Below are 72089 nucleotides of genomic sequence, written 5' to 3' on the forward strand. Positions count from 1 at the left end.
GGAATAGAGGATTAGATTCCATTAGAGGTGGGTCATAGAGGATCTTGCTTTGATTTATGTCATCAAGTGTTCTGCCTATGTTTTCCTCTAAGAGTTTTATAGTTTCTGGTCCTACATTTAGGTCTTTAATCCATTTTGAGTCTATCTTTATGTATTTATCTTTGTGTATGGTGTTAGGAAGCATCCTAATTTCATTCTTTTACATGTAGCTGTCCAGTTTCCCAGCCGCATTTATTGAAGAGGCTGTCTTTGCCCCCTTGTATATTCTTGTTTCTTTTGTCAAAAATAAGGTACCTATAGGTGCATGAGTTTATTTCTGGGCTATCTATCTTGTTCCATTGGTCTATATTTCTGTTTTTGTGCCAGTACCGTATAGTCTTGATGATTGTAGCTTTGTAGTATCATCTGAAGTCAGGAAGGTTGATTCCTCCAGCTCCATTCTTCTTTCTCAAGACTGCTTTGGCTATTCGAGGTCTTTTGTGTTTCCATATGAATTGTGAAATTTTTTGTTCTAGTTCTGTGAAAAATGTCATTGGTAATTTGATAGGGATTGCATTGAATCTGTAGATTGTGTTTGGTAGTATAGTCATTTTCACAATATTGATTTTTCCTACCCAGGAACATGGACTATTTCTCCTGTTTATGTCATCTTTGATTTCTTTCATTAGTGTCTCCTTAGGAAAGTTTATTCCTAGATATTTAATACTTTTAATACTTAGTTGCAATGGTGAATGGGATTGATTCCTTAATTTCTCTTTCTGATTTTTCATTGTTAGTATATAGAAATGCAACTGATTTCTGTGTGTCGATTTTGTATCCTGCAACTTTGTTAAATTCCCTGATTAGCCTAGTAATTTTCTGATACTATCTTTAGGGTTTTCTATGTATGGTATTTTGTCATCTGCAAACAACAAGAGCTTTACTTTTGCTTTTCTTATCTGGATTCCTTTTATTTCTTTCTCTTCTCTTATTGCTGTAGCTAGGACTTCCAAAACTATGTTGAATAACAGTGGTGAAAGTGAACACCCTTGTCTTGTTCCTGATCTTAGGGGGAATGCTTTCTGTTTTTCACCATTGAGAATAATGTTTGCTGTAGGCTTATCATATATGGCCTTTACTATGTTGAGGTAGGTTCCTTCTATGTCCATTTTTTGAATAGTTTTAATCATAAATGGGTGCTGAATTTTGTCAAAGGCCTTTTCTGCATCTATTGAGACTATCATACAATTTTTATCTTTCAATGTGTTAATATGGTGCATCACATTGATTGATTTGCATATATTGAAGAGTCCTTGCATTCCTGGAATAAACCCAACTTGATCATGGTGTGTGAGCTTTTTGATGTGTTGATGAATTCTGTTTGCTAAAATTGTGTTGAGGATTTTTGCATCTATGTTCATCAGTGATATTGGCCTGTAGTTTTCTTTTTGTGTGTTGTCTTTGTCTGGTTTTGGTGTTAGGGTGATGGTGGCCTCGTAGAATGAGTTTAGAAGTGTTCCTTCCTCTGCAATTTTTTGAAAGAGTTTAGAAGGATAGGCATTAGCTCTTCTCTAAATGTTTGACAGATTTTTCCTGTGAAACCATCTGGTCCTGGGCTTTTGTTTTTAGGGAGATTTTTGATCACAGATTCAATTTCAGTGTTTGTAATTGGGTTGTTCATAATTTCTATTTCTTCCTGGTTCAGTCTTGGAAGATTGAACTTTTCTAAGAATCTGTCCATTTCTTCCAGGTTATCCATTTTATTGCCATATAGTTGTTTATAATAGTCTCATAATCCTTTGCATTTCTGCATTGTCTGTTGTAACCTCTCCTTTTTCATTTCTAATTTTGTTAATTTGAGTCTTCTCTCTTTTTTTTTTTTTTTTTCCCTTGATAAGTCTGGCTAAAGGTTTGTCAATTTTGTTTATCTTCTCAAAGAACCAGCTTTTAATTTTATTAATCTTTACTTTTTTTTCCTTTCATTTCTTTTTCATTTATTTCTGCTCAGATTTTTATAATTTCTTTCCTTCTACTAATTTGTGATTTTTTTGTTCTTCTTTTTCCAATTGTTTTAGGTGTCAATTAGGTTGTCTATTTGAAGTTTTTCTGATTCTTGAGGTAGAATTGTATTGCTATAAACCTCCCTCTTAGAACCAGTTTTGCTACATCCCATAGGTTTTGAGTTGTTGTGTTTTCTAGAAATTGTCATTTGTTTCTAGAAATTTTTTTGATTTCCCTTTTGATTTCTTCAATAACCTGTTTGTTATTTAGAAACATGTTGTTCAATCTCCATGCATTTTTGTTTCTTACAGTTTTTTTCTTTTAATTGATAGAAAAAAAAAAAGTGAAGTCGCTCAGCCGTGTCCGACTCTTTGCCACCCATTGGACTGTAGCCTATCAGGCTCCTCCGTACATGAGATTTTCCAGGCAAGAGTGCTGGAGTGGATTGCCATTCCTTCTCCAGGGGATCTTCCTGACCCAGGAATCAAACCCAGGTCTCCAGCATTGCAGGCAGATGCTTTACCATCTGAGCCACTTTTAATTGATATCTAGTCTCATAGCATTGTGGTTGGAGAAGATGCTTGATATGATTTCAATTTTCTTAAATTTACTGAGGTTTGATTTATGACCTAAAATATGGTCTATCCTGGAGAATGTTCCATGTGCACTTGAGAAGAAGGTGTATTCTTCTGCATTTAGGTGGAATGTCCTGAAGATATCAATGAGCTCCATCTCCTCTAATGTATCATTTAAGATATGTCTCCTTTTTAATTTCCTGTTTTGATGATCTGTTCATTGGTGGAGTGGAGTGTTAAAGTCTCCTACTATTATCGTGTTACTATCAATTTCTCCTTTTATGTGTGTTAGTGTTTATTTTATGTATTGAGGTGCTCCTATGTTGGGTGCATAGATATTTACAATTGTTATGTCTTTCTCTTGGATTGATCCCTTGATCATTGTGTGGTGTCCTTCCTTATCACCTGTAATCTTTATTTTAAGGTCTATTTTGTCTAATATGAGGATTACTACTCCAGCTTTTTTTTCCTTCCCATTTGCATGGAATATATATTTTCATCCTCTTACTTTCAGTCTATCTGCGTCTTTAGGTCTGAAGTGGGTTTCTTGTAGACAGCATATATATGGATCTTGTTTTTGTATCCATTCAGCCAGTCTGTGTCTTTTGGTTGGAGCATTTAATCCATTTACATTTAAAGTAATATTGATATATATGTTACTATTGCCATTTTCTTAATTGTTTGGGGTTGATTTTGTAGATCTTTTTCTTCTCTTGTATTTGTTGACTATATAAGCCCCTTTAACATTTGTTGCAAAGCTGGTTTGGTGGTACTGTATTCTCTTAACTTTTGCTTGTCTGAAAAGCTTTTTACTTTTCTATCAATTTTGAATGAGATCCTTGCTGGTACAGTAATCTTGGTTGTTGTTTTTTCCCTTTCAGTACTTTAAATATATCCTGCCATTCATTTCTGGCTTACAGAGTTTCTGCTGAAAGATCAACTGATGAGAGTATGGAGTTTCCCTTGTATGTTACTTGTTGCTTCTCCCTTGCTGCTTTTCATATTCTCTTCGTGTTTAGTCTTTGTTAGTTTGATTAGTATGTGTCTTTGCATGTTTCTCCTTGGGTTTATCCTGTATGGGATTCTTGTGCCTCTTGGACTTGATTGACTATTTCCTTTTCCATGTCGAGGAAATTTTCAACTATAATCTCTTCAAAATTTTTCTCATACCCTTTTTTTTCTCTTCTTCTTCTGGGACCCTTATAAATTGAATGTTGGTGTGTTTGATATTGTTCCAGAGGTCTCTGAGACTATCCTCAGTTCTTTTCATTCTTTTTACCTTATTTTGCTCTTTAGAAGTTATTTCCACCATTTTAACTTCCAACTCACTGATTTGTTCTTCTGCTTCAGATATTCTACTATTGATTCCTTCTAGAGTATTTTTAATTTCAGTAATTGTGTTGTTTGCCTCTGTATATTTAATTCTTCTAGGTCCTTGTTAATTGATTCTAGCATTTTTTCCATTTTGCTTTCAAGGTTTTTGATCATTTTACTATCATTATTATGAATTCTTTTTCAGGTAGTTCATCTATTTCCTCTTCGTTTATTTGGACTTTTGTTTTTCTAGTTTTTTCCTTCATTTGTGTAGTATTTCTCTGCCTTTTCATTATTTTTTATCTAACTTACTGTGTTTGAGGTCTCCTTTTCCAAGGTTTCAAGGTTGAATTCTTTCTTCCTTTTGGTTTCTTCCTTCCTGAGTTTGGTCCAATGGCTTGTGTAAGCTTGGTAGACGATGAGATTTGTGCTGAGTTTTTGTTTGTTTGTTTTTCCTCTAATGGGCAAGGCTGAGTGAAGTGGTAATCTGTCTGCTGATGATTGGGTTTGTATTTTTGTTTTGTCTGTTGTTTAGATGAGGCATCCTGCACAGGGTGCTACTGGTGGTTGGGTGATGCCGGGTCTTGTATTCAAGTGGTTTCCTTTGTGTGAGTTCTCACTATTTGATATTCCCTAGGGTTAGTTCTCTGGCAGTCTAGGGTCCTGGAATCAGTGCTCCCAACTCCAAAGGCTCAGGGCTTGATCTCTGGTCAGGAATGAACATTCCACAGGTGGTTTGTTATGGCAGTAAGTGAGATTAAAATAAATATCCAAAAATGAGAAACCAAAGATGAACCCCAGATATATGGAGTTGCAAAATCAGGAAAATAATAATTAAAATAATGGAATATATACATATACATATACACCCATGAGCAAAGTGAAAACCATCCAAAAGAAAGAGTACAGTAGATTGACCCAGCAAACAAAGGAAATCAAAACTCATATTTATCATTTAAGAACAAAACTAACTAAAGCACAAACTGGAAAACAAAACTAAAGCAAGGTGCCAATTGGGGAATAAAGCAATGAAAATAAAACCAATATATATGTTAAGAGGAAAGAAAAGAAAGAATAAATATGCAAAGTTAAATAGAGGTAGTTAAATCTTCTTTATAAATAAAGAAGATTTATATACATTAAAAATTAACTGCAAGGGGAAAAGAACAGTAGGAAAAGCAAACAAAAGAATAAATGTAGAAAAAAATAAAAATAGATTTAAAAATTAAAATTAAAAAGAGGGAAAAAAAAAGAAAACTCCACAGAACTGCAAAAGCCCAATGTAGAGGTAGAGACTTATAACAACAATAAAAAACATGACTGAGGAGAAAAAAAAGCTCAAAAGCTTAATTAGATTTCATAGTGCCAATAAAATCAACAACTACAATCGAGTGGAAATAAAAGAAAAGAAAAAGAAAAAATATCCAAAAGAATCTACAGAACAAGTCAAAACATAAGAATAATGAATGTTTTTCTTGAGTTTCTGCTGTCAGAGTCCTTTCCTGTGTTGGGAGTCACAGTTCACCTCACCTCCCCAGGATGCTCTCCAACACTGTGCTGATCTCTGGGCCTGCTGTTGGGGCAGCTCAGATTCTAATCTGGTCCTACTCCTGTGTGTTCTTGCCTCCAATGTCCACAGCTACCAGAACTAGAGCATTTGTGTGTGTGTGTGTGTGTGAGGGAGCTCTCAATGACCTTTTATATATTCCATAGACAGAGAGTCTTCCTAGTTGATCGTATGGATTTAATCTGCAGCTTGTACATCTGGTGGGAAGGTTTTGGGTCTTCTTCCTTAGCCACACTGCTCCTGGATTCAACTGTGGTTTTATTTCCACCTCTCCATGTGGGTCATCCACAGGGATTTGCTCCTGGGGCTTCCCTGGAGGACTTGGGTTTGCTCCCGTGAGGGCCAGGTGTGGAGGTGATGCAGCTGCTTGAGTCGCAGGCGTTCTGGCAGCAGCAGGTATTCAGGGGAGTTGGCAGCTAGGGCAGCAGGAAATACAGTTCTCTAGAAGGGTATGGCTACAAGTATTGGCCAATATGCTCCAGTCTTCTTGCCTGGAAAACTCCCCTTCCTGTCAGAGAAGCCTGGCAGGCTACAGTCCACAGGGTCACAAAGAGTCGGACTCTATGGAAGTGACCCTGCATGCACAGATGCAAGACTTTTTGGCCTGTGGCAGCTCTGCCCCAGTGAGAGTTGAGCATGAAGGTGGTGCAGCTGCTTGGCTTGCAGGGAGCCTGGCAGCGCCAAGTGTGCAGGGACACAGACTGCCCCCACTGCAGGAGTTCTGGCCCTATCAGAGTCTTTTCTCAAGCCTCTTGTAGGTGGCAATCAGAAAACCTCTTTGACCAGTCTTTCTCCATAGCTCCGCCTGTTCTGGCACTTAGAGGGCTCCCTTGCCTGGGGTCCTTCTCTGTTGTGTCCTACAGCAGGCACTTAGAGGGGCCCCCCCTGTCTGGGGTCCTACTCTGTAGATTGGCACATCAGGCACCTAAAGGGGTACCATGGGTGGAGTCCTGCTCTGTAGTTCAGCACATCAGTCACTTAAAAGAGCACCCTGGGTGGGGTCCTGCTCTGTAGTGCAGTGCATCAGGCGTTTGATGGTGCAGCCTTTCTATTGTCCAGCTGCCAATGCTGGCATGTGGGGAGAGAGAGGTTATGGTGATGTCTCCACCCCCTATACATAACTCAGCAGTATCACCTTGCTTACAAGGTTGCCCAGCTTTCCTCCACTGGCATTTCCCACCACAGTCTCCTCCCTCATATCCCCTCAATTCCTCTCTCCACAGTCAACAGCAGCCTTCACCCTGGGATTGTTCCACAATCCCTAAACTCCAGCTCCCAGCTGCTGCACCTTCCAGGGGACATGTGTCCCTGTCCAGGGTAAATATGGCTGCAGCAAGGACTGTCTGATTCTCATTCCATTTAGGCTGCCACAGACCAGCTGTTTCACTCTCAGCCTTCGGTGTTTCTCCTCTGACTCAGACAATTGCCCTGACGTGGAGGTCAGACCTCTGCTTCAACTCCCCTACTGGCCAAGTGCAGGTCCAGTCCTACTAACACTCCTTTTTCTCCCCAGTTCCTTCGTCCTATCAAGTTTCGCGTGGTTCTATATATTCTTTTCCACCAGTCAGGTACTCCTGTCTGCTCTCAGTTGGTGTTCTGCATGCACTTCTGTGTCTGAAGGTGTTTTCCTGATGCATCCATGGAGATAGATGTACTCCACAGCCACCTACTCCTCCACCATCTTGTTCTCACAAGGTTTTGTCTGTTTGTTTGTTTTAACCTTTTTTGAGTCATCTTTGTGTATTAGGTTGTGTGTATATGTATAGTTAAATAGGCAAATAGCTAATCTTCAGTAGTTATGAACTCTTGAAGGATAAATGCCATGACTCTTTTCTCCCATTTATTTATTCAATCATTAAATAAGTAGTTTTGAGTGTTCATATTCACTATGTTAAGCATTATGGAGATACTGAGATAAATCAGACCATATTTTATTCTCTAAGAATTTACAGTGTAGGAAATAAAAGAGCAGCAGAAAATAAATATGATACAAGATTAACATAAGTGATGTAAAAGAGGTAAAGATGAAGATTACTTCAATAGTGAGAGAGGGAGTGGGCAGAGAGGAAGAAGAGAAAACCAGAGAAGACTTCATGGAAAAAGACAGGTTTTGAAATCACCCACTGAAGATGGGTAGGATTTGGTTGTAGAATGGGTAGGTACATTCCCCCAAGTAAAGAAAACAGCCCAAGTAAAGAAAATAGCCCAAGTAAAGGCATTAACAGGAGGAGCAGAAAGGTAGGTATAAGGGAATCATGTAATGCATAAAGAGAAAAAGTAAAAGCCCATTGGTGTGGTAGCTTGGAAACCAATGCTATTCTGAGGAATTTGAACATTATCTTATTGTTAATCTACACCCAAAGCTGAGGTAGACAAAACAGGTGGGGCTCGTGTGTGTTGGGGGTGTTCATCAGGCTACATCAAGAGTTTAAGCCAAGGAAAATGAGGACCAAGACTGAGAGAGTGGCAGTGGGCAGAGGCCCTATGCAGAAACTTGACAAGGCTTAGCTGTTGGCTGCATGTGGAGGGCAGAAAGGAGGAAGGTCAAAGTTTTGAAGAACCAGGGACATGGTGGTACATTAACTAAAGTAAGGAGCATATAAGTGTTAAATATTGGATAGGAGCAAAATATGAATCCCAGTAGGGATGTTAAATAAATGTTTTTCTCCTTTTATCTGCCTCCTAATTCAGTACCTGAGAGAGTAATACACAAAATAAGTTAATAAAGGTTTATTACATTGATATGAATCTATAGTAAACATTAAAAGTATATGGTAACAGTGGTGGAAAGAGAATGTCCTAGAGCCAACACTAAAATTTGAAGTTGCTTTCAGTGAAGACAACTGTGTCATTTTATAGACTATCTCCTGGAGTCAAGTTCAGCTATCATCACAGAAAATTCTCATCAGTTGGAAATCAACTATCATTCTCTGGATGGCTACTTGAAGCAAAACATTTAGGCATTTTATAAACTACATCTCATGACATCATTTCAATTCTGTTTCACTGAAGAGGTAATGGGTTTGGTTATCTAAGAGCTTTCAAATAGCAGGTTAACAGCAAATCCCGCCCTGGGCAATGTTTCAAGCCCTTTACAAATATTAAACCTTTTACTTCTCATAACTGCAGTGGCAGGTATTATTATCATCTTCATTTGAGGAATGAGGAAACCCTAGCATAGAAAGTTAAGTCATTGGAGTAAGGTCATACAGCAAACAAGAGTCAGGACCGGGACTTGAACCCAATCAGGCTGGTTCTGGAGTCTGCAAGCTTAACTGTGATCTTATGTGGTCTTTGCAGACTTCAGGGGCATACTGTGGTTGAAATACAAATCCACCTGCTGCCAGAGCTCATGTTTTCCTCCCACTTTTGCCCAGAAGAAACTTCGCTGGAGCTTCCTTCTGAGAAGTAAAGAAAAATGATTATCAAATGATTGGCCCAGGATTGAAGGGAAATTAACCACAATGAGTATAATACAAGATTGCTAACACCTAATATAGGCTTGTATTTGCCCTTCTACTGAAGGGTTAACACTGAACAGACTATAATAGCTAGGTAGTCTTTATTTTTAAAGGGTCTTTCAAAAATTGTATGCATTTGAGTTATTTATTTTTTAAAAAGGAAAACATTACACTTAAAAATCTCTGGAATGGAGGTGACTACATCATAAACATAGTCATTTTCTATGACTTTTCTAAATCAAAATTTTATGATAAATTTCTGAAAAACGATAATGTTACTTAACCACATTCAGATTTCTAGGTACAGTATATCATCAAGAATCCCCAATCATCCTTTAGAAACACTACAATATAGGGTTTTATTGTAGCTGTCTTTTAAGGTTGCAAATTGTTAACATCTGTCTCTTAGCATTTTTTTTTACAATACTCTAAATACTCTAATCTCTGGTTATCCTGCTAATAACTGTAATTTTCTAGTCAGCTGCTATCTCTCAAGGTAGTTTAAAGGTCATTTTTTGCAATACATAAAGAAGCTTGTGAAGAAAGTGGACGTGATTTATTTTTTAGCAAGTTGAACTCATGTTTGGATTTGGTTTTATATCCAAGAAGAAAGAGTCTCTGCCTAGCTCTTTTGCTTCAGTCTTCTATTTGGTCCCAGCATGATTAATTTAATTCTCTTTCATTAGGTTTTACTTCTGTTACCTGATGTTATTCCTAATAGACAGGGAACACAGACATTATTTTCAGAAGCATAATTAAAGGATACGTTTATATTGTACTTTTTATACTCAAAGTATTGGTTAATCCGTATGTTATTCCTACAAGATAAAAGCATACTGCACTTTGCCCCAGAGAGATGTGTTCTTGAAAACTCTCTTAATCAAGATATGGAGATTTGCATCTACTTGATTATCTACAGCACTGCAGAAATTATGAAACTCAGATACATTTGTGTAAATGCATACATATTCATTTATTAAAAGTGCCAATCAAAATATGAGAAGCAAAAACATAAGCTATAGTGAACATATGGTGAGTTATTTGGTTTTTGTTTGTTTGTTTTGTATCATCAGCATTCATTAATTTCTTGTGAAGAAAAAAAAAATCCTGGATTTCCTTTGAATAAGATGGGCTTCCCTTGTGACTGAGCTGGTAAAGAATCCTTCTGCAGTGCAGGAGACCTGGGTTTGATTCCTGGGTTGGGTAGATCCCCTGGAGGAGAAAAAGGCTACCCACTCCAGTAATCTGGCAAGGAAAACTCCATGAACCATATTGTCCATGGAATCGTAAAGAATCAGACATGACAGCAACTTTCACTTCACTTCACTTCACTCCTCAATCCAAGCTTTGCTTGCAGCTCCAGAGCATCACCAATTACACGGCTGCAGTTATCAATTCCAGAGATTAAATTGCCAACATCTGCTGGATCATCGAAAAAGCAAGAGAGTTCCAGAAAAACATCTATTTCTGCTTTATTGACCATGCCAAAGCCTTTGACTGTGTGGATCACAATAAACTGGAAAATTCTGAAAGAGATGGGAATACCAGACCCCCTGACCTGCCTCCTGAGAAATCTGCATGCAGGTCAAGAAGCAACAGTTAGAACTGGACATGGAACAACAGACTGGTTCCAAATAGGAAAAGGAGTATGTCAAGGCTGTATATTGTCACCCTGCTTATTTAACTTATATGCAGAGTACATCATGAGAAATGCTGGGCTGGAAGAAGCACAAGCTGGAAACAAGATTGACAGGAGAAATATCAATAACCTCAGATATGCAGATGACACCACCCTTACAGCAGAAAGTAAAGAAAACTAAAGAGACTCTTGATGAAAGTGTAGAGTGAAAAAGCTGGCTTAAAACTCAGCATTCAGAAAACTAAGATCATGGCATCTGGTCCCATCACTTCATGGCAAATAGGTGGGGAAAAAATGGAAATAGTGACAGACTTTATTTTTTTGGACTCCAAAATCACTGAAGATAGTGACTGCAGCCATGAAATTAAGAGACACTTGCTCCTTGGAAAAAAAGTTGTGACCAACCTAGACAGAATATTAAAAAGCAGAGACATTACTTTGCCAACAAAGGTCCATTTAGTCAAAGCTTTGGTTTTACCAGTAGTCATGTATGGATGTGGGAGCTGGACTATAAAGAAAGCTGAGCACTGAAGAACTGATGCTTTTGAACTGTGGTGCTGGAGAAGACTCTTGAGAGTCCCTTGCACTGCAAGGAGATCCAACCAGTCCACCCTAAAGGAAATCAGTCCTGAATATTCATTGGAAGGACTGATGCTGAAGCTGAAACTCCAATACTTTGGCCACCTGACGTGAAGAATGGACTCATTGGAAAAGACCCTGATGTTGGGAAAGATTGAAGGCAGGAGGAAAAGGGGACTCAGAGGATGAGATGGTTGGATGGCATCACCAACTCGACTGGCATGAGTTTGAGTATGCTCCAGGAGTTGGTGATGGACAGGGAAGCCTGGCATGCTGCAGTTCATGGGGTTGCAAAGAATCGGACACAACTGAGTGACTGAACTAAACTGAACTGAGTTATCAGTTCAGGGACAAATATATGACCCAGCCTTGGTCAATGAGATGCATAATCAGTAGTCTGCAAGAGATCTTTTGGAAAAGAATATGCATTTTATTTCCATTTGGGTTGCTCAGTCGATAGAGTATCAATGTGAACCTGGCAATGTCAAAATGGTTACCAAGGGGAAAATTTTAGTCTGAAAATGTAGTCAAAGCAGGAAGAAGTTAAATGCAAGAAACCCAGACAATATCCTCACGCTATCTTTTGTGGCCCTAGATTCAGCCCCAACACTGATTATATGAAATGGGTTCCTTTCACTTGATGACAAATGGTACCCAATTAGTACATAAACACAATCAGTGTTTGTAGACATTAGTACAGATCTGATTTTACCATAGCAGATGGTAAGTGTAAAGGAAATTTTAATGGAATATTCTACAAGAAAATAACTGGATTAGAATTAAGTAAGAAAGGCTTCAGGCAAGACATTATAAATGATGCTTTCACTAGATCAAATATTTATAAAGCAATAGTTCATATCCTGGCATATAGGAGTGTATATAAAGATTTGTTTTGAACTAACTTGTGTCCCAACAGAGTTCGTATGTTGACATCTTAACCCTCAATACCTCAGAATGTGACCTTGCATGGAAGTAGGGCTGTTGCAGATTTAATCACTTTTAAGATGTGGTCATAGTGAAATATGATAGGATCCTAAACCAATATGACTAGTTTCCTTATAAAAAGAGGGAAAATTTGGAGGCAGACACACGCAGGAAGAATGCCATATGAAGATGAAGGCAGAGATGGGGCAATGCTTCCAGAAACCAAGAATACAAGGATTGCCAGCAAGGCATCAAAGCTAGGGGAGAGACATGAAACAGGTTCAATCATACTGACACTTTGACCTTAGACTTCTAGCCTCCAAGCTCTGAGACAATAAGTTTCTGTTATTTAAGTCCCCAGTGTATAGTTACAGAGGCCCCAATAAACTAATACAGGATCCAAAGATAATTAACAAATAAATTTTAAAAAACCCCATGAATATAAAAAAATAGTGAAATATTAATAGGAAAACCTTGCTCAAAATCTAAATAACACAGAAGAGATTTGTCTTTTGGATCAACAGTTAAAATTTTAGTTGGAGGTAGTCAGTGAAATTGATGACTACCATTAAATCTCATAATTAAAATTTTAGTTTTATTTGAAAACTAACTTTCATATCAACTCAAGAGAAAACAATGACAAATCCATTTCTTATAACTACTATATTAACAGTTAAAATACTTTTTAAAAAGTCAACTTTATTATCGAATAGGTCCAGAATGGAAATAGAAAAATCTGACTATAATACAAAAGAGCTGACTATACCATCTGTTCCAAGAGACCACGGGACAAAATTTTAAGGACTAAATTAGGTTGCATATTGGAGATAAGGGAATATATCTGAGAAACAGCATAAAGGAAGAAACTTGAAAATTGGCAAGAGAACAGATCATCAATATGTAGATTTATATGAACACAGTTTTGTTTCTGTTTGCTGATTTCAAAACTATATGGCTAGAGAATTAGAAATTGATAAAGACATTGTCAGTGAGAGCTTGGGAAGAACTGTAGTATAGAACAAGACAGTTATAAGACAGCTTAAGTCATATGATACTTTCAGGGTATCATAATCTGGTGAACATCTCAACCAAGTGATAAGACAATACCACCAATAGTGGGATGGCAGACCTCATATATCTCCTGATAAGATACTCCGAGAAAACAAAATATCACCTATTTGTATTTTCCATAGTTATTCAACCTGCATCAGATTGTAAGGAAACAGTCAGACAAATAGAAACTGTGGGATCTTTTATAAAATCTAGACTTCAAAAGTATTAATTTCATAAAAGTCAAAAAGTTGGTGGAACTAGCCCAGTTGTCAAGAGGTGACAATTACAGGAATGTGTGATCCTTCTGTAGACCCTGAATCAGAAAAAAAATCAAGTAATTGGGCTTCCCAGGTGGCTCAGACAGTAAAGAATCCACCTGCAATGCAGGAGACCTGGCTTTGATCCTTGGGTTAGAAACATCCCCTGGAGAAGGGAATGGCTACCCACTCCAGTGTTAGATTAGAGGGGTAAAGAGATGACAATTACAGGAATGTGTGACCCTTTGGTAAGATTCTGAATCAGGAAAAAAAAAAAATAAAACAATTAAGAAACCATTATTAGGGCAATTTGAATGAGGAATCTATATTAGATTAACATTAGATTAGTGCTAACATTTTTGAATGTATTAACGGTATTATGGTTATGTTGTTTATTTAGGAGATAAGAGCTGAAGTGTTTGCAAGTGAAGTGTCAAAGATGCTTACAACTTTCTTTCAAGTGATTCACCAAAAGATGTATGTATGCAGGGCTATGTGTACACACATACAAACACACACACAGTTTGTGAGATTGGTTATTTTTCCAGATCCCTTTTGCTATCTCTGTGTGTCCATCCACCAATTTTTCTTTTTCCATCTAAATTCCCACACTTAAGGCTTCATGGTTTCAAGAAATCTACATAGGATTAGAGTGAAACTTGACTTTAGCCTGAAATCACACCCTTTTCTTAATGTCTTCCTGCTCTCCCCAACTTTCTTTCCTTTTTTCCCAGGTAAGCACATTTTTAATAAATCACTTTCATAGAAATCCTCATCTCAGGATCAGTTTTAGGGACATCCAATCTAAGATATATGGACACCAGAGAGAGAGAAAGGAAGGAATAGATAACATAAAATGTTATCTGTAGTGAATCTAGATGAGTTTATTTTATTCTTTCAACTTTTCTGTAGGTTTGATACTAGGGAAGAAGGACGTAGAGCAGCTGGCCTGCAGTCTGTTTCTCTTTTCATTACTAAGGGATATAATCCCAAAGAAAGAGAAAGAGTGGGAGGGCTGGTAACTGTCATATTTTCATGGTGATAGCTGCAGCTCTTCATAAATATGTTACTAATATTTCCTAGGAAGAGCATCCATAACTATGGAATGTTCTTAGCAGAATGTGACTATTTTAGGGCTATTTAAGGTAGACCTACCTAGGATCTGTGGATTTATGAGACATGGATGCCTAGGAAAAGTCATATAAGTTAGGCGACCATCTGGGGTACAAAACTGAGATATTTCACAACCCGGATGTTCTCTGCTGTGTGAGGTGACCTGTGTACTTTGGCTAGACTTCATCTAATGGGGATCAGATTATGTGGGTGTGGGGGGAAGGAAGGAACCAAGGGGGCTGCACTCCTGTTCTTGACCTGTGCCGTCAGTGGCTTGTCTCAAAAATTATTTAGTAAAGATAAGTTCTGGGAAAGAGTCTAACTTGTGAAAATCTAATTTGACAATTTGATCTTATGTGTCAGCTCAGCTATTTTTCCAGCTAAAATGTTTTCAGATAGCACAAAATGTCAGTTTCTTTATTTTTCACATATAGGATTTGGACACATTATAGATCTGTAAGTTCCTCTTCAAAGTTTGTGCAACAAATTACACATATTTAAGGTTGGCCTTAAAAAAAAAAAAAAAAGAAGAAGAAGACTAGTTTTAGAGCAATTTTAGGTTCATAGCAAAATTAAGCGGAAGATGCAAAGATTTCCTGTATCTGCCATGCCTCTACTGGGCATAACCTCCCCTTGATTTCAATATCATTCATCAGAGTGGTATATTTGCTACAGTTGATGGGACTATATTGATGCATGCATCATTATCACCCAGTCTGTAGTTTATGGTAGGATTTACTCTTTGCACACGTTCTCTGTGGACAAATATATAATGACATGTATTCAGCTTTTATAGTATTACACAGCATAATGCAATACTCTCCCCAAAACCTCTGTGATCCTACTATTCATCCTACCCTTTCCCCTCTAACCTTGGAAACCACTGATCTTTTCACTCCATAATGTTGCTTTTTCCACAATGTAGCCTAGTTGGAATCATACAGTATGTAGTCTTTGTAGATTGCCTCTTTGCTCTTAGTAGTATGCATTCAAGGTTCCTCCATGTCTTTTCATGGTCCAATAGCTCATTTCTTTTAAGCTCTGGTAAGTATTCCATTGTCTGAATTACCACAGTTTACTTATCCATCACCTACTGAAGGACACCTTGGTTAGTTTGGACTGTTGATGGGTGTATTGTGTTGAGTCTATAGTTAAGGCTGTACTATTATTGCTGTCTGGCCTGTCAAGTGACAGGACAAGGGAAATGTCAGTGATAAGGGACACATTCCAGGGTTGGATCACCAGCATCTGGGTGTCCGGAGTCAATGGTTTCAGCTGGGCTTTCCAGCTGGCTTAGTGGTATAGAAGCTGCCTGCCATTCCAGGAGATGCTGGTTCCATCCCTGGGTCTGGATGATCCCCTGAAATAGGAAATGGGAACCCACTCTAATATTCTTACCTGGAGAATCCTATGGACAGAGAAGCCTGGAGAGCTATAGTCCATGGGGTCTCAAAGAGTTGGACACAACTGAGTGACTGAGCATGCATGCACACAGCAGCCACAGCAGCATCTTGGTCAATGAGCTGCCTCTTCTGTAGCCACAGAGGTGGCCCTTCACATCTACCGTGCCAGCCTTCACAACAATCTTCTAAGCCCTCAATCTCCTGTATTAGATCCCTTTCTGCTTAATATGTCTAAAGTGGTTTCTTTTTTTTTTTTAAGGTACAATTGGTATGTTTATTTTTCTGCCCAACAGACAAGAACTTTAGCATGCAATACATCTTTTCTCCATGATATACCTTAATTTCAGATTAATTTTTTTGCAATCAGTGATAATTATTTTAAATTAATTTTCATTGGAGTATAGTTGCTTTACAATGCTGTATTTAGTTTCTGCTGTACAGCAAAATGAATCAGTTATATGTATATACACATATATCCCATCTCTTTTATTTATTTATTTATTTATTTATTTATTTTATTTAAATTTTTTTTTTTATTCCTTTATTTCTCATGTGTTCCCCATCCTGAACCCCTCCTCCTCCTCCCTCCCCATACCATCCCTCTGGGTCGTCCCAGTGCACCAGCCCCAAGCATCCAGCATCGTGCATTGAACCTGGACTGGCATCTCATTTCATACATGACATTTCACATGTTTCAATGCCATTCTCCCAAATCTTCCCACCCTCTCCCTCTCCCACAGAGTCCATAAGCCTGTTCTATACATCAGTGTCTCTTTTGCTGTCTCGTATACAGGGTTATCGTTACCATCTTTCTAAATTCCATATATATGTGTTAGTATACTGTATTGGTGTTTTTCCTTCTGGCTTACTTCACACTGTATAATAGGCTCCAGTTTCATCCACCTCATTAGAACTGATTCAAATATATTCTTTTTAATGGCTGAGTAATACTCCATTGTGTATATGTACCACTGCTTTCTTATCCATTCATCTGCTGATGGACATCTAGGTTGCTTCCATGTCCTGGCTATTATAAACAGTCCTGCGATGAACATTGGGGTACACGTGTCTCTTTCCCTTCTGGTTTCCTCAGTGTGTATGCCCAGCAGTGGGATTGCTGGATCATAAGGCAGTTCTATTTCCAGTTTTTTAAGGAATCTCCACACTGTTCTCCATAGTGGCTGTACTAGTTTGCATTCCCACCAACAGTGTAAGAGGGTTCCCTTTTCTCCACACCCTCTCCAGCGTTTATTATTTGTAGACTTTTGTATCGCAGCCATTCTGACTGGTGTGAAATGGTATCTCATAGTGGTTTTGATTTGCATTTCTCTGATAATGAGTGATGTTGAGCATCTTTTCATGTGTTTGTTAGCCATCTGTATGTCTTCTTTGGAGAAATGTCTATTTAGATCTCTGTTTCACATACTGAACTCTGAGTGATACAGAGTGTTACTAACACATATTCTTTATTTTGGTTCAGAGATATTTTTTTCTCAGCTTCTTGATTTGTGCACACCAATATTTTACATATCTTTAAGATGTTTAAAGTTTTTTTTTTTTTGAAGAGCAAAATTATTTATTTTTCACTTTTATCATTTAGTTAGGCATAGGTTTCTAAGTTATGAAAAACAATAGGGAAGTGTTTACAACAACCTAGAAACATTTAGAAAGGCATATTTGTTTATATATATATAATACATGTATGTATATACATACATATATAAACCACACATATTTAATGAATAAAGAATAACAATGGATTTTAGTTAAACAGAAAGGTTATATAAATATATATAACAAATGTATATGTATATAAGTGTACTTAAAAACTAATATTTGGGCCACTTCTCTAAAAATCTGTAAATATGACTATCAATTCAGTTCAGTCGGTCAGTTATGTCTGACTGTTTGTGACCCCGTGAACCACAGCATGCCAGGCCTCCCTGTCCATCACCAACTCCCGGAGTCCACCCAAACCCATGTACATTGAGGTGGTGATGCCATTCAACCATCTCATTCACTGTCATCCCCTTCTCCTCCTGCCCTCAATCTTTCCCAGCATCAGAGTCTTTTCAAATAAGTCAGCTCTTCGCATCAGGTAGCCAAAGTATTGGAGTTTCAGCTTCAACATCAGTCCTTCCAGTGAATACCCAGGACTGATCTCATTTAGGATGAACTGGTTGGATCTCCTTGCAGTCCAAAGGACTCTCAAGAGTCTTCTTCAACACCACAGTTCAAAAGCATCAATTCTTCAGTGCTCTGCTTTCTTCATAGTCCAACTCTCACATCCATACACGACCACTGGAAAAACCATAGCATTGACCAGATAAACCTTGTTGACAAAGTAATGTCTCTGCTTTTTAATATGCTATCTAGATTGGTCATAACTTTCCTTTCAAGGAGTAAGCGTCTTTTAATTTCATGGCTGTAGTCACCATCTGCAGTGATTTTGGAGCCCAAAAAAATAAAGTCTGACACTGTTTCCACTGTTTCCCCATCTATTTTCCATGAAGTGATGGGACCAGATGCCATGATCTTCATCTTCTGAATGTTGAGCTTTAAGCCAACTTTTTCACTCTCCACTTTCACTTTCATCAAGAGGCTTTTTAGTTCCTCTTCACTTTCTGCCATAAGGTTGGTGTCATCTGCATATCTGAGGTTATTGATATTTCTCCTGGCAATCTTGATTCCAGCTTGTGCTTCCTCCATCCCAGCGTTTCTCATGATGTACTCTGCATATAAGTTAAATTAGCAGAGTGCCAATATACAGCCTTGATGTATTCCTTTATTTGGAATATGTTTACAGGCAGATGAATTTCAGGATTTCTAGCTAGGTTTTGGTCATTAATTCCTCCTTTAGGAATGGTTTATGGAACGAGAAATAGGTAGTGGGAGATTAGTTTTTCCAACACACTAAGAATCTTTTCAATTAAGCTGTTTGCAAAATCAGAATGGAATGGCATTCATTTCCCATAGTAAAGGTTTTATTCTCCTGGAGGCTGCCAATCACTTTATTCGCATTCCCCTGCTGCTGGCTTAATGTTTCCCTCACCATCACACTCTAATATGAGCTGGCTTGACTCCTGGTTGGTAACAAGAGTGACTGAGAATCAGGACTAAAAAACTATTTATATGTATATTTAAAGATTCTCTCCTGCCTGTCTCTTCTGGTTATTATTCTACTTACTGTTCAGGCAAATGTAAAGTTAAATACCTTGAATTGGAACAAAATGTTTTATTATGAAAGCTGCCTGTTAAACAAAATTTCCCAAATTAATACTATTCACATTGTATAGATTGTTTCAGATTAAATAGAATTTATAAAATCTTAGGAAAATAAGATATCTAAAAATATTTAGAAGAATGTGTAAAGTGAAACACTCTTCTACAAAAATTTGATATATGGCTAAGTGGAAGAAGTAGACAGTTTTGTCGACTATAAAAAGTGAACTATCAAAAAATTACTTCCAAGATTATTTATATGTAAAAAAAGAAATGTTTATAATTCTCATTCTCATTATTCTTTTTTTTTTTTTTTTTGGGTCTTTTTTTTTCTAATTTTATTTTATTTTTAAACTTTACATAATTGTATTAGTTTTGCCAAATATCAAAATGAATCCGCCACAGGTATACATGTGTTCCCCATCCCGAACCCTCCTCCTCCTCCTCTCCCCCATACCATCCCTCTGGGCCGTCCCAGTGCACCAGCCCCAAGCATCCAGCATCGTGCATCGAACCTGGACTGGCAACTCGTTTCCTACATGATATTTTACATGTTTCATTGCCATTCTCCCAAATCTTCCCACCCTCTCCCTCTCCCACAGAGTCCATAAGACTGTTCTATAGAATAAAGCAATAGATTATAATAGACATATCTCTCATCCAGGCAAGAAAAATATAGAGGAGACAATATGCCATATTTCACAGTCTATGATCTTTATTTAGTGTATGCATTTTTTTTTAGATAACTGTTTACACAATTGCTTTTTTTCCCTTCTGCGTGCAAATTTAAATAACTGTATTTTTATTAAGAAATACAACAAATGCACTGGGATTTTTACTGAAAAAAATGATTTGAAGATTATTTAAATCTATTTGTCTTTTGATCAACAGTATACTGCAAATTAATCCAGAGTCTAAAATTGCTTAATGCCATATGTGTCATTGATTTCCATCTTGCCCATTAAATAAAGGTTACTGCCTGGGTGCTTCAAAGATTGCTTCTCTCCCTAGGCACCCTCACAGTGATTCACTCAGCCAGGGCAGTCTGGCTGGCAGTCCTCAGATTCCCTCTGCAGGGGATAAATGACAGAATGCCTTTTGAGAAAAACTTCAGTTAGGGAGTGGTAAAGCTGGCACTAACTAGAATTCCTCTTAATGACCTCTCATTGCTTATCATTAAGGTTCATATTTTCTGTTTCCCCAAAGAAACCAAGAATTAATTCAACAAGCATTTATTGAACAACTATCTCCTTTCCAGTAGTCATGTATGGAAGTGAAAGTTGGACTATAAAGAAAGCTGAGCACAGAAGAATTGATGCTTTTGAACTGTGGTTTTGGAGAAGACTCTTGAGAGTCCCTTGGACTGCAAGGAGATCCAACCAGTCCATCCTAAAGGAGATCAGTCCTGGGTGTTCATTGGAAGGACTGATGTTGAAGCTGAATCTCAATACTGTGGTCACCTGATGTGAAGAGCTGACTCACTGGAAAAGACCTTGATGCTGGCAAAGATTGAGGACAGGAGGACAAGGGGATAACAGAGGATGAGATGGCTGGATGGCATCACTGCCTCGATAGACATGAGTTTGAGTGAACTCTGGGAGTTGATGATGGACAGGGAGGCCTGGCATGCTGCAGTTCATGGGATCGCAAAGAGCTGGACACGACTGAGAGACTGAACTGAACTGAACTGAATGTGCCAGGCACCAGGTCAGTCACTCAAACTCCTAGAAAAATAAGATGGGAAGCTGTGTTCCTGTCCTCCATAAGGTCTGACTTTGAGTGGATGCTGCTCATCCAGTTGTAACACTAGGTGATCATTTCTGTGAATTGAATGCTATCTGGTGGTACAGGGCATGATGAGTCCAATCTCACTGTGAAAAAAGAAGGGATTGAATTGCCAAGTAGAAAAGGAGGTGACATTTGAACACATTTGTGAATAATACAAAGGACTTTTCCAGGCCAGAGAGAAGGAGGGACATAGAAGAAGCATAAAGGACCATCTAAGAAAACAGAAAGTATGAGGTGATTTCTCAGGAAATCACCAAATATTTGCTGAACTGGCACAGACGGTAGTTAGGAAAGTGTGATGGTTAATGTTGTGTCAATTTCAGTGGGCTATGGAGCCCAGATATTTGCTGTTCAGTCGCTCAGTCATGTCTGGCTCTTTGTGAGCGCATGGACTGAAGCACCCCAGGCTTCCCTGTCCATCGCCAACTCCCAGAACTTGCTCAAACTCATGTCCATTGAGTCAGTGATGACATCCAAAGATCTCATCCTCTGTTGTCCCCTTCTCCTCCTGCTTTCAATCTTTCCCTGCATCAGGATCTTTTCCAGTTGGGTAAAATATTATTCTGAGTGTTTCTGTGAGATTGGAAGAGCTAGACATTTCAGTTGGTAGACTGAGTAAAGCAGATTGCCCTCCCTAACGGTGTGAGGGGCTCATCTATTTGGCTGTAGGCCTGAGTAAACAATAGCGCTGACCTGCCTTTAAGTGAGAGAGAACTTCTCCTGCCTTACTGCCTTTGAGCTGGGATGTTGGTCTTTTCTTGCCTCTGGCTTTGAACTGAACCATTGGTTCTTACTGAACTTCAAGCTTGCCAGCATTCAGACTAGAGCTATATCATTAGCTCTCTTGAGTCTCCAGGGCTTACCAATTGCAGATCTGCAGACTTGTCAACCTCCACAATCATATGAGCTAAGTTCTTATAATAAATCTCTTTCTATATCTGTGTCTTTATCTATCTATAGCTGAAGCTCCAATTCTTCGGCCAACAGATGTGATGAGCCAGCTCATTGGAAAAGACCCTGATGCTGGGAAAAATTGAAGGAAGGAGGAGAAGGAGGTGACAGAAGATGAAATGATTGGATGGCATCATCAACTCAATGGATATGAGTTCGAGCAATCTCCAAGAGACAGTGAAGGACAGAGAAGCCTGGCATGCTACAGTCCATGGGATCACCAAGAGTTGGACATGACTTAGGGACTGAACAACAACCTCAACAACAAATTTATAGATAGCTGTACTATAGCTATATCTATCAATATCTGTGTTTATATCTATGTCTATCTGTAACTATATAGGTGTACTATAGCTATGCCTTTCTATACCTATCTATATCTATCTATATGTCTGTATCTATTCATAACACACACAGACATATTCTGTTGCTTCTGTTCTCTAGAGAAACCTTGACTAATAAAAAGGGTGACAGAAGATGAGATTATAACGGGAGACATGATAAGAATGTAAAGAATCTGCTGGTTGTTCTGCACATATTAAAAACAGCTAATACTTCTTTTTAAATATAATAGTTGTTATTATTGCAAGCCATAATAACAACTTTCTGCTTACTTCTTGGGTGGCCAAGATATTCTTCGGTATGCTTTACAGGTCTTAACTCATTTATTTCTGATGACCCCTTTATGAGGGAGGCATTATTACTGTCCTCAATATCCAGAAGCTGAAACGAGGCCCTGAGAAGTAACCAGCCAACATTCACATAGTAAGTGGCACAGCCCTGAGTGAAACCCAGGAGGTACCATCTCCAGAACCTGCATTCTGTCACTGCTTTAGTGAACTTAAATTTATAGATAGTTTTAAACACGTGAATATATGTCAAATTTGCCATTTTTGAAAAGCAATTCTGTTGGTAGAATAGAGAGTGAATAAGGAAGTATAGAGAACATGGCAGAAATCTTAAGGTGGTAAAATTCTGAGAATGGAGAGTGAGTGAAGATCCAAGAAGCTTGTTTTGAAGATAATATCACTAGGAACTATAATTAATTAGATGTTGGGAATGAGAAAAAAAGAGGTAAAATCTAGCACGATTAGGAACGGGTGAAAGATTGCCTGAGCTCAGAAACATGTTGAGGGGAGAGGAGAAGATAGCAAGTGAGAGTATGGAAATTGAAATGAAATATATTTTGAAGTTGTTTTAGTTTGCTGTGGCTGCCCTAACAAAGTACCACAAATGCGGTGGCTTAAAACAACAGCAATTTATTCCCTTACAGATCTGAATGCCAAAATGCGGGGCTTCCCTGGCAGTCCAGTGGTTAAGACCCGGAACTTCCATTGCAGGAGGCATGGATTTGATCCCTGGTCAGAGAATCCCAGGGACTGGAGAGCCTGGTGGGCTGCTGTCTATGGGGTTGCACAGAGTCGGACACGATTGAAGCGACTTAGTAGCAGCAGCAGAGAACTAAGAAACAAAGATCCCACAGATCCCACATGGTGAAGCAAAAAAAAAAAAAAAAGTGCAGGCATAAATTCCCAAATCAAGGACAGAATAGCCTCCCTCTGGAAGCACTAAGGAAGTTATTTGTTCAGCTTCTGTGGACTTCTGCCATTCCTTGGCTTGTGGCTGCATCACTGCAACCTCCATCTTTCCATTTCCTCCTCTATGTGTATGTTGAGTGTCCCTGTATCTCTTCTTATAAGGATACCTGTGATGACATTTATGGCTCATTAACATAATCAGTATTACCTTCTCATCATAATAGTTTTGACTTAATCACATCTACAGAGACTTTTTTTTCCCAAATAAAGTAGGCTTTTATAGTTTCCAGGAATTAGAATCTAATCCATTCATATGGCCATTATTCAGATTCAGCCTGCTATAGGAGTCATGAGGCTATGAAAGATTAGGAAGGAAGGAGATGCATTGCCAATGGTGAGGGATGGCAGGAGGGCACCTTGGTGTCGAGGAAAGAGTCCCATGCATTCAAAATCCATGCTATCACTGCTTATATGAACCCAACCAAGTATATTCAGCACACTGAACCTCATTTCCTTCTCTGTCAAATGATAGAGTCTGACCACATGCTTCTTCTCTTGAGTCAAAAAAGTTAAATGTGAGTTTCATCTAAATAACTGTGCAGAGTCATGTGGAAGATGTAGTTGCTTCAAATTTATATTATTTTACTTAGAGAACAATATTAAACTGAAAAGGTAAATCTGAATCAGAATTGTCCACAATCCCTCCATTTAACCAAATCAATGTTTTCATTCATATGGCATTTCTAGTCTTTGAGCAAGTGTGCCTTCAATTTTTATATACTGGCCACAGTTTCATAGGTAGAATTTTATAATCTCTATTGTCATTTAAAATGTCACTCTGATTATTTTCCCATTCTGCTACAATTCTTTCTTCTGATCTCTCCCACTCCCCATCTTCCCAAGCTGCCCTGTTGTGGAGGTAAAGGAGATGCATTCTGTGAGTGGTACCCAATGGACAGCCATCAGAACAGCAGTGGGGATCTTTCTCCTGAAAGGATACATGCTTGTATCTATCAGTCTGCCTCCAACAGCACTGATGCTGAAAGGTTTCAGTTAAACTCATTTTCCATTCTAAACTTAGATTCTAATCCCCACCAAGGTGAAAATACATTTGCATGCAGACACTTAAAGTAACTTCTCATAGAGCTTTTATTTTAGAGAAAGCTTGAAATAATGCTTTAGAGAGTTAATGTGTTCTGCTGTGAACTTGTTTAGATTTTCACTTGGGTGATACCGCAACTATCGCTGCCCTAAGGACTAAATCTCATTTGAACACACCTCCTCCAAGCTGCGCTGACATCACTTTCCATGACATAAAGTAAGTGCTATGATTAAGTCCTGATGTCAGTCATCTCTACTCTGCATGGAAATGCTGAGCATAATACGATACTGCCCCACTTTTCTGCAATAAATAGCAATCTTAATATAACTGCAAAACTTCTGAGACATTCTTGGAAATCTATTTATTCTATTTGGTCTTTGCATTTTTTTTCCCCAAGGGGACTTCCCCTTAAATAACCTCACAGTTACATAGGCACATGCTTATACCCATCCAATTCTCTCTCTTTCTCTCTCTCACACACACACTCCTCTTACGGAAAGATGGTTGAACTACCAAAGTGTGCTGTAATCAATTTCTGTTTAGGATGTATTCAATTTTGAAATGATAACAAAGGGCATGAAACTAAAAGAATCAATCATCTTTTATCATGTTCCTTTAGGATGAAATTAACTTGAAATGGTCATTCTTGTTTCTTGCCTATGGAAGAAAAAAAGAGCTCATAGGTGCTGGCTGAAATCTTGGGTGTTGAACACCTGCTATGGAGGAGTATAGTGTTCTCTGTGCAGGGATGTCAGGATATTAGAGGTGTTATGATTCACACACATGTATAGACAGTGGAGGGAATACTGTGAGTAGCTAAGTACACATAACACTGTAAGTTTGGTTCATCTCTGCAATTAGCTGCCATGCTGCCTCTCTGTGCATGTTGGAAATTGCACAGATGTGTGTGGCTTTGGATAAGTTATTTAACCTCTCAACATCTTAGTTCCTTCATTTGTTTATGAGAATGGGGCTAACCATGCCTTCTTTAAACAAAAGTTGAGGGGACTAAATCAAATGATGTGCGTAATAAACAGAATAATTTCTGACACTTAGCAAGTGCTTAATAAACCTAAGGCAATGGCACCCCACTCCAGTACTCTTGCCTGGAAAATCCCGTGGACGGAGGAGCCTGGTGGGCTGCAGTCCATGGGGTCGCTAGGAGTCGGACACAACTGAGCGACTTCACTTTGACTTTTCACTTTCATGCATTGGAGGAGGAAATGGCAACCCACTCCAGTGTTCTTGCCTGGAGAATCCCATGGACAGAGGAGCCTGGCGGGCTGCCGTCTATGGGGTCGCACACTCGGACACGACTGAAGCAACTTAGCAGCAGCAGCAGCACACTATCCTCCAGCTCTTCATTTTATAGAATCCTTTTGTTTTGCATCCTAATCGTGTCATTTTACTGAGGGTTCCCAGAGAACAGTTCCACAGGGAATCTTCATTGGTCTATAAGAACATTCCTATCCCCTGGATCTAATTTCCAGCGACTCTGCTTCACGATATAGTAGCAGTGTGGAAATTCTGTAGTCACCCAGCGAAGCAATGTTATGATACATAAGCCTCTGGGGTTGGACTGCCAGTTACAACCCAGAGTCAGGTGGTGAAGCTGCCTTTGGCCACTTCAAGCATGAAATCCTGGATGACACAGAAGAACCAGTTTAGGAAACAGTGGTAGGTACCAGCCTCCCACTGAGTTAAACGAAACCAATGCATTTGAACCTCCAGATCGGCCTGTAATTGAGAGCTGGTTGGCACCATGCTGTCTGCCAGCTTCCCAAATGACACTCTGACCTTTGTGTTTTCACTTTCTATTTATCTGTTATTGAGTATCTTTGACACTGTGATGCCAACACAACAGATCTCAGCGGCAGATTTTTATTCTATTGCAAAAAGGATCAAATGACAGGAATTAAAACTGTGAAAAATGTCTTACTTTAAAATGACTTAATAACTTTTGAAAAAATGGTTTCTATCATCATAGAAGTCAGTGTTGGGAAAGACCTTAAATCTTCAAATGCAGTGATTTCTTTTCTCAAATGAGGAAACAATCTAGAAAGGTAAAATATATTTTATCCAGGGGGACTCTTAATTACCCAACTCTGGGTAATTCTTTGAGGATTTGATTATATGGTTTGCTATCTACACTGATTCAATTAGCTGCAGAATTGATCAAGTTAACTATGTAATCTATGCAATTGGCCAATCTTTACTAAATTATAATCAGCCCTTACATTACATAATGCTCCACAATTTTGATATGCTATCTAAATTATTCTTCACAGCAGTCCTTTGATACAGGTATTATAGTAGAGCTCTATTAAGATGAGAAATTCAGCCTCAGAAAGTGTGGTTTATTTACCAGCGGTTTTATGGCTGGCAAGTGGCAGGGTTGAATCTTGAAACCAAGCCTTCTAATTCCCTATTCCCTTCTCCTCCTAAAGAAATTTCTCTGGGAGTAAAGCGTTATCTTGCCATTGGGAATTACTCTAATTACCTAAGAACTAGACTAACTGGGAATGGAACATGTGTTGGGAACACTAGGGATAAAGAACAGATTCAGATTGATTTAGTCATAAAATATAAGCTTTAACTACTTATCAACATTTTCATGAGCCAGGCCTGCTTATATATGCAAATGTATAAGAAAAAGACATTAATTTTGTTTTCTGGGATTCAACCACATTATCCCAAACTAATTTATGTAGACTGAAACACCTGAAGACCAAGTTAATCATAAAGCATCCCCCCCACCCGGACAAAATACATTTTGAGGGGTCCCAGGGATGTTTTTCTTTACTTGTCCTGAAATATTACTATTTTTTGCAAAAACCAAAAATACATGCCATAAAGAAGGAAGACCTTTTTAAGAGAAGAGCTAAACACTGATGGTCATTTCCTCAAATGATGTGTGTATTAACAACTCATTTGTGTCTGACTCTTTGTGACCTCATGGACTATAGCCCGTCAGGCTTCTCAGTCCATGAAATCCTCCAGGCAAGAATACTGGAGTAGGTTGTTGTTTCCTTTTTTAGGGGATCTTCCCGACCCAGGGATCCAACCCTTGTTTCCTGCATTGTGGACACATTCTTTACCATCTGAGCCACCAGGGAAGCCCTTCTGAAATGATACTTACCTCCTCAAATGATACTTACCTTTTAATAAGAGCACCATAAAAAGATTTCAAGCACATTGTTTGTTGGAGATATTAAGTTCCAGTTCAGAATTAATTTACTGTGCCTAGAAAATTGGCATGACACCTTCCCTCTTTGGTATTAACATATCTGTTTAGACATTGTTTTTGAAAGATGTCTAATCATAAACAGTTGTAAATCTGCAATAGACATAATGAAAGTGAAATTTGCTCAGTCGTGTCCTGCTCTTTGTGACCCCATGAACTATACATACAGTCCTTGGAATTCTCCAGGCCAGAATACTGGAGTGGGTAGCCTTTCCCTTCTCCAGGGGATCTTTCCAACCCAAGGATCGAACCCAGGTCTCCCACATTGCAGGCAGATTCTTTACCAGCTGAACCATTAGGGAAGCCCATCTACATAATAATCTTATCTATATCCCAGCACTTTGTTTTTAAATCTGGAGAGATGTTTGCTGTTTTATATTTTAATTAAGTTGGTTAGTTTAGTTGTAAGTTAAAAAGGTTAAGAGACAAGGAATTTGCAGCAAAGCCAACTCTGTTCCATAGTAGCAGACTCTAAACACCCTGGTCTGTAGAGCTGTCATTTGCCACAGGGGAACAGATGAGAAAGTGGGGAGGACCCTCAGCCCCCCACTATTCTAAACCTTTGTTAGAATAATTTCAAGTTCATATCCACAAAGCCTGTTCTTCTTTCTGGATTATGTATTTAGTCCCTATAAAGTATTCTTGTAATATCATCTTGATTCTTAGGAGGCACAAAAACATGGCAAAGAATGCAAAGAGGATGAGGACACAGCCCCCTTTTATCAACTGTTATATGTGAAAGTAGAAAACAGAGCTTGGTGGAAGTAGTCAGGTACATGTGTGTGTGTGCACAGGTATATGTGTATATAGCCTTCTGTGTCTGTGCATTTTCTAATTATTTTAGCTTTAAGGGACTAATTCAACACACAGATTACCTCTCGGTTCTACAAATGCATTGATCTCACATGTGTGTGTATATATGTATTTGTCAAACAGGGGTTGCGTGCATGTGTGCTGAGTCACTTCAGTTGTATCTAACTCTGTGACCCTATGGACTGTAACTCACCAGTCTCCTCTGTCCACGGGATTCTCCAGGCAAGAATACTAGAGTGGGGTACCATGCCCTCCTCCAGGAAATCTGCCTAACCCAGGAATTGAATCCACATCTCCCTTGTCTTCTGTATCACAGGCAGATTCTTTACCTCTGGGCCACAGGGGAAACCCCAAAGAGGGGTTATTACTCTCAAAAGACGATGTAGATTCCTTGAGCAGATATGCACTAAAACCCGAATCTAGAGATGGAAACTCAAAATCCTAAACTACCTCCTTAACTATTTCAGGACTTGGTTCCTTTTCTTTACACAGGGCTCCTGTCTCAAGGTGTCACTGTGTGAACAGCAGGTTTCCTAATTGGATAGGTTTCCAATCAGGGCACATGGAGAGGAGTCTGTGAAGTGAAAATCTCTTGCCATATCAATAAACAAAAAATGTCACAGCCATCAGCGATTTCTGGCCACCAAATGTGAATGAGGGCTCCCAAAGCTGTGATCAGGGGATGTTGCCACCCACCAGGATGACTACTAAGGAGCTGGGGGAGTGCAAGATGCAAGGTGGACAAGGAAACAGGGTTGGCCCCAGACAGCTGGGCTCCGTAGGAAAGGAATGAATTCAGTGAGTTCACAGGCTTGCGTCTTCCCATACACAGAATGCTAAATTCCTCAACTTGATACCTGATCTTCCAGGTACAGACTGCCTGCTTCCTTTGTTGCAAACTTGTATATAGCCTAACTTCCCCCTCCTGCCTCCTTGGAGCAGTTTTCTCAGAGTTACTGAGATGCTGTCTCCTGGGATCAGAGTCCTAAACATTCCCACCAAATAAAACAACTCTCTACTTTCAGGTTGGTGACTATATTTTTTAGTCAACAGAGCTTAGAAAGACCAAAAGTCCATACCTGCTCTCAAACTTCAAGGAATTGTCTCCTCATAACAGTAACAATAGATAACAACTGACCAACGGTCTACTCTGTGCTGGAAGTATGTCAAAATCTTAACATTGTCTCTCCTCCTCAAACTAGTCCTACAATTCAGGTATTACCCCAGTGGTTAGGTGAGTTAGTTGGGGGTCACACAGAACTGACTGAGGAATGGAACAGGGGTCTCTCCAGGTACAAAGCCTGTGCCATTTTCCTTAGGCAGGATTGCCAGTTCTTACCAACATCTCTGGACTTCCCTGGTGGCTCAGACGGTAAAGCATCCACCTACAATGCAAGAGACCCAGGTTCAATCCGTGGGTCAGGAAGATCTCCTGGAGAAGGAAATGCCAACCCATTCCAGTATTCTTGCCTGGAAAATCCAGAGGATGGAGGAGCCTGGTAGGCTAAAGTCCATGCGGTTGCAAAGATTCGGACAAGACTGAATGACTTCACTTCACTTTCTTTCACTTTACCAACATCCCAGAGGGATACTGTCTATCCATTTATTATTATTCATTTTTAACTTCACAAGAAATGCATGGTAATGGTAGAAAAGTTAGAAAATGCAGATTAACTAAGACAACAAGAGAAAAAGAAAAATAATTACCCAAATTCCCAGTAAATTACTACCATGAACATACTGGGATAGACTACTTCAGATTTTCCTTATCTCTTTATCTATGTAAGGATATATAGATAAAGCTGTAATATCTACACTATACTACAGATACTATAGAGCACAGATACTCTATACTTAGTGCCATTTGATCTCATATATTACTATAGGTATGTATTTTTCAAACAAAAATAAAAAATTATAAACACTGTTTTGTTAAGGGGGTTGTTCTTTTTTATGCTCAATAATTTCTGAATGGAATGTGGTCTTTTGGTAGCTAGACCACCTTTGCTATAGCAATTTGGTGAATAAATATCAATTTTTATCACTTTTTCATGTTACTATAATGTGCAAAAAAATTTATCAGTTGCCGCATAGACAGGATAACCTAGTGCGGATGCAAGATAATGTCTTTAGTGATTCTCTCTTTTTGAACATTTTGAGCACCTCTCATTTTTTTTATTATTATTAAAAACAGTATGATGAACATAAGTATAACTTTGTGCATTTATAAAATAATTTTTTACAATAAAATTTACATGAGGGATTACTTAGCAAAACACTCTTAAATGTATTTTAAAAATTTGTGGAATATATATAATATTTTATCCATTTATCCTGTTACAGGTCAATGTGAATGAAACATTTTCCAGGCTAGAGAGAGTGACCTGTAGAATAATTGGACTCCAGAGCTGCTCACTCACCATGTTCATGTCTGTCCAGGAAACATCATTTGTCTTCATTTTGGAAGTTCAGAGAAACAACAATACAATATGCTAAATTTGTATGTCTTTGATTATTAGACAGGCTGACAATTTTTTATATACATATAGTTATATTCATCAGAGAAGGCAATGGCACCCCCACTCCAGTACTGTGCCCGGAAAATCCCATGGATAGAGGAGCCTGGTAGGCTGCAGTCCATGGGGTTGCTAAGAGTCGGACACGACTGAGCGACTTCACTTTCACTTTCCACTTTCATGCATTGGAGAAGGAAATGGCAACCCACTCCAGTGTTCTTGCCTGGAGAATCCAATGGACGGAGTAGCCTGGTGGGCTGCAGTCCATGGGGTTGCACAGAGTAGGACACAACTGAAGCAACTTAGCAGTAGCAGTAGCACTAGCAGTTATATTCATATACACGTTTTAGTAAGTGTGTGTGAAATGACTTAGTTCAGTTCAGTGGCTCAGTCGTGTCCAACTCTGAGAGCCCATGAACCGCACCAGGCCAGGCTTCCCGGTCCATCACCAACTCCCAGAATCCACCCAAACCCATGTCCATTGTGTCGATGATGCCATCCAACCATCTCATCCTCTGTCGTCCACTTCTGCCCTCAATCTTTCCCAGCATCAGAGTCTTTTCAAATGAGTCAGTTCTTTTCATCAGGTGGCCAAAGTATTGGAGTTTCAGCTTCAACATCAGTCCTTCCAATGAACACCTAGGACTGATCTCTTTTAGAATGGACTGGTTGGATCTTCCTGCAGTCCAAGGGACTCTCAAGAGTCTTCTCCAACACCTCAGTTCAAAAGCATCAATTCTTCTGCTCTCAGCTTTCTTTATAGTCCAACTCTCACATCCATACAGACCTATTTTAAATAAGTAAGTTCTCAAAAATCAATTTTAAAGTATATATTCAGCACTTATGTAGGAACAGCGCATTTCACTAAGTCATTCAACCAACATTCATTGAGAGTTCATCAAGATTGATGGTCATCCTAGCATACTGATTGTTTTTACATCTTTGGATTGGTTGCTACTGGTACTGAATCGATAATTAAATAAATATTCTGAATATCACACTAGTACTTACCATGCTAGGTATGCTAGGTTCCATTCTGACACTAGGATATAGAAGCAAACAAAACCCCACGTATCTGTATTTATGGTACTTATATACTGGCCTACAAATGTTTAATGTGTGTATTAATCATATAGTACCTATAGTGAGTGTAACAACAGAAAAAGAAGGCTTAAGGGAAAGAAGGCTGAATGACCTTATAGCTCACTTAAGGACACAGCACTTCAACATATGTAACAGTTACAAGCAAAAATTATACTCAGGTTTGGGACATATTCATCTTATTACAAAAATATGGATTCACTGATTTATCTACACCCTGCCCCAGATCCACCGCACTTCCCATGTGTTCCTCTATCCTTTACCTGGGGGCTGAAATGCCACATTTTCCTTCCTTGGAAGCAAGTCTTTCCTGATGAGTTTTGGGTGGCATATTATGCCACCCCCAGCCCTGCTGGCGGCGGAGGAGGACATGGCACCTCCAATCTGCTCGTTTCTTTCAGGCGCCCTAATTGGAAGTCCTGCCTAGAACACATGGCCAGAGCGAGGAGCCAAGACAAGAACAAAGGACAAGTGCTCACATGTGTTCCTTCCCAATCTGGTCCAGGCTTCCTAGCTCAGCAAGGAGGCGACAGTGCAAAATGCTAAATGCTGAAGGTCCACAGGCAGAGAGCATGGTCACATCCCCTGCAAGCCCTGGGCGTGCGAGAACAAAGGCTGGCTAGATGAAATTGTAAAAGGAACTAAAATAGAAGCTTAGGAATAAAATAAAATGGAAGAGAGAAAATTATGGGAGAAGAAAGCCTCCATTTCTGGACAGGCTTGCCTTTTGTCTTTCTAAAATTAAAGATGCTGTGAGAAGGTAAGGCTTTTCTTCCTTTAAAAATAATATATATATATGTGTGTATATATATATATATATATATATGTATGTATTCAGGACACATTACACTGACGTTATCTGAAGAACATGAGGGAAAAATGGCTAAACTTGTGTTTTAAAAGCTAGTCACTCAGTCATGTTTGACTTTTCACAATCCCATGAACTTTAGTCTGCCAGGCTCCTCTGACCATGGAATTCTCCAGGCAAAAATACTGGAGTGGGTAGCCATACCCTTCTCCAGGGGATCTTCCTGACCCAGGGATCAAACCTAGTTCTCCCTCACTGTAGTCAGACTCTTTACCATCTGAGCCACAAGAGAAGCCCTTTGGGATTTAAGCTAAGCTCTAATTCAAGCTCACATCCTGAATCATAAACTCATGTATGTGGTACATATCCTACTCCACATCTTAGATATGCCATTTCCTAACTCTTCTAAGACCAGAATAATAGGAGTTGAGACACAATGTAAGATTTGATGTGGGAACATTTTTACCTAACTGGTTAAAAGTGATGAAACATGTCTCCTGTAGATAATCCACATGAAAAAAGACTGATAGGCTGGGAGGAGAAATAGAAACCCACTTGCAAATGTTTTATGAAAAGGCACACTTTTTCCAACATGATGGATCTTCAGGTGTTTTTATTCTATATTGTCTTCTAGTTAGGACTCAAAGCCCTCTATGGTTCTCAAGGAAAACCCATCCTTCCATCACCACTATTCAAAGCACATGTGCAAGTCCAACTCATACATAACATAAAAACAGAGTGCTGTTATTTTAATGTGGGATTTGGAGGTGGGAGAAGGGTAGTTCATTGCCTCTCTAGTTTTCATTCTTCCTTTGCTTTTTCCCCGGTTACCCTCCTTGTCTCACTCTTCCTCCTCTTCACCCTCTATTCCTCAGCTCTATCATCATTTCCCTGGGGTAGTCTTCCTTGCCTGTCCTGACCAGGTAAACTTGTCCTATCGAAAGTTCCCATGTACATCTCCTTCAATGAAAATACATAATTATTTGTGAGATTTTTAAATATTTGTATCTTACTCCTCACTAGACTCCAAGTTCTCTGAGGAAAAGACTGTGTCTGAGTTTTAATCCCACCATTATTTTTCCAGTAAATAGCTAAGTGTAAGGCATAGAGTGGGTACCTAGTAAAACACATGAAATGGATGGACGAATGGGTGAGTGATTTAGTGTATAGCGATCATAGGGTCAGGTTGAGGTTAAAGTGAAAATAAGGCTTAGTCTCCTCTTGCACAAAGTAGAAATAGGAGAACAAATACATTTAGGAGGGGAGATTCCAACACATTTACAGCAAGTAGCTGTATCTAGTACCATGGCTCAGGTCTCCAGATGTACGTATATTAATAATTTGGAAATCTTAACCTCTAATTTGATACAAACTAGTTCAGGAACTGTTAAAAAGAAGAGGATCCAAAAATAGATCAAACCTTAAAATAAAAATAGGATTAATACAGAAAGACCCTTTTTTAATCTTGGGCACATTCTAAACTTTATGAAAATTTTACGAAACTAAGTTCAAGAAGAATTTATTTGCAAATGATGACGGGTGAAGGTGTAGTTCAGATGAATTCATTCAGCAGCTCTAAAAGGTGGTTATTATTTTTTTAAAAAAAGAGAAGAAAAATCATCTTTTCAAAAAGATTTTTCTTTTCTTTCTCTCCTGGCCAATATCTCAAAAATAATTAATTGCATGCAAGGAAGAAAAAGAAGCCAATGAACTTCTAATAGGAACCATCCTGAGAGTAAGAAAAAAAAGGGGGGGGGAAAGGAGGAGATGGAATCCATTAAACTATCCAAGTATCTGAAATCTGCCAGCAATAGCAAAAATCAAAATGAAACCTCACCTTTTTGAAGTTCCTCCATTACTAATTGAAAGGTAAGAAGGATGGTTCTATATGCCTTAGGAAATAAAGACTTAACAGATGTCTTTATTGAAGACTCGGCTGTTCTAAAGGGAAGGAAGATGGATAGCCCTTCCTAAGCCCTTTTGTCATGTCATGTCCAAGTTCTGTCACCTAAACCTGATACGCAATTAAACAATTGGCAAGGGTGTTGTCTTGACAGATTATTTGCCATGCTGGAAATGAAGAGATATTTGCTGCACCATTCACCTCTCTTGCTGGAAATGTTCCTAATGAGCAACATTACCAGCAGGAATTAGTCTTGTGTTTGAGAACATCTCTCTAAATGGGAAAGGGAAAGTCAAGTTTAAAGCAAAACTATACAAATTAAAGGGGGAAAAAAAGGTAGGATAAAATCAAAGAATGGCACTTTAAGGAGATTAAATGGTCTTGTCCTTCATCTGAAAATCATTTCAAATTAATCAGATCACTATAAAATCCATGAGTGAGTAATATTTGTAATAATAGTTGAATGTGTGTGTTCATTCAGGTACTTTAAGAAAATTTACTTTGTACCCATGTTTAAACCTTTTATTCAAAGCAACTGTCTCTAAAAGATGGTACTTCTTTGATGTGATGAAGGACCTCATCAACACATATTAATGAGGCTTGAAGCCTGGAACAAATAACATTTGCTTCCCCTACCTCCAACTTCAGCAGAGGTGATAGTGTTACATGATCATTTCTACTCTGTCCTATGTCAAAGCATGTATATGGTATGGAACCAGTTATTTTTCTCAAATGAACATTTGGGTTTTCATCACTATCTTAAATAGCTGCAAAACAAGGTTTTGTACATGTTGTATTGCATGAGCATGTACCAGTGCATCCATAATCATACATGTTCATAGATAGAAATATGGGATGTCATATATACATCATTGTATGTCATTGAGGGGTTCCCTGGTGGCTCAGATGATAAAGCATCTGCCCACAGTGCGGGAGACCCGGGTTCGATCCACGGGTCGGGAAGATCCCCTGGAGAAGGAAATGGCAACCCAATCCAGTATTCTTGCCTAGAAAATCTCACAGATGGAGGAGCCTGGTGGGCTACAGTCCATGGGTCATGAAGAGTTGGACACAACTGAGCAACTTCATGGATACATATGTCATTAGGCACACACGTGTGTGTACCGGATGGATATTATCCAAACATGAAGGTGTAGATATGTGTCCAAATATATTTATATGTGTAGTTTTGTCTCAGCCTTTAGAATTGTCTGGTGTTCAAATTTTCTTTCCTCGTAAGCAAAGAGGGGGAATTAGAAAAAAAGGCTACTTAAATCCTACATATATAGTTTTAAAAAGTTATTTTACATAGGGTTGATCTGGAGTACTTCTTCAATATACTGATTTCTGAGGCTCAGGATTCTGCATTGTGATAGCTCTTCAGTGACCCCAGTGCCTAGTGACCCACCATAAACTCTGGTCTCATGGCTAAGTCAAGTTTAGACAAACACAATCAGGGATGTTTGCTTCTAGAAAAGAGATTGGCAAGCTCCAGTCTGTTGCCTGTTTTTGTTCAGCCTGAAAACTAAGAATGATTTTTACATTTTTAAATGGCTGGAAAAAATCAATAAATATTTCGTGGCACATGAAAATTATACGAATTTCAATGTTCAGTGTCAATAAATAATGTTCTATTGGAATGGATCCACTTTCTTTCATTTATATATTGTGGATGGCTGTTTTCATGGTACTATACCAGAGCTGAGTAGTTGCAATAGTGAACATATGACCCACAAGGCCTAAAATATGTGTTCTCTGACCCCTCAAGGGAAAGTGTGTTGACATCTGCCCTAAGGACATTCTCCACTTCCTCAAATCTCCCCTTGTTCTTGAAGGAGGACCTGACATCTTGTCATCTTCAGCAGTTTTCTCATTGTTAAGTCTGGGGTCTTCTCAAGATTTTCAAATATTATTCCCACTACTAAAAATAAATAAATAAACCTCAGTGAATGAATTAGAGAAAATAGAGAAACCCCATTGGTGTCACTGAAATAACACTGTGAAAAAATGGATGGCTTTGTGGTATAGAGACCTCATTCCTATGGTTATTCACAGAAGGTTTCATGCTCTGCTGTTGCCATCTTGAAATTCTTAATAATATTTGACCAGAGGCTCCATATTTTCATTATACATTCAGGCCTCAGAAATTATGTATCCAGTTGCACCTGCTATAGAGGCGGTTGCCTTTCATCATGAACCTGGAGCTGGAGAAACAAGATCCAGAAGGAGATGCTGAGGGTCCAGCTGTTGCCCAATGCCAAGCAGGTGAACCATCAGGTAAATGACAACAGGTGCAGATGGCAATGATGCCTCATGATTACCACACACCTCTCCAGTAAAAAGGAATATGATCACTCCATATGCACCATCTACATCTCCCCAAAACTGTCTCTGATAGTCCTTGCTAAATCAGAACTGTTCAGAAAAGAAGTTGTTGGAAATGCAACACAAGCTTAGCTAAGTTGCTACATTACAAATCCACCACATATGCCACTGTATGTGTATTGTGGCTCTTTTATATCTCATTGTGTTAACCAGTAGCAGCACCTCTCAAAATCTCCCCTGGAGTAGAATACCCCAAGTGTCAGAAGAATGTGAATAGACTCCATCAGAGGCCTTCTGCTACAAGTACAAAATTATGTTAAGTCTTATTTTACTTTGAGAAATCCATATGACTTCTGTTCTGTTCTGCAGTAGGGCTGCATTTGTTTCAATGTACAAATGATACTTTCAATTATTTATGAGTAAAATCAGTTAAGTCTTTTCCTTAAATTCTCAAGCACAATTGATGTTCCAAAAAGATACCCTCCACCACTTGGCACCTTGACAAAGATGATGATGATGATGATAAAGAATATTCAACTCAAAAGAAGAATCACTATCAATGAAAGTGTTAGTCGCTCAGACATGTCCAACTCTTCATGACCCCATGGACTGTAGCCCTCCAGGCTCCTCTGTTCATGGAATTCTCCAGGCAAAAATACTGAAGTGGGTAACCATTCAATTCTCCAGGGGATCTTCCCGACCCAGGGATCGAACCCAAGTTTCCTACATTGAAGGTAGATCCCTTACCATCTGAGCCACCACAGAAGCCCCAAGAAACTACATTAAGGATTTTAAGTGGATTATCTCATTTCACCTCTGTCACGTCTTCATTTTATGAAATGGAAACAAGGCACCTAAGGTTTGAAGCTGTTAGGCTCTCTGAGGTCAAAAAACTGAGGCCATAAGTGGCACAAAGGTGATCACAAAGCTGGAGTCACAAGAGTCTAAATTTATAGTCACTATTCAATACTGTCTCCCAGGAAGGATTTCAGTGCTAAGTTTAAGAGTCCAGGAAGATCCAACTAAAATGGAATCTGTACTTTTTATGTGACAGAAAGCTGATCCACAAACAATTCCTTTTAAAAGATATATATAGCAAACACAATATTTAAACTTAGTGAATGGGTAGGTACTCTCCAAAGCATCCTGAAAACGGTAGGGGGCAGGTGAGAAATGAAATAAAAGACATGGAAGTTTAAATGAACAAAAAGAGAAAAGGAGAGATGAGAGGAATTCATTACGCTTTTAGAGCAGGTGAGCTAAATTTGCCATGTCCGTGTGCCTTTCTTCAGTTGCAAAGTATAGGTCTGGCTGACAAGTACTTGCTTCAAAATCGAGATATTTTAAGTACATATTGTTAGAATAAGCAACCACTCCAGTCTACCCAGGAAATAAAAAGTTCTGAAATTCTGGAAATTTGGGGGCAAACTTTTGCTCCCAACAAAGTCAAGGCTAAGGTAAATAAACTACTTTGAACATAACATCCCAGCTTCCCTGGTGGCTTAGATGGTAAAGCGTCTGCCTACAATGCCTATCATGTGGGGGACCTGGGTTCAATCCCTGGATCGGGAAGATCTCCTGGAGAAGGAAATGGCAACCCACTCCGGTATTCCTGCCTGGAAAATTCCATGGATGGTGGAACCTGGTAGGCTACAGTCCATGGGGTTGCAAAGAGTTGGACACAACTGAGCAACTTTCCAAACAAGCACTTGAGCACCAAATAATTGATGCTTTTGAACTGTGGTGTTGGAGAAGACTCTTGAGAGTCCCTTGGACTGCAAGGAGATCCAACCAGTCCATGCTAAAGGAAATCAGTCCTGAATATTCATTGGAAGGACTGATGTTGAAGCTGAAACTCCAATACTTTGGTCACCTGATGCAAAGAGCTGACTCATTGGAAAAGACCCTGATGCTGGGAAAGATTGAGGGCAGGAGGAGAAGGGGACGACAGAGGGTGAGATGGTTGGATGGCATCACCGACTCAATGGACATGGGTTTCAGTAAATTCTGGGAGTTGGTGATGGACAGGGAGGCCTGGTGTGCTGCAGTCCATGGGGTCACAAAGAGTCGGACACTACTGAGTGACTTAACTGAACTGAACTGAAGGAAGCACTCTTCAGATCCCTGGAGCCAGAACCAAGGAAACCTGACCTCCTGACCTCATAACACTTGTTACACCAGCTTGCTTCAGCATAGTTTGTGCACGAACTCCTCACTTTCCTAAAGCAAAGAAGATCCAGCAGCACTAGAAGGCTGGACGGGTTATTTTCAAAGTAAAATAAATTATTGTAATACTCATAACACCCAAAGCAGTTATAGAAAGCATTTCTATAAACATTGCTTGTAGAAAGCATTTCAATAAATATGTGTTTATCATCAGGCTTCCCAGATGGCGCTGATGGTAAAGAACTGGACTACCAACACAGGAGACGTAAAGTGATAGAGGTTCAATCCCTAAGTGGGGAGGATGCCCTGGAGAAGGGCACAGCAACCCACTCCAGTATTCTAGCCTGGAGAATCCCTTGGGCAGAGGAACCTGGAGGGCTACAGGCCATGGAGTCGCAAAGAGTTGGACACGACTGAAGCAACTTAGCACACACGCACGTGTTAATCACTAGACAGTTACACTTCTCACCATGAACAATTGTGGAGGCAAAAATTACTCCAAACCAAAACCATGCTTAAAAACATTTCAAATTTTATGAGTAAAAAGTGGTTAAAAGCCTTTTCATGACAAGAAAACATGCTTCTCTTGTAAAAGATAACTTTCCAAGTTTATTTTAACTCGAAAACAGAATTAGCCATTGAAAAACATGATTTTTTTTTCCTTCACCATGCTGATCATCCCCAGGAGGTAGAAACTGTTTAGGTGTCATCTCCTGTCTCTGTTCAGCATGTTTTATCAGTGTGACTCAGAGAATGTCCTCTTAGAGACGGATTCACTTTGGTCTAAAACGAGAAAATCTGCAAGACTGTGACGTTTCTGGCTGACTCATGAGGATTTTTTCTTTTTTCTTTTTTTAAGTTAACAATCTGTGATTGCATGTGTATTGTTTTAGCATACTTTTCCCCAACTGACTTATTATGGTGAACTCACCAAACCTTTATGATTTTGTTATTTGTACTGATAACCTCCAGTCTATAGTATAATTACCAACTATTTTTTCTTGTGTATCATATACAGCAATGATAGTCTGTACTAATTGAGCCCCACAGTGAAGGGTAAATATGGATAAATCCTGCAAGTACTGTAAACCACTCTTTTTGCTAAAGTTTTTCCTAAATAAAAGACCTTCCTTGCTACATTGGTCAATGAATGCAGAGTTCCAAAGAATAGCAAGGAGAGATAAGAAAGCCTTCCTCAGTGATCAGTGCAAAGAAATAGAGGAAAATAATAGAATAGGAAAGACTAGAGATCTCTTCAAGAAAATTAGAGATACCGAGGGAATATTTCATACAAAGATGGGCTCAATAAAGTACACAAATGTTATGGATCTAACAGAAGCAGAAGATATTAAGAAGAGGTGGCAAGAATACACAGAAGAACTGTACAAAAAAGATCTTCACAACCAAGATAATCACAATGGTGTGATCACTCACCTAGAGCCAGACATCCTGGAATGTGAAGTCAAGTGGGCCTTAGGAAGCATCACTACAAACAAAGCTAGTGGAGGTGACAGAATTCCAATTGAACTATTTCAAATCCTAAAAGATGATGCTATTAAAGTGTTGCACTCAATATGCTAGCAAATTTAGAAAACTCAGCAGTGACCACAGGACTGGAAAAGGTCAGTTTTCATTCCAATGCCAAAGAATGCTCAAACTACTGCACAATTGCATTCATCTCACATGCTAGTAAAGTAATGCTCAAAATTTCCAATCCAGGCTTCAGCAGTACGTGAACCATGAACTTCCAGATGTTTAAGCTGGTTTTAGAAAAGGCAGAAGAACCAGAGATCAAATTGCCAATATCTGCTGGATCATTGAAAAAGCAAGAGAGTTCCAGGAAAACATCTATTTCTGCTTTATTGACTATGCCAAAGCCTTTGACTGTATGGATCACAACAAACTGTGGAAAATTCTGAAAGAGAAGGGAATACCAGACTACTTGACCTGCCTCTTGAAAAATCTGTATGCAGGTCAGGAAGCAACAGTTAGAACTGGACACGGAACAACATACTGGTTCCAAATAGGAAAAGGAGTACGTCAAGGTTGTATATTGTCACCCTGCTTATTTAACTTATATGCAGAGTACACTATGAGAAGTGCTGTGCTGGATAAAGTACAAGCTAGAATCAAGATTGCTGGGAGAAATATCAATAACCTCAATATTAGAGATACCAAGGGAATATTTCATATAAAGATGGGCTCAAAAAAGAACACTAATGGTATGGACCTAACAGAAGCAGAAGATATGCAGATGACACCACCCTTATGGCAGAAAGTGAAGGAGAACTAAAGAGCTTCTTGATGAAAGTGAAATAGGAGAGTGAAAAGTTAGCTTAAAGCTCAACATTCAGAAAACTAAGATCATGGCATCTGAGCCCATCACTTCATGGCAAATAGATGGGGAAACAGTGGAAACAGTGGCTGACTTTATTTTTCTGGGCTCCAAAATCACTGCAGATGGTGACTGCAGCCATGAAATTAAAAGACACTTACTCCTTGGAAGGAAAGTTATCACAAATCTAGACAGCATATTAAAAATCAGAGACATTACTTTGCCAACAAAGGTCTGTCTAGTCAAGGCTATAGTTTTTCCAGTAGTCATGTTGGATGTGAGAGTTGGACTATAAAGAAAGCTGAGCATCTAGGAATTGATGCTTTTGAACTGTGGTGTTAGAGGAGACACTTGAGACCCCCTTGGACTGCAAGGAGATCAAACCAGTCCATCCTAAAAGAGACCAGTCCTGGGTGTTCATTGGAAGGACTGATGTTAAAGCTGAAACTCCAACACTTTGGCCACCCAATGTGAAGAGCTGACTCATTTGAAAAGACCCTGATGCTGGGAAAGATTGAAAGTGGGAGGAGAAGGGTCTGATAGAGGATGAGATGGTTGGATGGCATCACTGACTCAATGAACATGAGTCTGTGTAAACTCCAGGAGTTAGTGAAGGACAGTGAAGCCTGGCGTGCTGCAGTCCATGGGATCACAAAGAGTCGGGCACAACTGAGAGACTGAATTGAACTGAACTGAACGAGATGATGTCTGCAACTTGTAAATCTAATACTCCTCAGAATTATTTCTTCTTTATACACCGTGCATTCTTTCTTGAATGTTCTTATTCTGTCTCCTATTTTTCAAATTTTGCTCTTTGATTTCCCAGCTCACAGCCACCAGTTCTATGATATCTTCCTGGACATCTATTGAACAGAACTGAGAAATATGTTAACACCAAGAGCTAGTCTTACTTATAGTATAGTTATCCATGTGGACCTCTGGTTTGATTACCCTAAAGCAGAATTCTAAAACAACTCAAGGTACTTGGTATCTTCCCACTTCCTCCTCCTGCATCCCTATCCCTCTTTCACCATCTCCTGTCACTCATATTTGGGGTGCCTTATGACCCCCACAGTACCAAGTAGACCATGAGATGTAAATGTAAAATTGGGAAACATGAGATGCACAGGTGCCCATGCCCAGGCCTAAAACAATGGTGCATTGCCATTGTTTGAATTTATTGCTTTGAATTTATTGTTTGAATTTATTTATCATGTGAATTTATTTCCTGGATTAGAAATCTTAGCAATGAATAACATTTTATTAATTCCATTTCTCTCTGCCTTTTCAAAGTTACCAGTTTTATTCTTGTGTTGTCGCTTCAGTCGTGTCCAATTCTTTGCAATTCTGTGGACAATAGCCTGCCAGGCTCCTCTGTCCATGAGATTCTCCAGGCAAGGATACTGGGGTAGGTTGCCATTTTCTATTCCAAGGGACCTTCCCAACTTGGGGATCCAACCTGTGTCTCTTAGCAGGCAAGTTCTTTACCAGTAGGGCTACCTGGGAAGTTCGTTTTACAGTTCAAGGCAAAGTTAAAAACTTAGTTTTGCAAACTGATCAAATGAACTCTCAGAAGCAAATCCATAACTAATACTTGGATCTCAGGTTAATAAATCCCCCAAAGGATTATTTTTATATTCCATCAAGAGGATGCAAGCTTGCTAACTAGAACCTATTTATATTATAATATTTATATATTTTCATAATATTCCATTGTCATTGATTAGCCCATGACTGTTTCGTATTAAAAACACTGAGTGAAAACGTTAAGGGGCTATTTCAGCTTTTTATTAACAATAATAAGGTTACATCATGAAGTGTTCTTAATGATAAAGTTACCATGATAAAATTGTATATTATGAAACTCTCTTTTAAGAAATTAGACTGTTTTCTACAACAAAATGTATATTTTTGAATAATATTCTTCTATAAAAGTGAAATTTTAAAGAGAAAAAGTCACAGATGAGTTACATGATACACCCAAGTCTTGAGGGAGGTAGGGAGAAGTGGTAGGAAAGATGGGAGAAAGGAAAACAAAATGAAACTCACAAAAACATTAGTTCTAAAATCTGGGCACATGGATCTGCAGCCATTTTATCTTGATTGTCTTCCCACCTTCTGTGTGGCCCTCCATGTAAAATCAGCACAGAATTCATTTTTTGCCACAAGTCATAAATAGTTTACTCAAAATATTTCTAATCAATATAACTTTCCAGGTACGCTTTTGAACTTTTTTCACTTAAAAATGCATTAGCTGTTGAAAAATGTATTAGCTTAATTTAAACTATATTTATAAATACAATATATGGATATATTTAAACTTTGATTTCAGTGTTTCTATATCTTCTATTAGGTTTTAAAGTCCTTGACAATAAGGATACTTCATGTGTCTTTACATCCTAAGAAATTGCATTGAAGCTAGTATGTATTTAAAATCATTTACATATTCCCTGGCTTATTTGAGGAAACTTTAAACTGTAATCCTAAATTGGTCATCAAACAAAGCAAACATCTTTAAATACTCGTGGATACACTGACTAGCTTCGTTATATCACCAGTAGAAATGTATCTCCCCAAATTATAATCTGAATATTATTTTTAGGTATACCTTTAAGAGTAGGCTTTTTAAGTTATTATTTCCTCTTTTTCTTAACATTATCAAGAAAAATCTTTATTTAGATTCCAGGGATGAGACTTTGAGCTTTCAGACTGAGCATTACACGTCTGATATTCTCAATACCTAGCATTCTTTTTCAGCATACAGAAGGTGTCAATAAATGTACCTAGTTAGAAATAAAGATTTACTGCATATTGTGTATATGTTGACTAAGATGAAAGTCACCATACAGGATTGTAAATTTATATTATTCCTGAGACAAACTGGTGCTTTCACTTTTATCTTTAGTAAAGACCTATATGCATGACAGCAACCTGGATTTTTACTTGCAACACAATTCACAATTGTGATGCTTATGGGCAGGTGGATAAAACATGAGAGAGGCTAAGTATATTGGAAATCAACATCCGTTAAGAAAATAATACAGTGATGTATAAATTCATATATTCTGCCAGCCAACTCAAATTCCTTCAAATCTAACACTCATACAAGAAAATCCTGATTGAAATGTCCAGAGGAGGCTATGAATTCTGTCCCCTGGCATCAGACTTAAAGGCATTCCCCTTTACATGTGTTCATATGGTCACCTTCAAAAAGAAAGAGTCCGGGAGGGAGGAAGGGAGGGAAGCAGAAGGAGGAGAGGATGATAACCTAAAGTCTTGCTTTGGCAAGAAAAATTCCTTTCTGCAAACATGAGAGTTAGAACATTCTCCCCGCATAACAGGCATGGTTACATAACATTCCTGAAACAGACGAACCATGAATTCCAATGAAAGCTCCATTCTTTCAGAATGCCATAACTACTAGAAGTTAATTTATGGACTTGCCTGAAGTGCAGATGCTCTATCTGGGTCCTCTGACAGCCTTGCAATTTTAAAAGCAAGTTGGATCCCAGCGCTCTTGAAGATGGAGAGGCAGCCGAGACCCACCTTCCCTGATTGTCTGATCAAGATCCCACTTGAGTGGAGATACCAGCTTACTGGTTATTGTGTCTAATGAGTAAATTGTTGAGCCTCTAGCTTTAAATGAGTTGTATGCAGTTATTCTCTACCAATGAAGGGATGGGGTAAAAGATTTTCCAATTTAACCTCATGTTTTACACATTTTTAGATAAAGCAGTGAAAAACAACGTTTAAAATCTGATTAATAAGTTCTATTTTTTTTTTTTTTTCTGTTCTTGGCAGGGAGGTTAGTAAAATAGTGCACCGGGGTTCTTTGTGTGGTTTCTTTGCCCGTTAACAGTTATTTAACAAAAATACTCCAATCTGCATTTGATATCTTTATGCTATTGATATTCAAACTCCTAGGAGCTGTCTAGCCCACTGAGACTGGCTTTTATCTTTTCCTGGTATTTGGAGACTAAAATGGACAATGACAGCAGCCCCAGCCTTACTGAAGCTCATCAAACTGTCTCATTCAAAGTGATGCCTGAGTTGGATTAAACCCAAGAACTCAGCTACCGGTATTAACCCATCAGATGTTGCAGCCCATCAGCCTCTTTAATCATTAGGGTGGGATTAATAGGCATGCTCTGCCACAGCCTCCGTGCCTAGGAAATCATGCCAGGAGAATGCGGCCGCTTCGTCGGGCCCGGCTTTAATCACACCAGGCAAAACATGACAGTTTGGAAATGAACTCAGGAGGATAAACTTGGAAAGGAGATTAAAATAGCCTGGGTGTTTATCAACAGACTCTACAATATTAGGCAAGCAGATTTCCCAAACTCCTAGCGACTACCCCTGTGGCTGGCGCCCTCCATGTTCTTTCTTTGGAAATGAACAATGAATAGTTTACACATGAAAAGTAAGGCAGGTAAGTAGCTAATAGGTTTACAGGTAACAATCATCCATATTTCAGGGAGAACAAACACTCTGATAAAGAAAGCATTGGCAGATGCCCCAACAGAATTTAAAATGCTTTTCTGCTCCAAGTCTGCACATGTCCAAATAAATCATGATGCACTTGAGCTCCACTGGGCTATTCTTTTTTTCCCTTCCTGGATGGTAATAAGCATGCTTGATTGTCAGGCCCTGCTGTTCTTAGGGCCAAATCAAAAATACGATATTAACTTCTTTCAAAGATGCAGCCACCAAAGCAATAGAAGAATGCAAATAAATCAATTCTGCATGCTTAAGCCCATCTCCCTTTCATGCAAGCCTGGTGATAGAGATTCTTTTCCCCCAACTCTGCCTTATCATTTTGAGGTATGAAAAATAGATTGTGTCACAGTAATGAAGCACAGGAAAAGGGAGCTTGTTATAAGCTGATTACAGTTTAGATTGAAGGACTGGTTCTCATTAGCTCTTTTAGATTGGACAGCATCCTTGAGCTGGAGTAATTACTGAAAGTAATTTTTGAAAGGGAGGGTGGGGCAGCTGGTGCAAGAAGAGACTCAAACAGTTGCATGGGGATTGAAAAGAGGGGTGGGAGGAGAGACCCGCAGCCGGCTAGGTTGTTATTACCCTCAAGACTAGGGCTACTTGAAGCAGCTGGCCACTTTCTTGTTAGGCTCTCCAGCAATGAGGAGAGAGCTCTTTGCATGGTGCAATGAATACAGCATAAACGGTAAGAGGTCTATTTAAAGTTCAAGTGGGCAGGGTAACTCCCCAAATCTGTGCCATCAACACACAGAAGCTCAGTTTTCATCCCATAATAAATGTGATGAAGTCAGGTTTCATTGCTAGTTACAGAAACAGACTTAAGAAACAGATGATAAATGATGGGCAAGGTACAATGACCTACTTTCTGGCTTCGTTAAGTGGATTTGAGAGCTTGACCATTTCCCTGGTCCAAATGGGATGAAATATGCCACCTTACCAGTCCTGGAGGTTTCTTGAGCAATTCTTTACATGTGTTGTTCCAAAGGTGGAGTTTTGATTCAGCATTTTCTTTGGTATAGGATAGAAGTTTCAGGGGAGGAAACGTGCTATTTGCTTTCTGACTTGCAGAGACTGGGAATTTGGAGACTTGCTTTCCAGCTCTACATCTGCTGCTAACTAGACCTCTGATGACCCTAAATAAACCAGTTAGGCTCTCCTTGCATTTGAGGTGTAAATGAAGCAAGTTCTTATTTTCTAATGTCTCTTGAGTCTTTGACTTCTCTGATTTCAACGACTGTCCCCTTAAAGAATGAGATGGAGAAGAGAAAAAAACAAAAAAGTTTTGTTTTTTTTTAAGATTTTTTTTATGTGAACCATTTTAAAGTCCTTATTGAATCTATTACAAAATTGCTTCTGTTTTATGTTTTGATTTTTTTTTTTCTGCTGGGTATGTGGGATCTTAGCTCCCCTACCAGGGGTCAAACCCACACCCCTTGCACTAGAAGGTGAAGTCTTAACCACTGGACCACCAAGAAGGTCCCCCCAAAAGTTTTATCTTCTTAATCAGTGAATCTGTTGTGCATGAGACCAAGATGAAAATTTCTTATCCCAAACGTAAGAGGTCTGCATTGCACTTTGATGGGAAAATAAGGAACATTTATTGAGACCCTTATATGCAGAAAACTAAGCTGATTTCCTCCTATCACCGCAATGGACAGAGAGAGTCTGAGCCACAGAAATGTCCTGTCACATGCTCATGGTCACGTGGCTTATAAGTAGAAGAGACACAGCATAATATATGACGCTGCCTACTCATCTGACCAAAGTGGCATGAAATAGTGAAGTGGCAAGTACAAGAAGAATGGATTGCCATTTTTAAAGAGTGATGTGAGCAGCACCCAGAAGATCTTCTTACTCTAGATACCTCTTAAATTCTCTGAATATGGCCTGCATTCCCTCCAATGAAGTCCTTCCTCTGGGTTAACTAGCACACCATCTCCTGAAAGCCCTAATTAGAATACAAATGTGTAACCTGGGAGGAATAAATTCATTAAGCTATTAGTAAAAATTAACAGTCTTTATAAAATTAACAGCCTTAATGTATCTGATTATCCAGCTGTCACTCAGTAGGAAGCAGATACGGAGGAGAGTACCTGAAATTTCTCCCTCGGAGATAAGATCCAGAAAAGCCTGGAACTACAGATGCCGCTATAGGGGGCAAAGGTCAGTGCATGCCCTGGGTAGGGTTCCTGGGCAGCTAGATGGCAGCAGGGACTGGGGATCTCAGTCTGACTTACGGGGTGACAGAAACACGTGGGGAACAGAAGATGAAAACAAATAAAGGAAGGGGTTTTGCCAGTAGGGGAGAGGGGATGGGATGGGGGAAGGTGGCAAGTCACATTGTTTCACTTGGCTATTTTTCTAAAGTCTATAAGGAGTTCTCAAGAGTCAAGATTTAAATTCTAGAATATACCACCAGGCTCCTCTGTCCGTAGAGATTCTCCAGGCAAGAACATTGGAGTAGGTTGCCATGCCCTACTCCAGGGGATCTTCCCAACACAGGGATCAAACCCAGGTGATCAAAACCAAGTCTCCCAAACCCAGGTCTCCCGCATTGCAGGTGGATTCTTCACCATCTGAGCCACCAGAGAAACCCAAGAATACTGGAGTGGGTAGCTTATCCCTTCTCCAGGGGATCTTCCCAACCCAGGAATTGAATCTGGGTTTCCTGAATTGCCAGCAGATTCTTTCCCAGCTGAGCTACCAGGGAAGCCATGATTCAGTCCAGTGATTTTCAAATTGAAGTAACTGAAAACCATCTGCATCCACACCTTTGAAATAGATGAATCCCATTTTTGTCTAGTATAAGGCTTTTATTAATATATAATATATTGTTGGTAGAAAGAGACAGATGTGAAGAAAGAGAGAAATAGAAGAAAGAAGGAATTGAGATAGAGGGGAAGGAAGAAACCACAAAAGAGGAAGAGGAAGAGGAAGAAAGGGAAGTTTGAGACCAAGGATCTAATTCAGCAGTTGGCAAACTTTGTCAGTGAAGGGCCAGATAATAAATATTTGAGGGTTTACAGTCCACTGGTAACTATTTACAGTCTCTGTGGCAACTATTCAGCAATAAGTAAACGAATGGACATGGCTGTGTTCCAATCAGACTTTATCTGCAAGCCAGGCAGGCGTTGACCCTGATTCTAACCCTGAGTTCCCTGGGTCCTGAGGGCTAAAGAAAACAAGGCCCAAGAGACTTGAGTCTTTGCCCAGAGCTACCTGGGCCTCCTCCAAAGTTGGTGTTTTTCCTATAGAATCTCTGTATAGACCTACTTGAGTTTAAAGTATTAGTTACACATTGAAAGAGAGGTGCTCAAAGACATTTGAAAAAGCAGGTCTGAGTTCAATCTTTCACTCCTGAAGCAATTCTCCTTGGAGTTAAATTGGGGAGCCATTGCCTGAAGGCAACAAGAGAAGGTGTGGACCTGGACCACATCACCAAGGAAGAGGGAGGGGTTCACACTGACAGTGAGGAATGCCTGCTGTGCAATGTCCAGGAGAAGGGGCAGCCAGTTCACACACACACATACACAGATATACATAGACACGCACACAGTCACACATACACATGATATTGTTGTTCAGTCACTAAGTCGGGTCTGACTCTTTGTGACCCCATAGACAGTAGCCCACCAGTCTCCTCTGTCCTCCACTGTCCTCCACACATACACATAAGAAGCACAAAAACACAGACACACAGACACACACAGAGACACATGTGTTGTGTGCTTTGGCTGTTCAACTCATGGAACACTGTTAGCACTAGTTAACAGAAATGAAGAAACTAAGGCTCAAAGCATTAAGAAACCGCTCAAAGTCACACGGTTGGAACATGGCAGAGCTAAATTTCAGCTTTTGGTTTTGCTGTTCTTATATGAAAAGTGGTAGAAAAATATATAAGCCATTGTAGCTGAAGCTCATCATTGTAATTCTCTTTGTGGGTTGCTCTATTAACCACCCTGATATCAAAGAGGGAGGACCCAGTTTAAATTTTATAACTGTATCAGAATGGTATCACTAGCTTCAACTTTAAAACCCAAGCCCCTCAAGCTTTTAACTCATTTCTCTCTCTCTCTTTCACACATACGCATGCACATACACATGTGTGCAGGTCTCTTTGCTTTCACTCTCTCTCTCCTCACCACTATGGGTGTGTAGTGTGTCTTATAAAATAACTCTCACCTGGACAGATGCAGCTGCCTTGGGCTCCCAGTGCCTCTTCTCTCCTTGTTTACTCTGCAACCAAAGTGTTCTTATTCAAATACTTCATTGATTTCCCTTTGCCTTCAGCATAACCTCAGTGCAAGCCCTACCCCTTCAGCTCCTCCTTACCCTCCAGGCATCCTCTTTTCCCACTTGCCCATTCTCTCCACCCTCTGGGGACAGGTGGCAGGGCTTTCTGTCCCCCAACCCTAGCCCAGCCTTACAAGAAGGGCTTTAAAGGTGTTGTCACCTTTCAGGTACAGGCTTTCACACCTACTGCTCATCCACCTCCTCTGGCCCATCTAAAATCCTGTTGACTCTTCAGATCTCAAGACAAAAGAGGTATCCTACTCTCCTGATTTGCAGGCCAGGTCATTCCTCACAGTGACATAGGGCACAGCCACCCATAGCACTTCCAGGATTGAAATCACATAGTCATTAGCATGATTATTTATTTTTGAGCCTCCCAGGAGACTGAGAGTTCCAGAAAGGCAAAGACGATCTTTGTTTTTCCTAATTCTGCATTCAGTTCAAGATCTGACATCAAGGAGGCAAACAGAAACCATTTGTTAATTACATAACTGAAACTCCCTCTCACCTTGAAATGCTCACCACCACTGTTAAAATTCTCTTCACCAAATTCTGAGCTAAGTACAAAATACTTTTTAAAATGTTTCCTCTCTTAATAGCAAGGTGGTTAATACATAGAAGTAAATAAATATCTGTGCCCATCAGAACTTTCTGCAGACACAACTGGACAGAACTATTGTTTAGCATTGCTAAACATGTGGCTTCACTTTATAAGTTTACATATCTCATCTTGATACAATTAATTTTAGTAACTCCCTTTTCCAAACACCTACACCTGAAATTAAAATACTAAAGAGAAGGCATACCCAAGTGATTCTCCAATGAGCAGATGGGCCAAACCGTATCCAGTCATGGACTGTATGAAGCAACAGATTGTGCATCTTTTCACAAATCCTCAAATTAGAAATTTCATAGCTTCATGAATTGCAAGATGGAGTCTGTTTTCCTGAGAAGGAGATTTCATGCTGACCTGATGCCAGCCTCTAAGCCTCCATTTCTCTGATAGGGCTTTTTGCAAATAATAATAATTTCAAAAAATGCTTTACAATCTATTTAATTAGTGATTCCTCACAACCATTCTAGCAATTCAGATGACAGTTATTTGTGTCTTATGATTGCATTAACTTGCTCAAAACATGCCCTGAATGATGTCTTGGTGTCTGATTTCCCACAAGCTCAACTGGAGGCAGTGATCAAGGGGAGGAGCCCATTTGCAGCAGTGCACCCCCACTTCCTGGAAGTGTTAGCAGTGGGCACCTGAGTACCCAGTGACATTTGCAAGACATGGGTGCATAAAATCTCTGCTTTGACTGCCTGCTAACCCCATCAATTAGTAAGGAAGAGAAGGCCATCTGAGGGCATCTGTCCAAGTACCTCTGTTCTGGCAAGGGAGGAGAAACACCTGGTCCAGCAGAGAATGGAGAACTTGCTGAAAGGACTAGAGAGCTTAGTTACGGGAGGAGCTTTTCTTATAGTCCATGATTCAGACATCCTTCTGCAGGCTTCTTAAGTTGAGAGACACCTGTAGGCTCTAGAAAACTTGCCAATACATAAAATATGGCATTTTATTCACTGAAACGGTATTCAGAAGTTAAAAGTGATGAATAAAGTTTACATGAATCAAAATGGGAAAAAGCCCCAAAACAAATAGTTGAGTGAAAATACAACTTGCAAAATGGCACATATGGTATGATACCATAGGTGCCTCGTTAGCACAGTAGGTAGTATGTCAGTCTCATTGAGTATGATGCCATTTGGGTAAAAAAAAAATCATGTGTACACATGTGAAAACCAAGAGCCAGGATTGAGAGCTGTGCAGACAGCTTCAGTCCTGTGTTTTATCATCATGATCTGAATGACCCCTAAAGCTCTGATCTGACCTTCCAAAAGCCCTGTCAACTCTCTAGGGAGACAGAATATCCCATCACCTGAGTGCAAAGGCGTGGGAATAAATACATCATGAAACTTTACTTCTGATGAAAGACAGTGGGCTGTTCATAGAAAACTGCTCTCAACCTGATCCACTATCACAGAAGTCAGAATCAGCACAAAGGCAGAGAAAGGGCAACCTATCAACATTTGGCAGGGGGAGGGGCTAGCTCCTCCTAAAATAATGGATCAAGTTACATGAATTATTGAATGCTTTTGAGACAAAAAATTAAACTAGCACTTTCTTTTTTCTTTCAATGCATTTCAAAATTGACTCAATAAGATATTGACCTGGCTTATGTATTTGTTTTTTTCTCAAGGGGAAGGTTGAAACTTACAAGATGCAGAGACATAAGTTTGGTAACTCAAAATGTAGTTTTTATCTATCTCAACAATGTATCCAAAATAGGATTTTATTTTATTTTTTTGTGGATAGGTTTTAGATCAAAAGGCAATTAGCTGCATGGCAAGCATGGATCTATTTTCTGCCGCTTCCAAACTCTGAAAAAACAGACATACACTTTTTTAAAAAAGCAATCAAATCCAAAAAAAGACAGAGACCAGGAAAGATGACAACAAGAGATGAGAAACTGTATTAAAAATTTGGAGGAACAAAAGCAGACCCGGTAGAGGTAAACGCTGATTGAAAAAGAGAATGCAGAAGAAAAGCAAGTCCATTCACCCTGCTTGGGGGTTGGGATTTCATCCAGGGACTCATAGTAGGGAGATGGGTAGAAAGTCTGCATGTTAGTTTGGAACTATGGAACTCCCTCTTGGTCCACGAAGCCAGGTCCCTACCACATCCAAGTGGTAGGGAATTATGTGGTGTTGAATTATGGTAGGAAAAAATACCCTGAGAGACTCAGGATTAGGTGCACCAAGCACAGTGAAAGTAGGCTGGAGTGGAGGTCAGATTCTGATTAAAACAGGGAAGCAAAATGAAAATGTACACTGGACGGTGGGAAGCTAGCCCCCAGCCTCCAGTCCAATATCTCTTAGACAGAATATTTCTCTGAAGAACTGGAAGAACCCCTTGACAAAGAGGTAGGCAAGGGTGGGATGGGGTACCTCACTGCAAAGCCATCCTCCAGTAGAAGACAAGTTCAAGAGGTATAGGGAATTCTCCACAAACTTTCAGCCTCATATTTTGATATGACTAGAAAACTAAGCATCATTGTATGTTTATGAAAAACCTCCATCCTGACACAGAGAGACTAAATCAAATCAACAAATATATGCCCCCAAAGTTTATGGCACTACTGAAAGAAGCCAGAATGGTTCAGGAAACCAAAGGAACAGCAAAAATAAATAAGCATCCCGAGAGAAATAAGGGAAAATATTGCACCAATGAAACACAAACAAATTGCTAAGAAAAGAGGCCAATCAGAGGAGAAGTAACAGTTCTTGAGAGAAAAATAAAAATTTTTTAAAAGCCAAAATAAAATGCTTGAGAAAAGAGTTGGAAGTTAAGAATTTTTTTTTTTCAGAAACTAGAGCAGAAGATAGAAAACAAAATAAAAAGAGAGAAACCCAATAAAAGATGTTCACAAAGAAAAAAAGAAAAAATTCTGAGGGAGAAAATGAGTACAAATTTCCCAGACTGACACATTTGAGTCTCCAAATTGTAGGGACAAAAATGCAATGATCCAAAAATGTTGCACCGAGGCTCTTGACATTTTAGAAAACTAGGGGCAAGAAGTCTTTACAAAAGTGGATCAGATACCATATATTAAGAATGAAAATAATTTCTCAACAACAACAGTGGACTCTGAGATCTGAAAGATATTGGGAAAGGCTTTCAAAATTCATAACATTATTTATTTTTTCTCAACATAAGTTTTTGTAGCCACTCTTCTCCCCTGTAAAACCACTATGATGATAAAGTCAGTAACTATTTACAACCTACCTAGAACCGTGCCTGGCACCTAATGAGTTCACTGTGTTTGTTAACTATATAAATAAATGGTGAACCCTGGGAGTGAAATCTCTAGTGGAGATTGGAAGTGACATGTTGAAGAATTTTAAACTTATTTTGATGTGCAAATGGTAGAGATGTTGAAGGATCTGACAGTCTGTACCCGGCACAGCCTCTCACCAAATCCCCACTCTTCTGCCTTCTTGACATCCCCACTTAAGAGCAAGGCAACCACAACAATCAGACTAACAGGGATGCTTTTGAGAGGGAAAGGAAGCTGCTGCTAATTCCATCATGACAACAGATAAACTAAAACTGTCCTAGACCATGTTGCTCCCTCTTGAATTTGCTTTTTATAAAAGTTCACCCAGTGTTGTTACTGGAAATCCCATTCTTCAGTTCCTGAAGCCAAAAAGCTTGGGATCATCCTTGACTTTCTTCTTCCCAGCACCCCCACACGCAATGTATCAGCTCATCCAACTCAATGTATCAGGTAATCCAACCAACTCTACCTCCAAAATATGCCCCAAGCTCCCCCATTCCTCACCCCCTAGGCCATGTGGCTACAGTAGCCTGGTTCTTGCTTCCTTCCAGCTCAGCCCCTCTTCCAACTCATCTCACACCAGTAGCCAGAAAGGCTCTTGCTAAGCCTGTCTGGTCTGGATCTTGTCATTTCTCTACTCAAAATCCTCCCATGGCTCCCATCTTTCAGAGTGAGAGCTGAAGGCTTTGGTGGGCTCAAGACTCTCCATCACCCTTCCTTGCACTTTCCTTGTCCTCTCCAGCCACATGTTCACTACCACCCCTGCTCACTCCACTTCCTCACCGCTCTTGTTTCTAAAGCACGTCTTACGCACCCCCATCTAAGGGGCTTTGTATTTGCGTTTTCTGTCTTTGCAATCTTCATCCTCAGATGTCCTTATGAGCCACTTCCTTGCTTAATTCCAGTTTAAGGGGTGTGCTTTTTAATTCAGATATCACATTCTTGTATGACATGGTTTCACAGTAGTATTACATCTCACACAATTTACTTATTCATTTTGCTCCTCGCTCTCCTCCCCGAAGGAAATGTCAGCTCCACAGGGACAGTGAATTTGGACTATTTTGTTCACTGCTGGGTACCTGCAACTAGGACTGAGCCTTATTAAATATTCATTGAGTGAATAGAATAAGAATATAAATATAATATTTAAAAGATGAACTTAATAGCAGAGGACACAGCCAGAAGAGTTGAAGGTGGTTGCTACTGGGAGGAAGGGTGAGGGTGAGCAGAGGATGGCTGTTTTCATCACAAGCATTCTCCTGTTACGCTCTTAAAAACAATTATTAGTTGCCTTTTTTTAAAGTAAATTAACCTTGTCAACGAAGGAAGATTAAGCCCTGGCAGTCTAAACATCAGGACTTTGTGTCAGCAATGCCCAGGCCTTCTTGTCTTCAATTCCTCACACTGCCCTGAACCCACAAGGCACACAGTCCCCACACCCTCTCCCCCTGTAGAGGCAATATCGTGTGTATCTTCCCCACCTGCTGACCCACCTTAGTGTTTCCATCACCAAGGAAGCTCTCTGCATCTCAACCACCAGTGTAGCTGCCCAGAGTGCCTCAGTTTCCTGGGGCTGCAATAATGAAGTGCCTAAGACTAGATGGCCTGAACAATGGAAATGTATTTTCTTCACAGTCCAGAGGCTGGAAGTCTGAGACCATAGTATCAGCAGTGTTGGTTTCTCCTGAGGCCTCTCAGCTTGGCTTGAAGAAGGCCACCTTCTTCCTGGGTTATCACATGGCCTTTCCTCTGTGTTCAGGTCCTAATCTCCTCTTCTTACAAAGATACCAGCCATACTGGATTAGGGCCCACCACTTAGGCTCTCATTTTGTCTCAGTTATGTCCTTACAGGTACTATCTCCAAACATAGTCTCAGTATGAGGTTCTGAGGCTTAGGACTTCAGTATATGAATTTCCACCCCATAACAGAGCAAACCATTGAATGCTGCAAGGTCCATACCAATGAGAGAGAGCAAGGAGAAAGGGTGGAGCATCAAGATATTGTAAGCTCTTCTTTTTATCAGAAATGCACTTAACTTATCAGAACCTCTTAAAGAGACAGAGAAAGAATTCACTGTATAATTTAGGCAATGCTCCCTCCAGATACCTGGAAACACCCTTTTGTTAAGAACTGTGGTGGAGGGATGGATTGGAACTTTGGGATTAACAGATGCAAGCTATTATATATAGAACGGATAGACAACAAAGTCCTGCTATGTAGCCTAGGGAATTATATTCAATATCCTGCTATAAACCCTAAGGGAAAAGAATATGAAAAAGAATGTATATGTATGAATAAATGAGTCACTTTGCTGTACAGCAGTGACTAACATTATAATTCAACTATACTCCATGAAAGTAAATTTTTAAAAAAGAGTTTCTAATCTAGAGGAGAATAAAGGAAATGTTATCTGTGTAGGATTTCTTACAATATGATAGACCTAATTTGGGTGTAAAATGATCACCTCTCTTGACCACTATGGATGATCAGGAAAGAACTGGTCTGAATAGGAAGTAAGTCTGTCACCAGATGAAAATAACCAACTTGATGCCACCTCACTGAATGACTTTTATTCTTATTTGTTTACTTAATTTTTGCAACTAACTACTGCTATCGTATATCCAGTAGTCATGTATGGATGTGAGAGTTGGACTGTGAAGAAAGCTGAGCGCCGAAAAATTGATGCTTTTGAACTGTGGTGTTGGAGAAGACTCTTGAGAGTCCCTTGGACTGCAAAGAGATCCAACCAGTCCATTCTAAATGAGATCAGCCCTGGGATTTCTTTGGAAGGAATGATGCTAAAGCTGAAACTCCGGTACTTTGGCCACCTCATGCGAAGAGTTGACTCATTGGAAAAGGCTCTGATGCTGGGAGGGACTGGCGGCAGGAGGAAGAGGGGACAACAGAGGATGAGATGGCTGGATGGCATCACAAACTCTATGGAAGTGAGTTTGAGTGAACTCCAGGAATTGGTGATGGACAGGGAGGCCTGGCGTGCTGCGATTCATGGGGTCGCAGAGTCGGACATGACTGAGCGACTGAACTGAACTGACATAACAATAGAAGGTCTTCAAAGCAAGATTTCACAGGAGCCCAGGCATTTAATTTTCTCCCTACCATTTTGTTAACTCTGAATCTTCCCCTCAGGCCACTAGGTTGGGTGCAGAATTAGGCCCAGTGAGAAGGCAATCTGTTGAAGAACATTGACAGACCTACGGTTGGGGAATAATGAAAATCAAACTTAGCTAAAAAAAAAAAAAAATGACTTTTCAGTATATTGAAAAGAGGATTGAATGCACCACGGACCAAGAAATCCCCTCATCAAATCCAATCTTGATGTTTTACCTACCACCTGATTAGTCCCACCTGTCACTCAGCTGTTCTATCTCCCAGGTTCAGTGTATGAGCGATTTTACTGTGGTTTGTCAATTTGGTATCAGTCCACCGAGACTGGAATACTGTTCAAGGTGGTAAGAAGAAAAAAAAAAAAGGATCTTATTATTGCTATTAGCAAATATTTGAATCACATTTTAAAAGCCTCGACTTCTTGAAGAAATTATAGCTTACTCTACAGCAACAATGCAAAGATAATTATGAAGGACTGGCACTTAATAAAACAATTTTATTTATATAGACCTCAAGGTAAAACTTGATTTGAAAATACAAGTAATTTTATGACTCCAAAGCCAAAATACTAATACATCTTTGTAGTCCTTGAATATCCTGAGAGTGAAATAAATTTGGAAAGATTCATCATGAGCAGAAAAATCATTCTGGAAAAAAAAAATAATGGTTTTATGTTTTTCATTAGTATTGTACCTTTGAAAATATTCTTTCACGTCTCACTTATGTTTTATCATAATATTTTCCTCTTGTTTGTTCTGCTGATACTAATTATCTTGATTTATGAACACTGCTAGAGAAGTTGGACAAGCCAAATACCTTTCCATATTAAAGACACTGTGCTTGTAAAACCACTGGGTGAGGAAAATAGATTTTTCCAACCTAAGCACTGATTATAGTCTTGGTTTCATAGAATAGTAAGGAGTATAATGACCTCTCAGTTATCCTCTGTTGACAAGATATAATCAACATTTTCTTTTTTCTTGATCTCCAGCTGAACATTTATAAATGGTCACCCTATTTTAAATAAGTTATTATGAAATGAGAAATATTTATAGAACATTCCATTAGGAGAGAAAGTTATACCCATAACATTAAAGTTTGTTTTTCTGTACACTGCGTAGGGCTATCTCAAGCTCAATCTCTTCCTTATGTTCTGAAAATATGGTATGCAGTTCATACACAGATCTCTATGTAATACTTCTGCTAAACTTATTTGTCAATGCAATAAAATGTATCCATCCAAAAATATTATTACTTAGCATTCACTAATAGCACTGATTATTCAGGCTTGAAGTTAGAAAAGCATATTCTATATACATGATTTATTCTCCTTCTTGAAAATTCCATGCAAAGGAAGAGATGTATCTTATTTTTAATTTGAGGACTAGTAAAATTATTCAGTATTAATCACCAACATTTAAGTGGCTGTGATATGCTAAGCCCCTTTGTTGTACGTACTGAACTTCATTGTGGCCCCAGTTTACAGATGAGAAACTGAGGAATGGGAAACATTAGGAATGCTTTGTTTAAAAATGAGAACATAACTAATATGGCTAACAAATACATTTTATTTTTCTTCTCATTAAAAAGCAGTGAAAGTATAAAGCAGTTTGGAGCTGGTCCATTGGCTCAGTATCATCAAGAATGTACTATCTTTCTGTGTCAGCCTCTCAGCTGGTTGGAATATTGCTGCAGGGTTGTTTAAGAGATGGAAGTTACAGGGTTTAGCATCACATTTTCTGTTTGTATCAGTCAAGGCCATTGGGGAAAACAGAAACTTCTGTAGCTATTTTAAATGGAAAGGGGATTTCAGTGTTTATGGAATTATCAGGATGGTGGTCTGGAAGAATGGAGGTCTGCGTAAGTCATTGCTGGTTCCGAGTTTGCAACTAGCTTTGGGGATTAGGAAGCTGCAGGAACTACAGAAATAACTGATCATGATTGCCCTGCTCAGCGTCAAAACTGCTGACACTGAAGAAAATGACCAGCACGCATACATGTTTAGTCACTCAGTCGTGTCCGACTCTGTGCAACCCCATGAACTAGAGCCTGTCAGGCTCCTCTGTCCATGAGATTCTCCAGGCAAGAATACTAGAGTGGGTTGCCAGTTCCATCTCCAGGGGAAAATGACCAGAAACCACTGCAAATATCTCTCCTCTGCTGAAGACTATGGACCTGCTCACTGCTGTCCAAGGACCAATGAAATGGCTTTTGCTTCTCTTCTGCATTCCAGATCTCATATAAGTGCTGGCTTTATGTAGAAACTCTGCTGGCAAGAAATCTGAGAAAAGTAGTTCTCAGGCTTCTGGCCCTATACCTCAGGAAGAGCATCAAAGGGAGAAAATGGTATTGAGTTGCCAATAGACAATCATGCATGAGGATCCAAGGAGCAAGGAGGCAAGGAGGATCCACTGACAAACTCCATCCCTTTACTGGAAAAGCAAACATTTTTGCTTACATTTCAAGGTCCAGAACTATGCCACCTTTTGCTCCTAGACTACAAGGTAATGAAGAAGAACCTACTGTGTCAGAGTTCCCTTTGGTGGTGTATTAAGACTATATAGATTGTGTCCTGCAGAGTGAGGTGGTGCAAATTATACCCACTGGGTTGGTTGATCTTTCTCAGTATCTGAACTCATACTCTGGGGAGGTGAAAACTCCAGGGCTGTGTTGATTGAAGGTACATTTCAATACATTCATGTAAAGAAAGTGAAATCACCAATGTGTTACTTACCAATCCCAAAAATGACGGTGGGGAGGCAGGGGCCCAATGAACTGAGGAAAGGGCACTCCTCACACTCCTTCATCCTAGGCCACAAGTGAGCAGGAGATAAAGAGCAGGTTAGCAAGCACCTGTTACTTATGGTGGCAACTGGGCCTATGCTCACTGAGTTTTTCTGGGCTCAACTCGAAGTAGTTATTTAAAAATGCGCCCCAGGAAGAGCAAAGCAAGAACTTGTGGCTGGAATAAAAAACACCTAGGCAGCAATTCAGAATGACTTTCCTCATCCAATCCATTTAACTTTACCTGCTCTATAATGAAGGCAAGAAAGAGCCTCACAAATAACCTTGAAAGATGGATGGCAGATTGAGATGACATACATATGATTTTTAAAGTTAACAAAGAACTTCTACAAATATAGACCAAAAAAATCAAATATCAGTAGTCATAATAGAAAAAGAGGAAAATTTACAAGTGTCAGATTACAGAACAAGAAGCCCATAGAAGAGCACCATGAATCATTAGAAAACTATGCATCCAAACTAAGCTATATTGTGGTGGAAGTACAGACATGTGTAGCAATTCTAGGTGCTAATCTGACAGTGCTTGATTAAATTAAATTTAGATTTACTTTTTGATATGCCAATTCTGTCCCCAACAATATATTTTAAGAAAATTATCAAACAAGAATTGATGCTTTTGAACTGTGGTGTTGGAAAAGACTCTTGAGAATCCCTTGGACTGCAAGGAGATCAAACCACTCAATCCTAAAAGAAATCAACCTTGAATATTCATTGGAAAGACTGATGCTGAAGCTGAAGCTCCAATACTTTGGCCACCTGATGTGAAGAGCCAACTCATTGGAAAAGACCCTGATGCTGGGAAAGATTGAAGGCAGGAGGAGAAGGGGACGACAGAGGACAAAATGGTTGAATAGCATCATTGATTTGATGGACATGAATTTGAACAGACTCCAGGAGATGGTGAAGGACAGGGAAGCCTGGCATGCTGTAGTCCATGGGGTCACAAAGAGTCAGATACGACTGATAGACTGAATAACAACAAAATCAAACAAGTACACACATGAACAAGAACAAATATGGTTGTTACAACTCTGTTTATGGTGGTGGAATTTGTAGGCAATGGATAGGTAAAATGTGGTGGATGAATACCATGGCAGACTAGGAAGCATTTGGAAGTAACATAAATGGTTCCAACAAATATAGTGTAGGTGAAAAAATAAGAGAAAAACAAGTTGAGATCTATAATCCAAAGCCATTTGTAAAAATCAAAAATATAAGTAAGTAAAACCCAATATATATTTAGGCTTCCCAAGTGACACTAGTAGTAAAGAATCTGCCTGTCGATGCAGAAGATGTAAGAGACTCAGGTTTGATCCCTGGGTCTGGAAGATCTCCCGGAACAGGAAGTGGCAACCCACTCCAGTATTCATGCCTGGAAATTTTCATGGACAGAGGAGCCTGGCAGACTATAGTCCATGGGGTCGCAAAGAGTTGGACACAACTGAGCGACTACTCACAGCACAGCAACAACAGTATGTGTTTGATGATAACACATTAGAATGAATGGTTTGATGAGGTAAATAATCAAGAGGGTGAAGAGAAAAACAAGTAAATAAACAGGAAAAGAGTCTTGCTTGGTCCAAGGATGAAAATGAGCCATGAACTGAGGATGATTTGATTGATTTAACTCCGGACAAATGAGGTTAACAAAAGAGATTAAAAAATCAGCGGATTTAGAAAACAAGATTTGTGTGTGTGTTGGTTACCAACACAAGCACCCATCCATGCCCTCATAGAAATGTGTCAACCAAGGTGTTCTAATGTTAATGATAGGTTCTGAGAGATATCTATACACAAAACTATCTTGGTGAATATGGTTCCATTCAAAGATGAGCCCCATCCACAATGTCATGCTGGAAACCAGGGGGAGCTGGTTACAATCCACCCTGCAATTCTCCAAGGGTCTATGGGAGACAGAAGAGCACGAGGAAAGCCCCGTGGATCAGAAGACAACACTTCATGGGCGATATCCTCCTTTTTATGGGAAATACTTAAGTGGCCCTTCTTATCAGGTCATGAGTGAAGTATTGAAAACTCTAGTGGGCAGCCATCAGACCCAAGGATTTTTCTCCAAAATCCTTTTAATTTTCTAAGAGGGTGTTAAGAAAAAAAAAAAAAGAAAGAAATAATCAGATAGTATCTACGTAGGTTTCTCAGCCCTCTGGTTTGTGAGGTTTCCTTGTTTTTGTTCCAAAGCGATAGTGAAGCTCTCCCTTGCCCTCAATTAAGAGAAAGAGAAACCTGTCAAGCTCTGTGGACCAACCTGTTCACCACTTCCCTGGGGTCCTGTAGAAATGGACTCCCTCTTTTATTTCAGGGTTGATTGGCAGTGATGACATCTAAGAACAACGGTTCTTATCTCAATTTAGATGCTAAGAGGTGGGTGTCCTCTCTTCTCAACCAGAAATATTCTAGGCAGCCAGCATGCATAATTTATCAGAAAATAGGACAAGAGAGATACATTTTGCTGAACATGCCCTGCCTTTATCTTCTCCCCTTGCTGATACATACAGGATATCCCTAGAGAATCAGAGGCCAATCCTCGTGGCACATGTTCTCCCAGGAGCGATTTATCAAGCGTGTCTCTTTCACAGATGAAGGAATGATGGCCACCTGACAAAAGGAGAGCAGAAGTAGGATTTTCCAAGGATTTTCCGGCAAATCCCTAAAATCTAGTGGCTGCGTGACTTTAGATGAGCTACTTAACATCCTTAAATCTTAACATCCTTAAATATTCATTTACCTAACATTCTTTGAAATATTTCTCAAGCACACAGAGTTGCGGTGAGATGCACTAAGGCACAGAGGAGTCGGAGTCAAGCAGACTAGAGTATTTGAATCAGCTGAAGCCCTTGTTTCTGAGCAGGGCCAACCTCCACATCCCTTAGTTACGCCATTCATTAGACTGAAGTGAAAGGTGCATTTCCTTGGGGAAAAGAGGTGATAAATTAACTCAGATGTTGTGTTTATAACCTATATATTGCATAGCCTCCTTTAGAATAGAGAAACCTACATCCAGTATCATCATATTACCATCTTCATATTACACTGAAGTCATGTTACTCAGGCTTCCCCAGTGGCTCAGAAGCAAAGAATCACATGCACTGCAGGAGCCACAGGAGACGCAGGTTCAATTTCTGGGTCAGAAAGATCCGCTGGAGGAGGGCAAGGCAATCCACTCCAGTATTCTTGCCTGGAGAATCCCATGGACGAGGAACTTGGCAGGCTACAGCCTATAGGGTAGCAAAGAGTCAGACACGACTGAAGCAACTTAGCACATACATGCACACAAGTTACACATCCATACTATATATGCAAATGCAACTGTTTATGTTCACTGTGTTTTTTGCATCTTAAAATTAATCTAAAATTGCATCTTACTATTATGTTCTTCTGTTTAAATAAATATTCCTTATAAGCAATGCAGGGAAGTTCTACCCACATGTGCATGTACGTGAAGTTGCTTCAGTTGTGTCCTCTCTCTGCAAGAGAGATGCAGACTGTAATCCACCAGGCTCCTCTGTCCATGGCGATGCTTCAGGTAAGAACACTGAAGTGCTCCTCCCTCCTGCTTCCCACTCCATCCTATGCCTGTAGGTTGTCACAGAGCCCCTGTTAAAGTTCCCTGGGTCATACAGCAAATTCCCACTGGCTGTCTATTTTATGTATGTTAGTGTAGATATTTCCATCCTACTCTTTCCAGGAATGAAGGGACATATATATATTTATGACTGACCCATGTTGATATATGGCAAAACCCAGCACAACATTGTAATTATCCTTCAATTAAAAATAGATGAACTACCAAAAAAAAGAACACTGGAGTGGCTTGCCACGCCCTCCTCCAGATGTACATACACACCCTGTAATTTAAAGGTATGCTGTATCTTTTAACCAATTTAACAGTACTCGAGTGTAATTTTGACATTATGATGTTTTCCCCCTCTACTGAATTCAGAATCTACACTCTGTTTTAAGGTATGTCTCCACTAAACTGTTAGTAATCACCATAGTGGGCTCTGAGCCCAATGATCTGGGTTAGAATCCTGACTCATGCCATACTGTATAACATTAGGCAAGTTATTTAACCTCTACAAGCCTCCAGTCTATCATATATAGAAGTGGTTAACATACTGTCTGACAACTTGCAAACAATAAATATTAGCTGCTCCTGCTGTCACTGCAATTACTGCTACTATTATTGCTATCATTACTGTTACTTTCTTATCACTCGTGAATACCTAGCCATGTGTAAATCACTCCAGACATCCACTTGGAATCTCTAATCATGTTTCCTTATAAGCATGATACTTTTCTGTTCCAGTTCATCATCCATAGCTATTTTTTTCCAAGTTCTGTAAGTAGGAGGCATATTAAAATCAGAAGCATTGTTCTTTAAGTACCCTGGCCTAGGCATTGAATGGGAAGACATTGCTGTCACTTAAGAAGAGAATAACAAAGAGTAAAACCCTCCTCGTGTCCTCGTTTTCACTTTGATGTGCCACAAATAAAAAATGAGCTGACACTCCGAAAATATGAAGACACCATATTGTTGTCACTCTGCATTCTGGCACATCTGATTTCCCTCATGCTGCTCGGGCTGCTGAAGCCTTTGAAGTTGGAAAATACCAGTGCCTGATCTTTGAGCACCGATAATTAAGACATAGTGTGGCAAATCAAAAGAGACATGCCACCTAGTATCTACATTCTCTTCCCGGGGGAGAGGAAGGGGAAAAGAAGAAGAAGGAAAGCAAGTTTAGAGTTGTGATTCAGAAATCAATTGGTTCTGCCCTTCGGAGTAAAAGACCAGCCACTTCTATATTATGACTCAATCCCATCCTACATCCCAAAGTCAATTTTTCTTTTGCTTTTATGGCTTATGATCATTGAGTTTCTTTTTCTTAAGGCTAATTTTTCTTCTAGGAAGAGAGAGAAATGCCATTTCTTAAAAAAAAAAAAATCTTATCATTTGTCTTCCTGTGGGGGGAAAATGGATGCACATTTATGTCATTCTTCTTTGTCATAAGCAATTGCTGTTGTGTCATAAATTTAAAGCAGGTTGTGCTTCTGAGGCCCTGTTCAAATCTGAGCTGGGGACATGTGGGATATAAAGGTTTATTAGTATAAATGGATAAATAATGAATGTTGAGTCTCAGGAACCTTGTGTTCCAGCTAGTTGGCTCCAATAACATGTCATAATATATTGAAAAAAATTCAACCAGGCAATATCTTCACAAAGATAAATTGATCTAAACTCTAATTGGAAAGACATAGAAAGCATATTGCCATGTTCATTTCTTTACGATAAATAATTTGGGTCTATGAATTCAACTGTGATTTATTTGTAAGTATATCATAATCATCAAAGTGGGAGACAGACATTTTTTTGGAAAACTCACTGTTGAATTTATTCAGAATTAAAACCTGTTAACTCTATAGAAGATCTGTCTGAATATTATAAGTGATATTTCCCTGTTGTTCTCCTTCTGGTCTCTGACATTTCTCTGTTTACTGCAATATTATTTAAATGAAAAGATGCCCCACAGATTGCCCAGTGCTGCAAAAAAAAAAGACCCAGAGTGAGCTTCAAAGTCAAAGGAAAATCTAACTTGAAGAATAAAATGAAACCGCACCTCCTATTTTCCAAAGAAAATTTTCAACAATGTCAAGATAACAGTTTTCAAATGTATGTAGTTTTGAAAACTGTTGGAACTACCAAGAAGTGATCAAAATCATAAAGGAGGAGTAAATTTTTAAAATAAGTATAAAGCATTCATTGGATAAGATTAAAAATGATCCAATGGCTTTCATAATTTTTGTGGGTAAAGATTAGCAAAAGGGAAGGAATTCCAAGGAAATAAAATGTGGACTAATTTATAGCCTTGAGATGTTATTTTGACTCAGGAGAAGGAAGAATAATGATTGGTGTGGGTGGGACAAGAGGAAGAAAAGGGAAGCCGTGTAGGAGTTAATAAGCTCCTAGGAGTCAACAGGGACAAAAGCTGTGATTGAACATGTGGTATTACTACTTTCTGGTAATACTTGAATGTGTTTAATCATGTGTTGGAGATGATTGAAGAATTCCAGACCTTAAAATGGATTCCAGGCCATCATTGTCTGTATTTCTTCATATTTGGTTGGGAGGGTAAGATATGGCTGTAGGGACACCCTAACCCAGAAGAGTCAGACAGTGGTGGTGGGAATGGACTCCCTATAATATGGCAGTTATTTGAGTGATCTGAAGACTAGGTCAGCTGTGTAAGCTACATTTATAGCTATTGCTATCATTGTTCTTCACTTAACATTGTTTTAGTCTCTTACAGCTTATAATTTGTGTGTATATATATGAATGTATAATATGGATATTTTCATTAGCTCTTCCCACAGTCTTTAAAGACAGTATTACTAATATCAACCCCATTGTGAATGATCTGAGTACTTGAGGAGTTAATGATATGCTAAAGATGACACAGGCACCAGTAGCAGACTCTGGAAATAGATCCCAGTCCTTCTGGTATCTAATTCCATATTTTCAGACAAACCCTATAACCTTTGGAATAGAAAACACCACTCCTGAGAGAAGCTGTGAGAAGAAACACTTGGTTGGCAGAACGAAGATGGAGAAATTAGAAAGAAGCGAACGATACAATTTCTTTAACAACCACTCACATAGCACTTGGCATGTTCCACGAAGTCTCAGCTATGTTACAATATTGACTCACCCATGTGCATAACAAATGTATAGGTAAATCCTATTAACAATCCTGTTTTAGAGATGTGAAAGCTGAGGCCTATAGAGGTTAAATAACTTGCTCCAAGACCTGGTAACCTGGTTAGAGTTCATGGCTTTAATCAGAGAGGTTTGATACATCTGTGGGTAATGGTCTGGTTACTGGAAAGATTGAATGAGATCATAACAACCCAAGTGTTCAGTACAGCGCTTGGAAAATGGTGTTTAAAAGAACATAAGTACATCACCTAGGGCATGAAGAAGACAGCTGGCAGACTTAATTGGGTTCAAGAACTTGTACTTGATGCTATTCAATGAGATGAAAGCTGAGCAAAGTCTGATGGGATGTTCAAGAGCATCCCTTACACAGAATCCCCTTCAGTAGAGCTTGACACATTTTAACTAAAATCAGATGACCTGAGTGTTCTTCTTCCTCTTAGTCTCCAGTTCATCTCAATTTAATCCAAATCTAGAACAAGTTTTCCCAGTGTCCTAAAATAATTCTATAGCTTAAATTTTACCACAGTTCTAAGCTATGATGATAGAAAGATGAAAAAGCTGCAACTTCACCCCTCAAGCAACAGACATCATAGAAAGTGATTTTGTTTTTGTTCAGTCGCCAAGTCGTGTCTGACTCTGCGACCCCATGGACTGAAGTACACCAAGCTTTCCTGTCCTTCACTATCTCCTGGGATTTGCTCAAATTAATGTCCAATGAGTGAATGTATGTTCAGTTGCTTCAGTCGTGTCTGACCCTTTGCGACCCCATGAACTGTAGCCCACCGGGCTCCTCTGTCCATGGGGTTCGCCAGGCAATAATACTGGAGTGGGTTGCCATTTCCTCCTCCAGGGGAATCTTCCTGACCCAGGGATTGAACTCATGTCTTTTATGTCATCTTCACTGGCAGGTGGGTTCTTTACTACTAGCAAACACCACCTGGTCAGATGTATAAAACCATAATAACAACCATGTCATGTACTAATAGCATAAATTAAAATTTGCCCAAGGAGCAGAAGGAGCACATAAGAGAAATTTTGCTTTTTCTGGGGTCAGATTTCTTCAAGGAGTAAACTTGACAGAGCTTGGAAAGGAAAGAAGATGACTGTGGAAATGACTGCAGAAGATAGACAGGCCAAGAAAATGACACAGGCTTGCGGAAATGTGATGTGACTGGGGAAACATGCATGATTTGTTATTGCTTGAAAATAAATTTGAGGAGGAAGCATAAAGAAACAGGGAGAGCAGGAAGGCATGAGGAAACTAGCCAGGTATCCTGTCATAAAGACTGCATGCACCATATGAAACCCCATAGGAGAGGGATGAAAAGGGGTAAGATCAGATCTGTATTTTAGAACATAACTCTCCTCAAAGTGTGGTTGAAAAATTCAAGGAGGAACAATCAGATGCAGGAGTCTACCTCCAGGTGAGGAAAGTTGAGAGCTTGACCTGAGACAGCATTAGTAGGGGATGGGAAAAACACAAGTTGGGTTCACAAGTTATTCAGTTCAGTTCAGTTCAGTTCAGCTGCTCAGTCATGTCCATATACTGGAAGACAAATTGAAAGGAATATTGGATCTGGGAGTGGCTCTTAGAATTCTGACTTTGTTAGTGGGATCACTGATGCAGGTGGCAAGTATAGGAAGGAAAAGAGGTTTGAGGATGAAGGGGAGGTGATAAGAAGACTTTAGAAGAGATTGAGTTTAAAGTGCCCATGAGACACTTTACTAGAGAAATCTAGCAGATAGTGGATCATCTGAGCACATAAGAGGTGTTCAAAATGAGTTGCCTTAATGCAATCATCTCCCTTGATATGCCAGTTGTTTTGGATGTATTCATCATACTGAAATCCACAGGACCCTGGCGATTCTTTTCTGTCTATATCACTACTCACCCACAATTCTTAGCAAGTCATTAGTCTCCCTCTGAATGTCATAAAATTTATTACTAGTCAAAGCACCATCCTCCCACTTCCCTCTTAAAGCATCTAGTGAGTCATCCTATGCTTACTGTCTCTACTCCCAATCCCATGTCAGGGTCTACTGGTATTCTCTCTCTTTATATATCCATGCTTCTTCCCAGACCAGTGGCAGCAGCAACTTCACCCTGGAACTTGTTAGAAATGGAAATTCTTGGTCTTCACCCTAGTTCTCCTGAATCAGAGACTCTGGGAATGTTACCAAGAAATCTGTGGCTTAATAAGCCCCTACGTGATCCTGATGCCTGCTCAAGTTTGTGAAACTCTACTATAGAGCTTTTCTCTAACTTAATACATTTAGCTTTTTCCAATCATACTTGCTCATGTCACTCATCCACTCAACTATGAAGGAGCAATTATTATTTTAAAATGCAGAGATATTAGGTCTACTCACCATCCATATATGATTTTTGGATACTGATGCTTTTTCTCTGTATTCTAAGTTGGTAAGAGTTTTGTGTTCTCAGTTGTGTCCAACTCTTTGCAAGTGCGTGAACAGTAGCCTGTCAGGCTCTTATATCCATGGGATTATCTAGGCAGAAAAAAGTGGACTGGGTTGCCATTTCCTTCTCCCAAGGTGTAAGTGGCATTTAAAGACTGTTTTGTTTTTAAGCTGTTCTCAGAAGCTTCCATGCACCAACTTGAGTCATTAAACAAGGGGTAAAGACTAGAGTGCATAGGACTGAATGAAAAGAAGAGAGAACGAAAAAGAACGGGAATGAAAATACAAAAGAGAGGAAAAAAAAAAAGAGGGAAGTGAATAAAAAGAAAAATGAAATGCTAAGTGGAATGTGTAGGGAAGAAGAAAGTGAAAAAGATGGAAGAAAGAAAGAAGGCACACAAGGACAATGATTCAAAATCTCCAGATTCTGCCATCTGGTGTCTCTTGTTAAGCATCTTTCAATTAGGATATAAGTTAAAAAAAAAAAAAAACTTGCAGGCAGATTCTGTTTCACATCATCCTCATTTATAATCCTGCTAACAGCTTTCTTCACTTGGCAAGCTGGTTATCTTTTATGTCCCATCTAGATTCACACCTTATCACCTCCATTCTACACTCTGCCCTGGGAGGTGGATGCATAGACTAAGGCAACAGGTCCCTTCTGGAAAGATTTGGCTTCTGTATAAATTCAGCCAATGTCAGAACATTGGAATACAGGAGAAAAGAGAGGTTGGATTATCAGTTTCCTTGTTTGTTTCCTGCACCATAGACTGGTATCCTTCAACCTAAAGCCTCAGATCCTATTGGGTGATTGCTCCAAGTTCTCTCTGTTTATCTCTGTCTCTGTCTCTTGATCTCTATCATCCTCTTTCTCAATTTCTTGCTCTCACTCTTGTTTTCTTTCTCTTCTTGTCCCTTCAGACCCAGCAGTGGTAATGTCAAGACTTCTCTTTGGATAACTAAATTATTTCCTTGGGCTTCCTCTACCTTCTCATCACACCACTGTAAAATGTCCCATTATTAAACTCTCTTCAAATATCCTATTTGAATGCACTACATTTTCCTTGCCAAAAATGACTGCCAAAACTTTGCTTTAAGACTTCACACTCTCATAGTTTTCCTCTTTCTTTACTGTTCATTCCACCTTTACTATTCATTGCTGACTTCATCTTTTCTTCACAACATTAAATCTTAGCGTGCCCTTGGACTTGCTTCTCAAACTCATTCCTTTTCCTGTGTACCTCAGTCCCTGCGTGATCTCATTCAGATGACTTTAAATACATACCACTAAATAGATGTCTCCAGTCCTAACCTTTCCTATTACATTCCAAATTCAGCTGTCCACTCTAAAGCCTAAATACACAAGTCTCAATTAATGTGTCCATATTATGCCCTCCCTCCAATTCCCTTCTGCCTTGGTCACAGCCATCTCAACAGCAGCACCACCATTCATAGTGTTGGTGATGGTGGTGGTTTAGTCTCTAAGTCATGTCTGACTCTCGCGATGCTATGGACTATAACCTGCCAGGCTCCTCTGTCCATGGAATTCTCCAGGCAAGAATACTGGAGTGGGTTGCCATTTTGCTCAAGCCCAAATCCGAGAAGTCACCTTGGACTTCTCTTTGCTGCCTACCTTGCAAACAATCCAGTAGCAACTACTATCAACTCAAACTTCAGGATATACCCTGAAACCAACGACTTCTCCCTCCTGCATTGGACCATGCCACCTTCATCCCTTACCTACCTACTTAATGATCTCCTACTGGGTCATGGTGGAGGGATCTGACAGAATGTGGTCCACTGGAGAAGGGAATGGCAAACCACTTCAGTATTCCTGCCTTGAGAACCCCATGAACAGTATGAAAGGCAAAATGATAGGATACTGAAAGAGAAACTCCCCAGGTCAGTAGTGCCCAATATGCTACTGGAGATCAGTGGAGAAGTAACTCCAGAAAGAATGAGGGGATGGAGCCAACGCAAAAAGAATACCCAGCTGTGGATGTGACTGGTGGTAGAAGCAAGGTCTGATGCTGTAAACAGCAATATTGCATAGGAACCTGGAATGTCAGGTCCATGAATCAAGGCAAATTGGAAGTGGTCAAACAAGAGATGGCAAGAGTGAATGTCGACATTCTAGGAATCAGCAAACTCAAATGGACTGGAATGGGTGAATTTAACTCAGATGACCATTATATCTACTACTGCAGGCAGGAATCCCTCAGAAGAAATGGAGTAGCCATCATGGTCAACAAAAGAGTCCGAAATGCAGTACTTGGATGCAATCTCAAAAACGACAGAATGATCTCTGTTCGTTTCCAAGGCAAACCATTCAATATCACAGTAATCCAAGTCTATGCCCCAACCAGTAACGCTGAAGAAGCTGAAATTGAACGGTTCTATGAAGACCTACAACACCTTTTAGAACTAACACCCAAAAAAGATGTCCTTTTCATTATAGGGGACTGGAATGCAAAAGTAGGAAGTCAAGAAACACCTGGAGTAACAGGCAAATTTGGCCTTGGAATAGGGAATGAAGCAGGGCAAAGACTAATAGAGTTTTGCCAAGAAAATGCACTGGTCATAACAAATACCCTCTTACAACAACACAAGAGAAGACTCTATACATGGACATCACCAGATGGTCAACACCGAAAT

This window comes from Bos mutus, chromosome 2, assembly GCF_027580195.1.
Source record: "Bos mutus isolate GX-2022 chromosome 2, NWIPB_WYAK_1.1, whole genome shotgun sequence".
Taxonomy (NCBI): Eukaryota; Metazoa; Chordata; class Mammalia; order Artiodactyla; family Bovidae; genus Bos; species Bos mutus.